Below are 72,089 nucleotides of genomic sequence, written 5' to 3' on the forward strand. Positions count from 1 at the left end.
GAGGAAACCCCAGCATTCACAGGGGAATGTACAGATCCCTTACAGACAGTGGTGGGAATTGAACCCACATCACTGGTACTGTAAAGCATTCTGCTAACCACTGTCTTACAATGAACCCCTTACCTGAGAAAGGATAAGCTGGCATTGGAGAGGGACAAGGCGAGATTCATAGGAAAGATTCCTGGAATGAAAATGTTCAAGTATGAGGTGTGCATCTGAGAATCTGATGGCTCTGGGCCTGGACTTGCCAGAGTTTAGAAGAATGAGAGAGGATCTCATTGAGGCCTATCAAACATTGAAAGGCCTTGATAGTGTGGATGTGGAGAGGATGTTCCCTTTAGTTGGGGTGTTCAGGACTGGAGGGTACAGACTCAGAATAGGGGGGCACCCCTTTAGAACAGAGATGATAGGAATTCCTTTAGCCAGTGGGTGATGAGCCTGTGGAACTCATTGCCACAGATGAGCTATTGAGGCCAAGTCAATGAGTATATTTAAAGCCCAGGTTGACAGGTCCTTGTTCTGTCAGGGTATCAAAGGTTATGGGGAGAAGGCAGAAGAATGGGGTTGTGAAGGATAATAAATCAGCCATGATAGAACGGCAGAGCAGATGTGCTGGTCCGAGTGGCCTAATTCTGCTCCTATATTTATGGTCTTATGGTCAAAAAAATGTGAAAGTTGGGAAATGTAATTCATGAGTGTTTCCAGTCTCACCTGCTGGGCATTTTTTCCAATGCCAGGGCAATTAAAAAGGAGGAATTGGAAAGCTGAGCAAATATCACGATGGATGACAGAAACTGACCAAGAAATCATTTTGTAGAATTCAATATTGCAAGCTTCTGTTTCTCATTTTTAATTTTGACAAAGGGTCTCCAACCGGAAAAGCTGACTCTCTTTCTCTTTCTAATGATAAGGCCTGACCTCTTGAGAATTCCCAGTGTTCTCTGTTTCTTTGTGTTTCAGATTTCCAGCATCTGCAGTTTCTTTTTTGATTCTAACTTGTTCTGCTCCTTGCTTCATAAACTGATTTGTTATTATCACTTGTGCAGTATTGAGGTAGAGTGAAAAAGTTTGTTTTACATGCCATCCATACAGATAAATCCATTGCTTCAATGCGTTTAGGGGATATCAATAACAGAATGCAGAATAAGGTGTCACAGATTTTCAGTGACAAATGTGAAGTTGTCATTCTAAACCTCTCCAGCTGACTGTGCCCTGCTCAAACTAAGATCCCTGTTCCAAACTGGCAGTAACAAATGAAAAGGAAACAAGTACAGAAGGGCCTGTAGATTACTCCAGTGAATTCTGCCAAATGCAAACCACGTTGAATGCACTTCTGCCAATATTTTCCTACTGTGTATTCTAAGTAATTTTTTTGAACAGTTGTCCTTTTTATTTCTAGAGCCCCCTATGAGGCAGAAAAATGTACTGCTGTGAAGTGCACTTAAGGGCTGTCAAACTGAGAATAATTTATGGTTTTATCTCTGATTATCTATCATTCAATCATCCCTTAATTATGCTTTTAAGATTAAGAATAATTATACATCTCTAGTCATAATTTGCATAAGTGGAGTAGGAAAATCACTTACCATTCTCTAGGTATTTCTTCTGACAATCATCAATCAAATAAATGTTGAAAGATCAGGCTCCCCTGGGCTTAATGCACTAAACAGCCTTTGCAGAGAAGACATCTTGGTGAACATTCAGTGCATCCTTCAGCACCCTGGATTTATCTTATCCAGGTGACATAACAGTAGTTTGTGTTGCCATAACAATTAGTCTGAGAAAGAGGTAAGATTTCCTTGCCAACTGCTTGTTACCTTGTTGACATTCGACTGAATTTGTGAGGGAGAACCAGGGGTCCTAATCTTAAATAACGCCGAGCAGGAAATATGGATGGTTCAAGAGGCAAGGTTTTTTCCCCATAGGCTGCCAGTTTTGGAACTGAACGCTGTTCAGTGAATAACTTCAGGCAAATACAATCCAGTGGCAATATCTTTTGAATGCCTCATTCTATACTGCAGGGCCTTCTCTGACTCTCTCCTATTTTGCTCAGAAGCCATTGGGGGTTTAGAAGAAATTTAATGCCCTTTCTGTAAAGATAGGTCTATTTTCTCCATGAGGACTGGGTGCTGGTTACTTTACCAATACTCTCATCGAGAGCTGAATGACAAATGACCTGGGAGGATGAAGTCAAATGGGATCATTATCTGAAAATCATAAAGCAGAAATCAAAACAGAAAATGCTGGAAATACTCAGCAGTTCTTAATAAAGACAAACTTGGCATGGGTTTACATTAGAATATTTTATTACTGAACTGCTCTTAACACTGAGGCAGACACGGAATAAATACTTCAGTCTAAAAGTCCTCCAGAGCTTGACTAGATAATTTATAGTGGTGCTACTAAGCCGCCATTGGAGATAAAAGTTGAAGGCCCTCGTCTAGTTTGTTTTGTTCCTTTGTTCCTTGACTTCTTCCTGGGAATATCGCACAAGGAATAGTTCTAATTCATTAGCTGATGTCAGGGTGTGATTATTGATGGGGATGAATACGTTATCAGGGTGTGATTATTGATGGGGATGGGTATGTTGTCAGGGTGTAATTAATGATGGCGTTGGGTATGTTGTCAGGGTGTGAGTGTGTGATTATTGATTGGGATGGGTATGTTGTCAGGGTGTAATTAATGATGGCGTTGGGTATGTTGTCAGGGTGTGAGTGTGTGATTATTGATTGGGTTGGGTATGTTGTCAGGGTGTGAGTGTGTGATTATTGATGGGGATGGGTATGTTGTCAGGGTGTAATTAATGATGGCGTTGGGTATGTTGTCAGGGTGTGAGTGTGTGATTATTGATTGGGATGGGTATGTTGTCAGGGTGTAATTAATGATGGCGTTGGGTATGTTGTCAGGGTGTGAGTGTGTGATTATTGATTGGGATGGGTATGTTGTCAGGGTGTAATTAATGATGGCGTTGGGTATGTTGTCAGGGTGTGAGTGTGTGATTATTGATTGGGATGGGTATGTTGTCAGGGTGTGAGTGTGTGATTATTGATGGGGATGGGTATGTTGTCAGGGTGTAATTAATGATGGCGTTGGGTATGTTGTCAGGGTGTGAGTGTGTGATTATTGATTGGGATGGGTATGTTGTCAGGGTGTGAGTGTGTGATTATTGATGGGGATGGGTATGTTGTCAGGGTGTAATTAATGATGGCGTTGGGTATGTTGTCAGGGAGTGAGTGTGTGATTATTGATTGGGGTGGGTATGTTGTCAGGTTGTCCAAGCCCTTATTTGCCCCATTTTCTCAATCTCCTACAGCAGGACAGATAACCTAAGGAATGTGCATTGCAGAGATCATGGCCTGAAATTTGCTGTTGTAGGTTATTAAATTTTCTATGTGTAAACGGCATATGGAGTAAAACCTAATATATGCACTGTCTGGTTCAGAGAATAAGGAGTTCATTTATTTTATAAGTGCGATAGCTTTATAAACTGTCCAATGTGCTGGGATCTTCTTATTAATCTATGTACTGTTGCTTGCCTACATGTTGACATAATTCATAAATTTGAAATGTCTATAATTATTCATAAATATCAATAGTTACTATAGAAACATAATAGTTACTATAAAGTACTGATATCCAAGCAACACACACAACACGCTGGAGGAACTCAGAAGGACAAACAACATCTATGGAAAAGAACAAAAAATCAATATGTTGTGCCAAGGCCCTTCATCAGGGCTGGAAAAACAGATGAGGAGTTAGAACAAGAAGGTAGGGGAGAAGAGTAGGTACAAGGTGGTAGGTGATAGGTGAAACTGGGAGATGTGGAAGTGTAAAGAGCTGGGAAGCTGAAGGGTCAAAGAGATTAAGGGCTGGAGCAGACAGAATCTGACTGGAGAGAGTAGAAGACTATGGAAGAAAGGGAAGGGGAAAAGCACCAGAGGGAGGGGATAGGCAAGTAAGAAGATTAGGTGAGAGGGATCTGGGAATGGGGAATGGTAAAGGGGAGGGTGGCAATTACCAGAAGTTCAAGAAATCAATGATCATACCATCAAGTTGAAGGGTACCCAGACAGAATATAAGGTGTTGCTCCTCCAACCTGATTGTGGCTTCATCGCAGCAGTAAAGGAGGCCATGGACGGAAATTTCAGAATGGAAAAGGGATGTAGAATTGAAATAGGTGGCCATTCCCATTTCTGGAACTTCCTGTAATTGCCCCCAATTCACCATTGCCATTCCCATTTCCCTCTCTCACCTTATCTCCTTACCTGTCCATCACCTCCCTCTGGTGCTCCTTCCCCTTCCCTTTTCCTCCATGGTCTTCATTCCTCTCCTATCAGAATCCCACATCTCTAGCCCTTTATCTCTTTCACCTTTTATCTTCCCAGTTCTTTCCTTCACCCCACCCCCTCTCGCAGTCTCTCCTATCACCTACAACCTTGTACTTCTTCCTCCCTTCCGCCCATCGTCTTGATCTGACTTCTCATCTTTTTTTCCAGTCCTGAAGAAGTGTCAGCCTGAAACATCGACTGTTTGCTCTTTTCCAAAGACTGTTTGCCTGACCTGCTGAGTTCCTCCAGCATTTTGTGTGTGTGTTGCTATTATAATGTACTTACTGCTTATAATGAATATATTTTTAACTGTACTATAGAGTGACAAATCAGTTTTTTTATACATTGGAATAACAACTATAAACCAGAGCATAAACAGATCATTCAATATTGTATGTTTCGGCAAACTAAATGCCGGTAGAATTCAACAGGTCAGGGAGCATTTGTGGAGGGAGATGGACAGTTAACATAATGGGTCAAGACACCTCAAATCACCCTGAAATATTGTCCATTTTCCTCTGCAGGTGTAGTCTGAACTGATGAGTTCACCACCTTTTTATTTGTTTGCTCTGTCTTCCAGCATCTATGGAGCTTAGTGTCAACATCCTGTGCTTGACTTGCATATGGTCAGATTTCTGCCCCAACCAAGCCACAGCCGATAAAGGGATGTTGTGCAGGAGGACAAGAGGTGGCTCTAATGATGGTTGGTTGACTTCTCTGGTAGATGGTTGTGCCGTGTAGTTGAGCAGAGCCACAATAGCTGGAGACAGCAAGAAGAGAAAATAGATGGCAAACTGGGGCTGCTGTTCCTGCATATAGATATTGTACATCTTGTAAACTGTGAAGTCAATTAGATTCTGGAATGCTGCCATTCCTTCGTTCTGTCAGTGACTGCTCTTTAAATAATAACTAATTAATGTTGTAGGGGATCTTCAGATTTAGGTAATTAATATGTTATTGAAGGCTTCTTCTTTCCAACAAACATCAGTGATATACAGGAGGACAACATCGTGGCTGAGACTGGGCCTTGATGTTTCTTGACTTTCATGTTCCCTTGGTTCAGTGACAGCAGAGCTTAAATTCAAAATATCAAATGACTTGTAAGAAGTGTATTGCTGGCCACTGAGGGGTTGATTAGCTCTACCAGACCTCCGGCTGAACTGGTCAGTTTCTATCAGTTACTATTAAAATGAAAAGAAAATGTGAAGCTTGGACCAGAAGAAAATAAATCATCATAGAGTTTTATTTTTGCTGCTCAGCTTGAATTCTTTGCAACACCAACTAGGAAAAAATTACACTGTTCCATAATAATGGAATCAAGAATGATAATAATTGAAGCTGTTTGTTGGTGGCTCGGTGGTATAAATGTGGCTTGCAATGCCAGTAAACCAGCGAATGAGGAGGTTTAGAATCTATCTGTTTCACAATTTGTGTTGGATATCTGACCATGAGTGTTTTGTAGATCTGCAATGTAGCCACTTCTGAAATTTGAATATGTGATACGAGACACGGTCAGGGCAACATTGTGGCTGCAGTATGAGCAACTGAGAATGAAACGTGTGTGTCTGCTCCTGCTAGTCAAAGTCGTGATACATTCCACTCAAAAGGACAACAGGATTTCCTCTTTTTCTTTAAGCTGTTTTATTCTCCCTGATAAATCTAGCTGTAATTGTCAAAATGTGCAGTATTGCTCCATTTCATTCAGTTGCCTCTACACTTGTAAATATGCTTGTTATGCTGCAGAACATATAAATATTAAACTCAGAGAATCTCTGAGAAGAAGTAAACTCAAAACACTGATTCATTTCAGCAGTCATGCATACGCAACTTCAGAAGTGGATGGAATGAGAGCAATTAGATTGAAACAACATACCTTATGGATGAGAACTATAAGCTAATGTGTTGGTCGTCTGCCCTGTGATAATGTGGAAATATCAAGTTCAGCCTGCTTAATTTAAAGTTTCAGAATGGAAGACATACTTTGACATAGTCAGGGCAGGATTTGCAACCCAAATTTTCTTTATAATCCAGACCATGGAAACTGGTAAAGGACTTCAGGAAAGATGCATCTCAATCGTTTTGGCAACTCTTAGCCCCATTGTTGGATGAAGATGGTGTTGAAGGAACTCACACTAGGTAACATTACTAAAAAGGAATCATTGTGGACCTCACAGAGGCCTCCTGATTCCGCTCTAGGCAGCAGCAAACAGAGGACATCTTCAAGAACAGTCAGTTTAGCTCTGATCAACTCTGACCTGAAGTTATAAAAAAATACATATTTGAACACATCATAAACTTTCCATTGCAGTATCCACTTTACATGTACATTTAAAAGTCTGTGCAGTTTGCCAGCAATTGTGTCAAATCTCAGCAGTGGCCAGGATGGAAAACAGCTTCTTCATAAAACATCAGTTTTCACTGAGCTTATGACAATGATAAATACCAACAAATTTGTTTTCATCATTAAAATTACAGCCATAATTTTCAACCTTGTGCATAAATTATCATTACAACTAGTATGAACTGCAACATTCTACACTTTATAAATAGTTCACAAGTATCGTCCATAAAACCTTCATAACCATAAAAATCTGAAGCTACTACAATCAAACATGATCAAGTCTTAATTCAAAGTACTTCCCAGGATTGAGAACGTATCTTACAGTTCCAAACAATATCCAGGAAGATCCTATTTGGAAAGTCTCTGATATGATGGATAAATACTGATATGTCATCTATAAAGCTACTTATAAAATCTTTTTCCACATTCAAGAATGGATGCCTGAACGTTGCCTTGTGTGGAGTCTATTTTGCAGTCCAAGCCTCACTTCTAGAACTACAATTGACCAGAAGTTCTTTGGTGTATAGCTCACCCCACATCGCAGTTGCAGCAGCAGAACTTCCTACAATAGTCAGAGTAAAGGCATTACGATCAGACTGGTGTTAGACGGCAAATGATTCTTTCATCTTTCCCATGCATATATACAGAACACAAATCACTAGGCTAGCTCCCTAATTGATACAATATATGTGTCTTATCTACTTAAGGGGGAGAAATCAATTAATGAGCAACATTTTACTTCAGTTTAGCTTACTGTTAATTGGCAACACTACTTAGCACAGTAAAGGGAAACTGAAAAATCTAAAACACAAACAGAAAATGGTGGATCGGTCAGTTCAACCAATGTCCGTGAAAGGAAGAGTTAATATTTCAGGTCAAAGACCCTTCATTAAAATGAAGAAAGTGAGGGAAAATACCTTATTTCTAAGTTACTAAAGTGTGGGAGAGCAGTAGATAGGGAAAAAAGAATATCCCAAAAAGGTGAGGCAAGGGTTGCCATGGTGATATGCTGTTTGATTTGTGTTAGGCTGGTAACTAACACAGACATTTGTACTAGTTCATAGCGTAATCCAGTATAATTAAGAAACACTGAATTAGAGTTGAACATGTTAAATGTGCCCTGGTTCTTATATAATAGGGTGGAAAACAATTGTTTGTTGGGAGGCTGTAATGAAATATTGCAGACAGAGAGATCTTGCTGCAATTATGGAAAGGGCATTGCTCTATTGTCATTTCTTTCACTATGTTTTTTGCAGCGTGGCCAGAAAGCTCAAAGGACTGGTCTTGAGTTGAGTTGGAAAGCTTAAAGTGAGAATCTAATGTCAGGAATGGTGGAGACAGTTCCCGATTAGCAGGGCCCATTGCAGGTTGGTGGGGGCATGGGGAGGGGGAGGATAGAACCAAGTCGAAAGTCAGGAGGGAGAAGAGCCCAGCTTTCTGCCGGTTGGGAGAAGACTTCTCCCACAAACAGTGCTGTGGAAAGCCCTAACCCCCACCTACCTTAGTTGTCACATTCCCCAAGCTCCAGGAAAGCTGCCAGGGGTTACATTGATGCCACAGTCAAACTCTAGGGAAGAGGACTCTTGGCCCAGAGAGAGACCCCTTCCCTTAGATATGACCCATTCGGAATGGCTCATATACCTCCACAAATCCACCCTTGTTATAGCACTCCCATAGACATGCAGAGCACAGAAACTGAAAGAGTAAACGTAGGTGGAGTCATTCAGAAGGGGTTGCAACTGAGTTTCTCCTTAGGCAAGGACAGCAAGCAGGATATTCAGTGTACAGAGCAACATGACAATACTGGATAACTCAACCCTTCTGCCTCTGTATCTGTACCTGTACCTCACTTGTATATTCATTAAATCTTGATTAGGTTAACAGGCTGTATGCCTTCCACAGCTCTTAGTTCTTTCACTATTATTTTTAAAACTAGATGTAATGAATGCCTCTTAAAGGAGCTTGCCCAGCAGTTATGTAATGGCAACAACTGTAACTCCTTAATCCCCTCTCCTTCTCTGGACTCTGAGTCATGCTGCATATTTGATCATAGATTTTTGTAAAACCTAATCAAATAATGATTTACTGAAGCAACACACACAAAATGCTGAAGGAACTCAGCAGGTCGGGTAGCATCTATGGAAATGAATAAACAGTTAACATTTTTGGCCGAGACCCTTCTTCAGGACTGGAAAGGAAGGGGTAAATGCCAGAATAAAAAGGTGGGGGGGGGGAGAAAGGAAAAGAGGATGGCTGGATGGTGATAGATGAAGCCAGGAGGGTAGGAAAGGTAAGGGGCTAGAGAGGAAGGAATCTGATAGGAGAGGAGTCTGAGCAGAGGAGAAAAGGAAGGAGGAGAGGACCCGGGGGGAGTGATAGACAGGTGATAAGAGTTAAGAGGCTAGACTGGGAACAGAAGATGAGGAGAGGGGAAAGGCAATTTTTTTTACCAGAAGGAGAAATCGATATTCATTAAAAATCAGGTAGGTGGCTACCCAAACAGAATATAAGGTGTTGCATGGGGAAACATGCCTTCCTCTCCAGTCTTTCACCTTCCCCTCCTGCCTGGCTTCACCTATCACCTTCTTGCTGTCCTCCTTCCCCTCCCACCTCCACGCCTTTTTATTCTGGCATCTTCCCCTTTCCTTTCCAACCTGCTGAGTTACCTCAGCATTTTGTGTGCTGCTTTGGGTTTCCAGCATCTGTAGAGTTCCCTGTGTTAATAATTTACAGAGCTTCTGCCTTCTTAACCATGCCTTGATCCCTGCTTGAAGGCAAGTAGCAGCATTACTTCCAATAAATCTCTGCCAACCAGAATTAACTTACATGCTTGTGGTACTGTGAGGTGATATCTTTAAGCCTTAGCACCTACAGAAAGAGAAAACCAGTTTAGTCATTGTTCAATATACTGTTTCCTTGGACACAGCTAGAACACAGTGCTGCAACAAATGAAAAAATGCTTAATATTAATAACTCCTTTTAAGCACAAGTCAAAGTGTAATTCCACACCAATAATATGTCTACTAGGTGCATATAATTCTCCAAGCAGGTTAGTCAAGGAAGAACTTAACTATCCCAAGTTACTTTTCTATTTGCATATCACCACAACATTTTAAATTGAGTTACCTTTTTTACATGTGAGCCCTCAGGTATTGCAAGAAATGCGATAATGATCAGATCAGCTGTTTCAGACATAAGTATTCATCTGAAGAGTGTGGAGAACGTTGTCAGAATGCATCTTTTACATCTAATGTGAGGACCAGAGTAGATCTTGAAGAAGGTTCCAGTCACATGTCACAATCCCTCAGTACTGCTTTGGAATGAGAGACTGGAGCTTGTATTCATGGCCCTGTAGTGTTGTTGTTTAACTTGTGTTGAGATTCTCATAATATTGACTAATGGTTAGTCATTCTCATAAAACTGACTTGAATACTTATTCAATGTGGTATATATTAAGATGCAAGAAAGAGGCAGAAGACCACAGGAGCTGAGTTGTCCGCAGCCAATGTGAGAGGGCAGGTACAACACAGTGACTTCCTTTAGTCAAGTTGCGCATTGTCTGGGGAAATCACAGAGAGAATTACCATGTGAGACCAGGTGTGTATAAAGATAAGAAGATGGGAATCTTTAAGAAATATTTAAGTTAAAAGCTGTTTTATTGGTTTTATGATTCTTGAAAATAACATATCATTCAATTTGCATAGTAGTTTATGGACATCATTGTATATGATAGATCTGGGGTGTATTACAGATGTTTAGCCATATATTGTGCTCTTGGTTTTGTCTAACTGAAGTAACTTTTTATCAATTTGTACAGCCCAGTTCAATCACATGGCCTTTTGGAAATAGCTGCTCTATTATTGAAGGCAATAGAACCAATGTATTTCCTTTTGTCTTCAATTAACCTCTGGGCCTTTTAAATAAATAAATTTTACTGTTTAAAGAATGCTTTGATATGTTATGGCCTTCTGCATGTGTGGTTAACTGTAAAATGGACTTTTAGCCAAGTTACTTGTTTACTTTTTTGCTATTCTATTTATATAAAACACCAAACATGAGATTTTCAGTATCCTTGGGTGAAAAATAAAATGAAGCACAACAGCACCGTGGTGCTTTAAAAGATTAAACTGTTTAAACTTGCTTCTGTATCTGGTGCCTTTCCTCACCCGTGACAGCACATGACCAGTTAATACACAAACTGCAGTAAAATCTGTGTTGTTGAACAGTATGGCAAACTGTTTTGCAGCCTTGTAATGATGCATTGCTGATCCAGCACAAGTGGAGAAATGCCAGGCCATTTTTTTTCTTTCTGGAACAAATTTGTTTATGCTACCTTTGTACACAATGTTGCTCCACTAAAAGACTAGACCTATGTTTTATTTATTGGAGCAAACTGGGAGTAAGAGTACTATTAATCTGTGATATTTCAATGGTTTGTTTATACAGTCCATCATAATTAAAGCCTGACAAAACCAAAGTAATCTATTATAAATTTGCTGATGTCATCCCTTTGAAAGAGCTCTCTCATCTATTTTCTTAATGCTACTTCCTGCACTTTTTTCCTTTTTTAGTTTGTATCTAATTCCTTTTGAAAGTTGTTCTTAAATCATCTGCTTTCATTCTTCCAAACAGCATATTATAGATCATAATAAATTTCTGCAAAACAGATTTCTATTCCCATCCCTGAGCTCCTGATCTTAAATGTGCATTCACTTTCTCACCAATGCAAACATGGTCCCCTGATCTGGCTCTTTCAAAACACTTCATAATTCTGAACACTGGGTTAAATAGCCACTTGGCCTTTTCTGTTCTAAGGAGAACAAAACTAGTTTCTCTAGTTCCTCCTCACAATACAATTTTTATAATTAAGTAGAAATATTAGAACTAGTGTTTGTTTATTTCCTTGTCATTACAATGTGGACTAGTGCAGTGCCCTTTAAATTCCCAGCTCTAATAAAAAAATGTTGGCAACACTTTGAGAATATTCTGGGAGGAATTCACCTTTCTAGTTAAACTAATTCCAGTAAAGATTTTCAATACTCTTTAACCCCTTGAATGCCTCTATTTTCTTCTTTTTTTAATTATTTGAACTTCTTTGTGTAAATCATCCTTAAAGTGCAAAATTCATCTGCTTTAAAATGTTTGTTCTGGCTTCATCTGGACTACCTCAGATGCGAGTCAGACCAACTCCTTCTAGGTATGATTCAGCAATAATGTAGTTCATTTACCCATTGTACTTTCCTCATAGCCATAGCTCAATATAGTTATTTAATGGCAGAAATAGGATCTAAAGGTTATGACCTATGACCTTCATGGAATGAAGAGTGCATCGTGCTTGAAGGAATAAACCATGGCTAAATTAAAGCATCCTCTATGCAGAACATCAACTTTATATGCAATGCATCCTCTCAAGAATTTTTTATTAAATTAGTCCTGTCAGTTGTCCAAAGATGGAGGCTTCTGTAAGCAGTGAATATAGGTCACTGACTCCTCAGAGTTGTCACTATGATGCCATTGGTAATGGAAGCTTCTATAGTCAGGAAGGGTTCTCCAGTGAAAAGTCATGCAGAGTGACCAAGCCTTCACTCAGTTTACATTGTTTCCCTTCTCCTCCCCTTCCACCCAACCCCCAGTCTGAGATAACAATGTCACCAGTGGAAGATGCCATCACAAAACATCCCATAGCATTTTCCAGCGTTGCGCTCAAACATATTTGTCATTAAGAACTGACATCAAACCAAAGCCTTTAACCAAGTCCAGGTCTATTGAAATAGCCATACACACCATTGGCATTGGGGTGACTGGAGTATTCCTGAACCAGAAATAAGGAGGAGTGATACAGTAAGGAGTTATTGAACGTCGAGGACAAGGACTTGGCCTGGACCGCGGGTTGCAACTTCTTTGTGTTATTTGTTGCGGTTTTGCTCCAATCTGCAAAACAAGCAATAAAATTTTAAATAATTCAATACATACTGTTGCTCAATTATCTTAAAAAAAACCCATTTCTTTTCTATTTAACATATGTTCATTTGGGTATTTCTGATTGTGAGTGTTACTGTCAGACAAGCTGCCTGAGTGGGCATTTCTCCCCATTGTTGTTTCTGTCGAGGTGGCACATTACAGGTGGGTGAATCATTGTTTCTTGTTTTATACTCAAAGGTGAAATGGCTCAAATGACTCTTTAAGCTTCAAAGTCAGCTCGAGATCCTGATTTTTGAATATTTGAAGTAAGAACAGGAAAGCTAGGAAAGCCCAGGTGCTGATTTTGATTTATTCAAGCAGAAGCCTCTGCAATTTTTAGGACCTGATCTAATGTAAGTTTGTCATGGAAACTGAAGGATGCCAAAATAAAAGGTCTTGGTAACATTAACAGTTTCACAGTTCCAACAGTTGAGATTGGACAGAAGCAACCAGCAACTAGGCATATTCATATATATGAACTTTAGATGCACTTAGTCCTGAGAACCTGATTAAAAGAGTTTATGACTTGAAACAGGCAGGGGCTTTGCATACCTGGTGCTAACCTGGATTGTTACAACAACTTCAAACCCACTTTGAGACCTGTACTATTCAAAGCATTTGGAAAGGGGAAAAAAAGGTAGCTCTCAATGCTCATTAACCATTTGTAGATCTGCAGTGTTCTCTTCTGTAGGCTTCCATCACATTTTAAAAAATCTATTATAGGCAACCCTTTAAGATTAGGAAGTAGACAGCTGACATGAGTGCTGAATACCTCAGAAGTAGGATCACCGTACACAGGAAATAATCAAATTTTTGCTCTTTTTCTAAGACTGATTTCTAATAGTTAAACCTTTAATATTATACATGGCAGGAATTAGTTTAATGATTGATGGCATTGTTAGTATTGCTTAGCCATAAAATCCAAGTGTGAAGGGTGCTTATCATGAGATACAGAAATTCTTCTTGTTTACAATGGAATTAGTTGCACTGGTTACTTTTGAGGGACAATGTTTTCTTCACAGTGACTGCAAAGTTCACCTGGTGATTTGTAGTGGCCTTGTAGAATTACATGAAAAGCAAGTACTTTCTGGAAGAGCTCAGTATGAGATTTGGCCACGAGTTAAGATTTTGACTTTATAAATTATGACCTGCCTTAAGCTGAGCTTTCTCAATGATCCCAAAGATCTTAAATTCTACATTTTTCAGAAATTAGTTTGAAATCTATGACAATACAACCCTGGAAAAAGTTTCGTAACAAACCAGAAGCTAAAAGTGAAGAGGATAGTTTGAATAGTTTGTATTCAGGGACAGACACAGTCCCCTAATGTGGTCTTACTTGGAGGTAGGTGCAGCATAGTTTTATTTATTTATTGAGATACAGTGCACAGTAGGCCTTCTGGCCCTTCGAACTGCACTGCCTAGTAATCCACCAATTTAATCTGAGCCTAGCGGGACAATTTACGATGACCAATTAATGAACCAATCGCTACGTCTTTAGACTGTTGTTGGAAACCAGAACACCAAGAGGAAACTCATGTGGTCACGGCGAGAACGTACAAACTCCTTACAGGCAGTGGTGGGAATTGAACCTGAGTTGCTGGTACCTTGAAGCATGGTGCTAACCACTATGTACTGCCCCATAGTTGTTGAACACTAGTCAATATGCCCACACCCCAAGAATGTGATTCAAGTTGCTTCCTTACCTGAATTCTCAGCCAGCCTCAGCTTGCCACAGCACAGATACCTCCTCCACTGTTTCTGAACATTCTCTTTGACCAAGCAGTGAAAGATGAAGATAAAAGTTCCTGCAGAAATATAAAACACATGGTTTTCAGCCTACTGATCGAGAGGTTGCCTGTGGTTCAGCACTTTATTTGCCAAGGAAGAGATTCCTGCTCCAGAGACTTCACCTCAAGAACTCACACTGACAGACCAGTGCAGTGCCAAGGGAGGGCTGCATATCTGATACCGCCAGGAAAGACATAAATAGAGGACTGGTCTGCTGTCTGACGTAAAAACCCAAGTCGCAATCTTTCAAAGAGAGGAGAAGTTATTTCTGTTGATCTGCCTAATATTTATCACTCAGTCTGCATTTTAAAAACCAACAATTTTGCTGATGGCTAAGTATTGTCCATGGAGTATTCCTGGGGATGTTGTTGCAATGCATGTACAAAGACACATGAAAATGGAAGCAGTAGTAAGCCAGCTGTCCCATCAAGCTTGCCCTGCCTATATCTGCCCCAGGGTCTCATTTTCTCTTCAGTCATTTTTCCATAGTCCTCAATTCACCAAATTTACAAACATACAGTTATTTCCTCTTTATATCTCTCCAATAATCCAACCCTACAACACACAGCATAGAGAACACCAGAGGTTTGTATGAGAAAACATTTCTAAACACCTCAGTTTTAAATCATCATCTCCTACAGATATTTCAGCTTATGTCCACTCATTCCAGATTCTTCCATGAGTGGAAACATCTCCACATCTACCCTATCACATCCCCTTAGGATCTTATATGCTTCAATAAGATCACCCTTCATCCTTCTAAAGAAGGGAGATCATACTTTTAAAGCTGTTAATCATGGGGCAATCCTCTCATCCTCAGAGTAAGTTCTTCTGGGCTACTTCCAATGCTATTACATACTTTGTTAAATAAGGAGACCAAAACTTTATAAAGCCCTGGTGAGGCTTCACTTGGAGTACTGTGAGCAGGATTGGGTCCCTTATCTTAGAAAGGATTTGCTGAAACTGCAGAGGGTTCAAAGGAGGTTCATGAAAATTATTCCAGGATTGAACAGCTTATCATATGAAGAGCATATGATGGCTATGGGCCTGTGTTCTCTAGAATTCAGAAGAATGAGGGGTGACCTTACAGAAAACTATCAAATGCTGAAAGGCCTTGATAGAGTGCACTTGAAGAGGATGTTTCCTATGGTGGGAGAGTCTAAGACAAAAGGACTCAGCCTCAGAATATTGTCCTTTTAGAATGAAGATGAAGAGGAATTCCTTTAACCAGAGGGTGGTGAATCTGTTTAATTCTTTGCCACAGACAGCTGTGGCTATTTATATTTAAGGCAGAAGTTGATAGGTTCTTGATTGGTCAAGGCATGACAGGATACGGGGAGAAGGCAGGAGATTGGGGCTGAGAGGAGAATTGGATCATCCATGATGAAATAGAGGAACAGACTCGATGGGCCAAATGGCCTAATTCTGATCCTAGATGTTACAGTCTTATGGTCTTAAAACTGTACACAGTACTCTAGTTGTGGTCTCATTAATACCCTTTGCAATTATAATAATATTTTTTCTCTCTTTAACCTATAGTAATAATGGCCTATAAGCCTCTTGCCTTTTTAAATGTCTTACTACATCTGGTTGCTGTCATTGTGTTTCATGCACAAGAACACTCCAGTCTATCCTATCCTCCATTCCTTAGTGCAGTGACTGTGTTTTTAAAGTGCTGCATTTGCCATAATGGGTGTTGCACCATTCGGAAAAGGCTGAGAAAAATACACCTCCTTTTTGAGGTGGCATCTAATTGGTCTACATATTACCTGGCCTTTCTCAGTCCAAACCTGAGTATTCCTAGTCTCAACCCATAGGCATACAGAATCCCACAATCTGTGGAGATACAAAGAGAACTGAAAACTGTGCAGGTTCAATGGATAAAGTTCCACAATTACTTTAAGCTTTGCTGATGAGACAGCTTGAGGATGGGGATAGACTTGCAGGGACACTGTAAGTAAAAAGAAGACAAAGTAACAGCTACAATGAGAGAATGGTTTTGGTCTGCACTGCAATAAACAATGTTGAAAATGCAACACAGACAAAATGCTGGAGGATCCTCAGCAAGTCAGGCAGCATCTATGGAGGGGAACAAAGGATCCACATTTTTCTGAGACCCTGCATCGAGACTGGAAAGGAAAGTGGCTGGAGGGGGTCAAGGTCAACCTGGCAGGTGATAGGTGAGACCAAGTGAGGGGAAAGGTGAATGAAGTAAGAAGCTGGGAGGGGAGAGGTGGGTGAGGTAAAGGGTTGAAGAAGAAGAAATCTAATAGGAGAGAACAAGCGACCTTGGATTAAAGGGAGGGAAGAGGGGAAACGGAAGGAGCAGGTAAGGAAAAGAGGAGAGGTGAGAGCATGACCAGAATGGGGAATGGATAAAAAGAGAAGGAGGAAAGTGGGAATAATTACTGCAAGTTGGAGAAATTGTTCCTGATATCGGATTGGAGGCTATCCAGGCAGAATGTAACATGTTGCTAATTCAAACTGAGTTTGGCCTCATTATGGCAAATGATTGCCATGTCAGAATGGGAATGGGAAGTCAAATTGAAATGGGCAGGCTTCAGCAGGTCCTACGTTTTGCAGTAGACAGAGCAAAGCTGCTTGACAGAGCCATCTCCAAGTCTGTATTGGGTCTCACCGATGTAGAGGAGGCTGCATCATGTGCACCATATAAAATAGATGACTCCAGCAGACTTGCTGCACCTGGAAGGACTGTTTAGGGCCCTGGGTGGTGATGAGGGAGGAGATGTTGGGGCAGATGTGGCACTTGCATACTTGCAGGGATTAGTGCCAGGAGGGAAATCAGTGGGGAGGGACACGTGAACAAAGGAGTCATACAGAAAGAGATCCCTATGGGAAGCAGAGGGGTGGGGGAATGGAAAGACATGTTTAGTGGTAGAATTGATTTGGAGCTGGCCAATGTTGAATAGAATGATGCTCTGGAATCAGAGGCTCCTAATTATGAGGGCGGACATGCGAGAAATGAAGGAGATACAAATGAGGGCAGAGTCATTGGCGGTGGAAGGGAAATCCCATTTTAGGAAAAAAAGTGAACATCGCAGATGTTCCAGAATGTAAAGTTTCATCCTGAGTACAGATACAACAAAGATGGAGGAAATGAGAGAATAGTATTCTTACAAGTGACAGGATGAGAAGAGGAATAGTCAAGATAATTGTGAGAGTTAGTAGGCTTGTAAAAGATGTCAGCAGATAGATGTTTCAAGAGATAGAGACAGATTGCTAAATGGGAGAGAGGTGGCAGAAGTGAATAAGTAAATATAAGAGCAGGATAGAGACATAGTTGATGACACTTATGGGCTCAGCATGGGTGCAGGGTGTAGCAGCAATGCAATCATCAATATAGTGCTGGAAAAGTAGGGGAGTATTATCAGTGTAGGCTTGGAACATGGACCATTCCACTAGCTGACAAAAGGGCAGGCATAGCCTGGGCCCATACCATTGCCAATCACTACACTTTTTGATTGAAATACAGTGTATTGACTTATGAACAAAGAAACTGCTCCTTTAACGGTAACTCTACCAAAAAAGCAAGATACTTAGAAGGAACACACACAAAATGCTGGAGGAACTCAGCAGGCCAGGCAGCATCGATGGAAGGGAATAAACAGTTGTCACTTCAGGACTGACTAAGAACCTTGGCCAAAAACATCAACTGTGTAGTCCACCCCATTGATGCTTCCTGATCCGCTGAGTTTCTCCAGCAGTTTGCATGTGTTGCTCAAGATTTGCAGCATCTGCAGAATCTCTTGTGTCTAAAATACTGAGAGGGCTGGACTTAATGGAGCCATTCAATTTTATGAGGTACTTTGAGACCATGAGTTGAATTGTCCCCTAAAACCCTGGCTTTCTCCTTCAGGAACCGGTGGGTCACTCAGACTTTTCATGAGATGATCATATCCTCTTGGTAACAGAATTGAGTCTAACTTGCAATCAGTTGTGGTAGATAACTTAGAGTGTTTGCTCACTGGATCAGTGGTAATTAATACATACCTTGCAATGTATTGAAGATGGCAAATAGATACATAAATGGAATGTTAACTGGGGCCCATGCAAAGAAGGCAAATCCCCAGGTGATTCCCAGTAAGAAGGTGAGGCCAGTGACACTTCTTATGTTTTGTAATATACTCCTTTCTGCATTTTGATGTTGCTTCTGATTTTTGATTCGGCAGAACTGAATCATCACTACAATGAACATGCTGATGTTCAGGAGGAACATTACACAGAAATAGGCTACGGCAGCAACATAGAACACAATGTCGTCATTGATCCAACAGCTGAAACACAGGAGAAAAGCATGGAGCTGGTTAGAAAATGGGTTCCAATGTTGCTGAATATTTCCTTTCTTTTAATGATCAGAAAAAATTTGTTTTTATAACGTGAAATTGCACAAGCATCTTATTTCACATTGAGCTGCAGAGTGAAGTACTTCACCTGAATTTAAATAATTGCAGTTGGAACCAGCATTGACCCAATGTAAGACGTGTCATTTGAATAGCAATAACTAAGTTGCATTTTCTCTGATTTACTGTATCACCCATTTTGTACGAATTCATTCATGACAGAGCTAGAGTTTTACAGTTGTAGGCTTCTTTGCTAATTCAGAGCATAATTACTTGCGTGTGAGCTGGATATACAGTATCTCATGGTAAGAAGTTGGAGCCTAGTGATTCACCCAACTAAATATACAGTCAACAGAGATCAGGAGCTCCCACCCGTACATTCTTACATCCTTGCTTGGTCCACGCAGCCAATAAGTTGACTAGTGTAGGATTTGCCTCTCCTCATTCCACTCAAGTATCCAGGTAGGGAACTTTGTTGCCTTCCTGTACTATGTCTTGCAAACTTAGAAATAAGTCTTTTATAAGTCTGTTTGCCATGTTATTATTGCATGTGGTGTAGAGAGGCAAAGTTCCAAAAGCAAAAGCAAAATTAATGGGTAGAAATAATATTTCCATTGCTTATTAACTAAAATGTCTTCTGTAATCGACAACAAATTTGTTTGCTTGCTCTGCAGACCCACTTACAACATATCGGAGGTCGTGTTGGCGGTCTTGTCATAGTGCCCAAGTCCATAGTTGTCTGGACTTATGATGAGGACGATGGCAATCACAATACTGGGAGTTCCTATTTCAGTCAGGAAGATTACAGTTAGCAAGCTGCTTATAAATACCAGTTGTCCTACTGTATTTTAGGAAAAATACACTGCTACAACCTAGACTTCTTTAATTCAGCATAAATACATAATAAAAAACAATTTCTGCAAATTATAGGGCAATTGCAATAATTCCTATTATCATCTCTCTTACTTATCCCTTTGTGTTCCTGCTTATCTCTCTCTAACTTCAGCCTCCTGTCTATACTCAGAATTATATTATTATTTTTTGCTTGTACTCCCTCAGTGTATTGTGGGGAAATTATCTATATACAGTAATGACATAGAAAAAGAGTTTTTCACTCTATCAATCCAACTTAGTCTGTCTCACCACTCCCCTCTCCTCTCTATATTGCCCTCCCCAACAGATCCTGCTTGACCTGTGGAGTTCCTCCAGCAGTTTGCAGTCTCTTGTGTCTCCAAAGATACTCAAAGTTTTCCTGCCCTGGTTGTGGTTCAGTCTGCACCACAGAACACATGCATTCGGTCCATGGGTGAGGAGAATACTTAAGAGCTTGTGAGCTTCTAGTGTTCTTTTTCTGAAGGGAGCTCTGGCTTCCAGTTGTTGACTGTATTCAAGGTTGTCTGGTGGATTTTGTAATAGTGAGTGAATTGCATGGAGATTGGAACTGACACACAGAACACTGGGATCTGGAGTAACACATAAAACGCAGGAAGAACTCAGTGTGTCAGACATGGAAAGAAATGGATAGTCAGTGTTTCAGGTTGAGACGCTTCATCGGGACTGAAAGGAAGAAGGTCAATAACTAGTAGGTAGAAAGGTGGAGCAAGAGCTGGCGGGCGATAATTAAATAAGGTATTGATAAGTAGATGGCAGAGGCTTGGGAGGGGATAGAAGAAAGTGACAAAGGGCTGAAGATAATGAATGTGATCAGCAAGGAAGGTAGAGCATGGAATAGAGGGAGAGAGGTAGGGAGGGCAATCAGTGGGATGGGTGTGTAGGTGAAGAGCAGATGAAGAGGGTGGAGAAGGGAAAGATAAAATATCAAAAACCAGACAGCCATCATCTGCCTTTCACATTCCTTGCCTGGACTCACCTGCCAGATCTTGCTCAACCCCTTGCCCCCACCTCTTTATATTGGCCATCTCCCCTCTAATGTTCAGACCTGATGAAAGGTCAGAACACAAAAAGTCCATTACCTTCTGCAGTTGCTAGTTGACCTGCCAAGTTCCTCTGACACTTTGTGTGAGGAACTGATGTACAAGATTATCCACAACGTTATTGAATGATGGAGTAGATAAAGGAGACCAAAGACCTACACCTGTTTCTACTGCTTTTGTTCCATCATCATTTATGTTGGGCATCATACAGAGTTTGGAAATCAACTTCTTTTTAATATGAAACAACATACTTTTCAAGAAATGGAATTACTTTGAAATGCCATGAGAAAAAATTGTAATTTGTCTTTGATTCTAAGTGTTATATATGAAAAGCAGTTGCACAAAGAGATACAAGTCAGCAATGACGTCAACCAAGACTGATTAAGATCTAACTTTACAAGCCGGGTGAAGGATTTGCTGACTGTAACATGCAAAGAAAACTATTAATAGAGCATGTTCTTCAAAGAACATATGGGGCAGGGAGCTATGATTGATGGAAGTAGCTGTGAAACAAACAAGTGCAATTGCTTTCATTAATATGGTGTCTTGACGTGAGAAGGTTTTATCTATGACATGTAACTTTGACCTACAGAATATACATGCTTCATAATATTGGTGGTTCAAAAGGGAATTTTAGATGTTTTAGGTGTTGTGTGGGGGCTTGTGGCAGCCTGTGTCACAACTCCCAAATTACAAATTTCACTAGCAAACCTCAGAGGTGTTACCAAAGTGAAAAATGTCAAATGGCAGGTTAGGGATTTAGGAGAGAGGCTGTGGTAGCAGCCAGAAAAGATGGGTTGAGGTCACTGAGAGAAGAAGGTTGTCGAGGATGATGGTAATGCTTGAAAATGAAAGAGAGCTAGATGGGGCTGGGTTCTTCAAAATGACTGGAACCTGGGTTGGACAATGGAAAGAGAAATACTGCACAGCCTAATCATCTTCCTTGGGGAGTCCACCTCCACACTCCTGCATTGACCTAATGCACAACAAAAGTCAACTTTGTGTATGACATTTTCTTTTTAACAAGAAAAACTTTGGACTTACTTACCCCAACCGATGATGCAGAATTTCAACATGTACTTGCGCACATATGTGTTAAATACTTTAACAAGAGCCAGGTACATGTGGATAGCTTCAAGGCTCATCCATGTGAAGGAAACCAACAGGAAATAATGGAGGAACACAGCCACTGCAATACAGAGACCCCTGATGCTGAAGCCCGAAATCCATGAATCAATGAGGAATGTCAAATTGAGAAATAATAGGGCAGTACACAGATTTATTAGGATTTTTGAGGGATAGTCCCTGCGGAGTTTCCTGAAAGAAAAATGAAAAATTGATTTGTTACTAGTCATTCATTCATTAGTGATCACGGTGATCATATTTCCATTTTGTTATACTGTATGGATTTAAATTAGGGCAAGGAGGAGGGAGAAATAGTGGAATTATGCCACATCAAACTAAATTAATCACAAATGTGGGAACTTGTTTATTTCTTATAAGAACACTGTAAACACTGCCCTACATCCTACATCCACTACAACATCCAGAGTTGGTAACTACTTGATTTTGCTGCTTGTGAATTGATGAATACAATGCTAGGCAAGCTGATAAATGTCATTACTCTGAATTACTTTGTGGAGGAGGGACATACTTCAACAGTAATAAGTTTGTGTTTTGGGCTTTGGGAAAGCAGTTAACAGCCGTGAAAATGAAAGAAAGTCTCCGAGCTTTCACTCATGTGGCTTCACAAGGGAGCCTGTAGGTGCTGCAAACCTGGAGAAACACTCAACATTCCGGAGGAGTCTATGGAGGCAAATGAACAGTTGATGCTTCAGGTCAAGCCCTTCCTTTCCAAACTCGATAAAGGGCTTCTTACAGGCTTTCTGTTTTAATGTAGAAACAGTCAGGCTCCTCCTCCCAGTTACTAAATAACCTCACTTATGGAAGCCAGAATTTATGTAAATTCTCCCATACAATTTTCAAACTTGTAATAATAATAACTTGCTTAATAGATATAGCCATTCCAAACACAGAAGCCAATAAGTGAAAAGCAGCCTGAAATATGTTGAATTAAAAGAGGAAGTTGAAAGACTATAGGACAGGAACAGGGTATGCATCAGAATCTTATTTAATATCATCATCCTTTCTCTTGAAATTTGTTATCTTTGTGGCAGCAGTGCAATGCAATACATAATAATACAAAAAACCTGTAAATTACAGTAAATATATATATATAATAGTTAAATTCCACTAAGCTTACTTGTCTTTAATTTGGGTGCTTTTTTTTGTTAAATTCTCTTCCTTTGTAGCATATTGTTATTGTATGCTTAATTTTGCACTGTTTTAATGTTCCTCTTTGGGATTTGGGTATTTTAATTTGTAAAATGTTTTGAAAAACTAATAAAAAAATTTTAAAAATATATTAATAGTTAAATTCAATAAGTAGTGCAAAAATAGAAACAAGAAAGTAGTGAGGTACTGTTCAAGGGTTCAGTGCCCATTTAGAAATTGGATGGCAGAGGGGAAGAAGCTGTTCCTGAATCATTGAGTGTGTGCCTTCAGGCCTCTGTTCCTCTTTCCTGATGGTAGCAATGAAAACAGGGAATGACCCGGGTGATGGGGTCCTTAACGATCCTGTTGGTACTATCCACAACTGGTGTCACTGCAAAATCACTACACAATAGCATTAAATAATCAGGCATTCGCACCAATATTTATGTAGATCTCCAGAAAGCCACAATACTAAATACCACTAGAAAAGTGTGATTTTCCTAGCAATTGAGAAATGAGTGTGCTTGGCAATGCCTGTACCTCAGGTTTACCAGCTTGAGCTGAGAAAAAAAGGAAAATAAATCAAAATATTCAGTGGTATTCATTCATGACTCAATATAGTGTAATGCCCTGGTTCACGTATTTATTGTTATGGCGTAGGTATTTCACTTTAGTAGTTCTGTAAGAGCACTCTGTTCTGCTTTCTGCCTGTTTGGGTTATTGTTGGAGATAAGGGATGATGGGGGATGTGTGCCATCCAATTAGGATGGTGGAACTGGGGGAGAGGTCTTTGGTGAGGGACATTAAAGTTGGTCTTGAGGTTTTTTTTGGCGGGAGATGAACAGAGAAAAAGCTGGAATGAACCAGTCGTAGGATTCGACCCGCTGCGAGACTGTGATTTGATGAAACTCGGTGGCAAGATCATCTAAGGATCAGTGAATATTAATGAAGCATTGAGCTCCACCTTGTGCACATTTACCTTTTTAATTAAAATAGACCCTCTGCTTTTCCTTCACTAACCCTTCAGTTAAGGCTCATAACTATAATTCCTTTAATTGCATGCGGTATACTGTCTGTTATTTCGTGACACTAATTTTTAGCAGGGCAGCAAATTGCACAGCATCCACACAAACCGATGTTTGGGGTGGGAGATCTGTCTCGATCTCACGGGTTTAGCGAGACCAGAGTGTGCCTTCCCTAAACTTGCACAGCCAAGGAAACCAGGGGTTTTCAATAGTATAACATATATTCTATTACATGTTGAGTATCACTTATTGAAAATCCCAAAATCCAAAAACTTCTGAAAGCCAAAATGTATTTGAGCACTGACATGACGTCACAATTCCACAAGGCCTGGCATGGTTCCTAGGCAATGTTCAGGTCACTGTGCACCACAGTCTGTTCTGGGAACTGATTTCACTTATGTAGTGAACAGAAGTTAATAAAAAAATTGTAAAACACTGCATTTAGCAAAAAATTAAGACGTTGATTTTGTATTGAAAGAGTAGATTCATCAGCATTGAAGTGAACGTATATCGCTTAACGGTAAGCTGATCATGAAACACACAGAGATCTATCATGACAAACTGACAATTAAAGGTAGTTATGAATATTCAGCAGGCTGGTTGCAGAAATTTAAGAAGAGGCATGGCATTAAAATTTTTAAAGATTTGTGTGATAAAAGTTAAGTCAAGTCACTTTTATTGTCATTTCGACCATACAGTACATAATAAAAATGAGACAATGTTTTTCAGGACCATTGTGTTACATGACACAGTACAAAAACTAGACTGAACTACGTAAAAAAAAATCAACACAGAGGAAGCTAGACTAGACTACAAACCTACACAGGACTGCATAAAATGCACAAAAACAGTGCAGTCATTACAATAAATAATAAACAGGACAATAGGACAAGGTGTCCGTCCTGGCTTCGGGTATTGAGGAGTCTGATAGCTTGGAGGAAGAAACTGTTACATAGTCTGGTCGTGAGAGCCCAAATGCTTCGGAGCCTTTTCCCAGACGGCAGGAGGGAGAAGAGATTGTATGAGGGGTGCATGGGGTCCTGACGAAGGGTCTCGGCTCATAATGTCAACAGTGCTTCTCCTTATAGATGCTGCCTGGTCTGCTATGTTCCACCAGCATTTTGTGTGTGTTGGTTGGGTCCTTAATAATGCTGTTTCCTTTACGGATGCAGCGTGTAGTGTAAATGTCCGTGATGGTGGGAAGAGAGACCCCGATGATCTTCTCAGCTAACCTCACTATCCGCTGCTGGGTCTTGCGATCCTGCAAGATGTCTGCTGATCAGGAAGCAGCAGAGAAATTCATTGGTGAGTTTGCCAAGATCGTTGCTGATAAAAGCCTAACACGTTGAATGACTGCATCAGTACGCATGTGTAATAAACAAGTGTCAAACAAAGACTGCTTACTGCGAAATTCAGAGTCAGAAATTATGGCGATCCCAAGCTATCTCATTTTATATTCCAAAATCCAAAAAAATTCCCAAATCTGAAACACTTCTGTCCCGAAGCATTTCGGATGAGGGGTACTCAGCCTGTAGCTTAATTATGGGTGATTATTGAAGGAAATGGAAGGATTAGGCATGAAGTTCTGAAATTCTGGTCACCCCATTGTAGGGAAGATGTGGTGACTGTGGGAAGAGTGTAGAAATGGTTTACCAGAATGATGCTTGGATTAGAGGGTACTAGAAGGTGTCACAGTTGGGTAGCAGTTAGCTCAACATTTAAAGTGCCAGAAATCAGTAGTTGAGTTTCAATTCCTATTGCTATCTGTAAGGAGCCTGTATCTTCTCCCCATGACCATGTGGATTTCTTCTAGCTACTCCAGTTTTCTTCCCACGTTTCATGTTACGTTGGCATCGGAAGCATGGTGACACTTCCGGGACACCCTCAGGTCACAATGGTTGTTGACATTTCACTCTATGTGTTGATGTATATGAAACAAACAAAAGCTAACCGTTAGCTATAAGGAGACAGTGAACCAACTTGGGTTGTTCCCTCTCGAGTATCAGAGGCTAAGAGGAGACTTGATAGAAGTTTTTAAAATTATTAGAGGTACAGATAGTGTAGCCAGTTGGAATCCTCCCAGAGGAGAAATATCAAAGACCCGAGGGCATGCTTTTAAGGTTACAGGGGAATTTTAAAGTTGATCTGAGAGGCAAGATTTTTTACAGAGAGAATGGTTGTTGCTTGGGATGGGTTATCAGACATAGTAGTGGAAGAAGGCAGTTTGGAGGAGTTTAAGAGGCTTTAAGATAGACATGAATATGAAGGGACTGGAGAGATATGGGTGATACACAGGAGGATTACATTTAGTTAAAATGGGTATTAAGATCGGCAAAACATCACAGGCCAAATTACCTGTCCAATGCTCTAATTTTCGGTGATTATAGCAAGTATGCGTAGAATGATATGACATAGATTACTATTGAAAATTAATTTTTCTGACACTTGGGAATCAGCTTATGGGCAGTTCTTAGGAACACCTATGCAAACTGAAGACTACCCTGTATTTTACTTTGGAGGGGCAGCTCACTGGTTCTAACATTTAGGGAAAGAGAGGGAGAGATAATAGTGTCGAGACCATTGTAGGATCAGCTATGTTGGCGAATGGCGAAACAGGCTTGAATGGCTGACTAGACCATTCTTAAAGTTTCTCTTTAACTTATTCTTTTGCTGGTTCTTAAAGTTTTATGTTCTTACAAGATTTCAATTTTACATGACATTCACAGGTTTCCTGCGCTTCCTGAAACCCAGTCATGAAACAAGTGAATGGAAATTTATGAAGCTGAGTAGGAACCAGCATTTAGAACAAATAATAGAACATAGAACAAATGCTATTATCGAAGGTTATGGGGAAAAGGCAGGAGAATAGGGTTGAGAGGGATGATAAATCAGCCATGATGGAGCAGACTCAGTTGGCCAAGTGGTTTAATTCTGCTTCTGTGTCTTATGTGCTTATGGTCTTAACAGCACAAAAACAGGAACAGGCCTTATGACCCACTAATTACATGCCTAACTAATCTAATTTTTTCTGCCTACATAATGTCCATATCTCTCCATTCTCGGTATATTCATGAGCTGATCTAAGAGCATTTTCAAAACCACTATCATATTTGCCTCCGCTACCAATCATCCACCAACAATGTAAGAAAAACTTGTTCTGCTCATCTTTGAACTTTCTCCCACTCACTTTAAATGCCCTCTGGTAGCAGACATTTCTGCCCTGTGAAAAAGATACCAGCTCTCTACTCTATGTTTGCTTCTCATAACCATAAACTCCTAACAGGAATGTGAATAAATTCTGGATATCAATAAATACTGAGCACTCATAGATGCTCACTCAGGACAAGTATTATTGAAGAGTGAGGAGTTAGGCATTGTAAGTTAATTTGTATCAGAATGGATAACAAGTGACTGTCTTAGATCACACCTCAATCGGTGAAATCCATTTATAAGAACTTTTTCCGCTACAGGTCCACACCCAACAGCTGAAGGAGAACCCATATGCCAAGCCCTGTGACCATTAATAACTTGGCATTGTTAAAAAAAAAGTACAAGTGGCATATGTGGAATGTCTTTAACATAGTAAAATATTCCAGTTAAATCACATAAGGAAACAGATAATCACAAGTTAATCAATGGATTAGCTTATAACTAACATCTTAAATGAGGAGAAGGGCATGGAGAATATAGGGGCATCTGAGGTGGGAAGAAGAACATTCAAGATAAAAGTCTAGTTTCTGAAGCGATACTAAAGAACCTTTCTACTGGTTGTGTTTATACTGAATCCAAACAATGAAAAAAATACTTTTGCCATTCCAAAGCCAATTAACTTGAGCAATTCAAATACAAAATAGCCTTGATATATTGATCCAAACCTTTATTTTTGTCAGTGTCATAAATCCTCATAAAAATAGATGGACTTTCTATGTAGGAGGGGATGCGTGTTTTAAAACAGACATCTCTTTTCTACTATGCAAGTCCTAAATATGTCAAATGCCTCATTAATCAAGATTAAGAATAGATTAGCTAATGACATTTTTAGCATGAGGAGGTTTGCCAAAAACATTTTGTACAATGTTGGTTGTATCAGAGAATAATTATCTCCAACACCAGCCTGAAACCTGAACCTGAATCTTGTTTCCTTTCTGTTCTTCCTCACTAGCAAGTAGTGTGAAGCATGGGGGGATAGTCCTGTTTTATCATCATGCACTAAAGGTCTTCATATTTAGCTGTGTTTGGATAGTGAATGTAAACAAACATGGGATCAGGAGAATTACCTCAAAGCCCATAAACCCAAGACAAGATTGCAGTATAGGTTGCTTGAATAGTACCAATGGTCTACATTACTAAGCAATCCATGACTTAGTCCATGCTAAGAATATGTCCCTATGAATAAAGAGTTACTACATTGAAGTTTAAGAGAGGGGGAAAGTATGAAGTCAAGTTGATTGAAGACAAGTGGTATGTGGACTCTTAATGCCCGAGGACTTGAATACAAGATAGAGACGTCTCGCTTCTTTTGCAGAGGGTCTTGGTAAAACTGCAACTGAAATATTGTGAATATGTTTAATAGGTCTGGTGTTTCTGCTACAGGAAGGAGATACTTGAATTGAATTGAATTGAATGATCTTTATTGTCATTATACATAGGTACAATGAAACTCTGTTTGGCTTCCTCTCAGGCAATCAAATAGAGAGGTAGATAAAAACAAGACTGTAATGGAAAAACTGCATTAAATGGATAAGTCACAGTAATGTCACAGTAATGCACAAAGTGCCATTAGTGCAAGTATTTGAGTCGTTGTGTGTGCTCACAGTTTCAGTCATCGTCCTGTGGGAGTGGTGTGATGGAGGCCACAGCTCTAGGATAGAAGCTGTTCCTCAGTCTATTTGTTCTGGTTTTTAGTGTCCTGAACCTTTTGCTGAAAGAAAGTGGGTCAAACAGGGAGTGGCCGGGGTGTGTGGTGTCTCTGGTTATGCTGATTGCTTTCCTCCTGAGTCTGCTGGAATAGATGGTGTCCAGTGCTGGGAGCTCCATCCTGACAATTCGCTGGTCTGCCTTCACCACACGATGCAGGTCTTGTCGCTCAGCAGCTGTGCAGCTAGCATAACACACTGTGGTGCTGTTGGTCAGGGTGATTTCAATTGTGCTTCTGTAGAAGTTCAGCAACAGCTTTTGGCCTGTTTCAGCTTTCTGAGGAAGACGAGTCTTTGTTGTGCTTTTTTACAAGCATCGAGGTGTCGGTGGTCCATGTCAGCGAGGTGTTGGTGGTCCATGTCAGCGAGGTGTTGGTGGTCCATGTCAGCGAGGTGTTGGTGGTCCATGTCAGAGAGGTGTTGGTGGTCCATGTCAGAGAGGTGTTGGTGGTCCATGTCAGTGAGGTGTTGGTGGTCCATGTCAGTGAGGTGTTGATGGTCCATGTCAGTGAGGTGTTGGTGGTCCATGTCAGTGAGGTTTTGGTGGTCCGTGTCAGCGAGGTGTTGGTGGTCCGTGTCAGCGAGGTGTTGGTGGTCCATGTCAGAGAGGTGTTGGTGATCCATGTCAGCGAGGTGTTGGTGGTCCATGTCAGTGGGGTGTTGGTGGTCCATGTCAGAGAGGTGTTGGTGGTCCATGTCAGCGAGGTGTTGGTGGTCCATGTCAGCGAGGTGTTGGTGGTCCATGTCAGCGAGGTGTTGGTGATCCATGTCAGCGAGGTGTTGGTGATCCATGTCAGCGAGGTGTTGGTGGTCCATGTCAGCGAGGTGTTGGTGGTCCATGTCAGTGAGGTGTTGGTGGTCCATGTCAGCGAGGTGTTGGTGGTCCATGTCAGCGAGGTGTTGGTGGTCCATGTCAGTGAGGTGTTGGTGATCCATGTCAGCTGCTTTGACAACATAACTCCAAGGTGTTACTTGGAATTGAAGGAGTGCTGAGAAGGTTAGGTTCAAGGAATCCTAGAATTGTACAGCACAGAAGTAATCTACTCAGGCTATCTTGTCTATTCCAATTCGTTACATTAATCCATCAGCCAGCAATTAGCCCATTGCACTGTAGCAATTCAAGTTACAAGACTGATTCCTGAGTTGGAGGGTCTATCCAATGAGAGAAATTAAACAGTTTCATTCTTATTCTCTAAAGTTAAATGTGAGAGATGATCTGCAAAACTCTTACAGGGCTTGACAGGGTAAATACAGCACTGCTGTTTCCACTGATTAGCGTATCTAGATCTTGGGGGGGGGGGGGTCACAGTTTCAGAGTGAGATGTCTGCAATGCAAAGAAATTGAGAAAGATTTCTTCACTCAGAGCTGTTTGAAATTCCATCCTCAAGAGTGTAAAAAGACTCAGCATATTCATGAGTGAGATCAGATTTAAAGCAGGAAAGTGTTGAGGAGATTAGCATAGTGGACAAACTGGCTTCTTGTGCACTTATTTTTCATGTTCTTATATGAAGACATTCACAACCTTGTCACAAAAGGCAGTGTTTTTGGTGTGCTGGCCCCCTAGTGGATGTGACAAAAACAACAGCCAATTTGTGCATTGTCACATCCCACAAATAGAAATGGGCCAGCAAATCAGATTATGCAGCGAATGGTATCCAAGCCTTTGGGGTTGTTCTTCTTTGAATAGAAACATATGGGTTTGTCCAGTTATCAGTTTTTAAACATCTACTGTATGAACAGTCAGTGTTCAAGAACTAAAACAAAGCATCAAAATAGGGAGATATCCACTTAAGGTAGAGATGACGAGATTTTTTTTCTCCAGGGTTTGAAGAATCTTTGGAATTCTCCAACTCACTGGATACTGGGAGCAGAGTATCTTGAGTATCTTTAAGGCAAAGGTAAACGGATGAACATTGAGATAAAGATTTACTAGGGCTAGGCCAGGCATGGGCAAACTACGGCCCGCGGGCCATATGCGGCCCGTTAAGCTTTTTAATCCGGCCCGCAGAACTTGATGAAATTATATTAATAAACCTTGTTAATGTTTTTTCCCCGCAGTTCTGGCGTCTTCCCAATAGATGACGCACTCTATATACATTGACCTTTGTTGAGGTGCAGCGTATTACTCCACATTTGCGCTTTACTTTGTGACCTTGTGGCGACCCATTTCCTGGCACATCCGAACCGGCTCACAATTAGCCAGCGTTCCGGCTAAGGGAGATAGCCTGCGGGGATTTGCGAGCACAGAGCTCCGCATATTGGCGCGCTCTCACTGTTCTGTCATTGTGCGGGTCGTTGTTGAGTTTTGGCACAGGGGACAATTGAATAAGAAGGAGCAGGACAAGTTGACCTGCATCTCCTACCGTTTTTGAAATAAAGACAGTCAGGAGGAGAGTGATGATGATAATATCTTGAAGGATAACAGAATTTTCAGTGCTTTAAAATAATAACTGTTACTATTAAAAAAAGCTGTATTTTATTCTTTTAATTTTCAGTGTTTTAAAAGACATTTCAATAAATAGCTAAATACCATGGGACTTCAAAGACAGATATTTTGTTGTAATGCATTTGTTCATTTTCAATTGAAATTAAAGCACATGTTTTCTACATATCCCATGATATTTTATTTTCTCGTATGAGGTGTATTACCAAAACACTCCGTCCATCTGCTCCTGGTCTGGCCCCCCTGTCAAATTTTAGAACCCTTTGTGGCCCTCAGGTCAAAAAGTTTGCCCACCCCTGGGCTAGGCAGTAATATAGAGTTAAGGTTATAATCATATCCTTCATTATAACCTTAATGACTAAAGTTACAATTGGTAACTTTAATGCAATTCAAATGGCTCTTATTTGAAAATGACCATATTGCACTCCCTGTAAGTGCCAAACTTCTTAAGACCCAAAAGGCAGGGAGGGGGAATTTACACCTTCTAAGACTGAGATGTACGTGGCACATTGAGTTATACTCACCTTCAGTGTGTAGTGGAGTGCTGGGCATGTTACATTAAAAAAACAGTTTGGATGAATGGTTTATCTTAGAAATGGAACATATTGTAATTGCACTGGTTTGCAGAGAAAATCACCCAGTGTTGGGTGTATTAGAAAGTATATGAGGAAAACTAGAGACTCACTCAAAGGCGAGATAGGTAACCAGGGTTACAGCCAACAGAACTGAGGAAAGTCCGCAACCAATATATGTAATGAAAGTAAGGATCCGGTTGTTCTGTTCATCAATTTTGTCTCTGGAAATATCCTGCGGAAACAACAGAAAACTAAGTTACATTGAATGGAGCTTTGGTTCATCTTGGTAAGAGTTATTGCAATTAAATACGTAGCCTCTTCATTCAGCATTTTTCTATGCACTCAGAGCAGTATCCATCAACTCCTTTTAAATAGTTTCACATATTTGTTATCTGTAGATGTCTTTTGTGATAATTAGATTTAACGGCATCAATGAGGAAAAGAGTTTGCACCTTGAGTCTCGTAGTGGTGTAGAATTTACTATTGAAGGGGGTGATAGAGACAGGAACCCTCATTGTATGTAAACTGCACCGTGATGTGTATTTGAAGAGCCATGAGCTATAGATCTATAGAGGGCAATAGATCCGGTGCTGGGAGGCAGATTAGTCTGGATAGATCTTTAACAACTACATGGATATGATGGCTGAAATGACCTCCTCCTGTGTCAGTAAATTTCTGTCATTTTATCCACAGGTGACTCTACGGTTTCTAAACCATGAACTCTCAGACTCTTTATAAGACTGCCACTCTGTCACAACTCTGTCAAATGATTTCCTGCTATTAGTAAAATGCCTAAAGTAAAACTAATGCTCCACTCCAAGACTTTCCCAAACTCTTCCTCTCCAGCACTCCAATATATGATCAGTTTCAACATTATGAGTTTGAACATTTACTGGGCAAATTTTCTTGGCTCTTTTTGTTAATTACCCTCAAACCACATGTTAAATTAGTCTAGGCATCAAAGTTATGAGTAAACACTGGTTATTACCAACTTTTTTTGTAATTGCTTGCTATAAAGTATTTAGGTGCAAACATCTTGTAGAATTATTATAGTTTTAAATTTCTTTGGGTGCAAAGGTCAAAAGTGTTGAAGTCATGAAAGGTCTTTCTAAAGATAATTATAGTAATAAGATATTCTTATTTGATGCCAATACATTTAGCATTAAGCTAGGTTATATCTAACATTTTATTTACTTTCTTAATCATTGCGCTTAGAAAATTGCAGGTACTTTAATCATATTTAACAAGGGTTGAGTTTTGGTCAGGAAGTCTTTCCACTTGTTCACCTACCAGCAAGACGCCAAAGTGCGTGAGATGGTCACATTCACAGGATGTCTCATTAGAAGCTTTCTGTTCTGTTCTGCAACCATCTGAATTCCATCCGCCTCTACCACCTGCAAGCGTAGGAAGGCACTGTAATATTCTGAAGTTAAATTTTGGCACGCAAAAAGCAAACACCATTGCACCCACTCCAAAGATGAAACTGAGAGGGTGGATTGTATTAAAGGATGCAGAAAAAGCTTGGTAAATTATAGAACTAGGCAGAATAATGAGAGTGAAAAGTTAATGTATGCAAGTATTTACTGCTGCACATAAGGAAGAAATACTGGACAGGTGGATTTTTTTGGGTTGTTTAAATTTGGCAAGGAGTACTTACTGTTTTTACTGAAGTCCCAGAACACACACTGTACCTTAAAATCATTCTGCAATTGAAGAACACAATGGAGGTATGTATCAATTTTTGTACAAAAGAAAGATGGGTATGACTTATACAGAATTAACCATCTTTAACATAACAAGATTTTTACAAAGATTGTTCAAATGTGATCAACTTATTTAATTTTCTTTTAATAAATACCCGGAGCCAAGTCCCATTGAATTGATTTGCATGAAAAACACAATTTTCCTCAAACTTTCTGATATTAGATCTAGCATCTGCCTATTAAAATATGTGCTATAGTTCAGTCTGAAGAGTGTGGGTGCAAGTCCCATGGAAGTTTAAAAATCAAAGCAAGTCTGAGTAGGATGCTGAAGTAGCATTCTGCTGCTGAGACTGTTCTCTTTGAAATGAAATACTTAACTGAGGCCCTCTTTCCTGATGTCACCAGGTCAATATTTATTCCTTTATCAGTGTCACTAAAAAGTTAGTCTCATTGTTACTTTAGAAGCCTGCTGTACACAAACTGGCTGCTGTAGTTTCATCAAAAACATGTTGGATGTCTTGACTCCCTACAGAAAGCACACCCACTTTTCTTTAATTATTAATTTCAATAAGAAATTTTCAAGCAACTTTGCACCATCTGCAAATGCAGAATTTCCCATGGCCAATTATTTTAATCCTATCCCCATTCCTGCTCCAACGTATCAATGCACAGCCTCCTCTTCTGCCGCAATAAAGCCACTGTCTGGGTAGAGGAGCAACACCTCACATTCCATCTAGGTAGCCTCCAACCTGATGGCATGAACATTGATTTCTCCTTTGGGTACCTTTTTCTCCCACCTCCTTCCCCTATTGCTCACTCTGGCCTCTTCCTGCTTCTCCTCACATGTCTATCACATCCCTACCCCAATGCCTTTCCTCCTTCCCTTTCTCCCATAATCCACTCTCCTCTCCTATCAGGTTCCTTCTTCTCCAGCCATTTGCCTTTTGCATCTATCACCTCCCAGCTTTGTTCTTCATCCCTCTTCCTCTACCCATTTGGCTTCACCTTACAACTTGTCCTCCTTCTCCTTTTTATTCTGGCATCTTCCACTTCGTTTGCAGTCTTGAAGAAGGCTCTCGGCCTGAAACATCGATTGTTTATTCCATTCCTTAGATGCTGCCTGACCTGTTAAGATCCTCCAGCATTTTGTGGATGTTGCTCTGGATTTCCAACATCTGCAGAATCTCTTGTGTTTATGATTTGTTTTATTTAGAAGTTAATTTATTGACTTTCACTTGCCCAAGAATAGTGCAAGATAAAAACGTGTCTTGAAACCTTTGTGGCATTACAATTCTGACCTAAAATAAACTTTCTCAATACGATTCTTATATCATATTTTCTATTACATACACAGAAATTTCCCAACCACTTCTGACAGGAAACTGAGTGGATAGCAATGGTGTGTATCAAAGAATGATCATTGATTTTGGTAATACCTTTGTGGGCTCAATATTCCTGAATGTGATTCGGACTGGATCTGTCAGATTAGCAATGCTAAGATTTGCAACACTGGATGCGATGATGTAACTGTTCAAGGAGGATGTTCTCTTCAGGCTGGGATCCTGATAACATGGAGCATAATTGTTAAAAAAAATGAATTGTAAATCTAGAAACAATTAGTTACATGATCCTTACTTAACCACTAGCCTAAAAGCTGGCAAGGAAACTGGTAATCTATTATTGATCGAATTTAATAATTAATTTTGAACGCTTTCAAATATGGCATGGGTTATCAGATTCCAGGATGTTTTGGCAAAGCATAAATAATGACCTATGCCATAATTTTCAGGCAATTTTACACAATCCATATATATGTTGTCCCAACAGAGCAAATATCCAGGAAGTTCTAGGCCACTAAGACTGGGCTCCGTTGTAGCGTAGAGGTTAGCATGACACTATTAGAGCTTAGGGAGTTCCAGAGCTTGGAGTTCGATTCCGGCACCATTCTGTAAGGAGCCTCTGTATGTCTCCCTGTGGAATGCATGGGTTTTTGCCAGTACTCCGGTTCCCTCCCACAGTCCAAAGATAGCACATTCTTAGGTAGGTTAATTGGTCATTGTAAGTTGTCCCTTGGTTAGGTTAAGGTTAATCAGGGTGGTGGGGTTGCTGGGGCGGCATGGCTCAGAGGGCTAGAAGAGCCGACTGTGCCCAGTATCGCCCAATAAATAAATAACTAATAAGAAGTCCATTTCCTCACTTGTACCCGCAGCATTTGTGTGAAGTTTCAAACTTCTTTTCTGATCATTGTAGTCATTCAAAGGCAAAAATAAGCAAAAAGAGCAGTTAGACTTCTACCTGGAAGAGTGTTGGTTTTTTGTAGAAGGTGAATTGTACTCTTGACGCTTGCTCATGATTCTCCGATGTCAAGTTGCTCAGCAGAGAAGGTGGAAGTTTAATTGCTGCAAATGTTTCTGCAGGGGCTGCTTCATCCAGAGAAACCTGAAGCATCAAACCAATAATTGCACAGACCATTAAGAATTGGATAACAAGAGGTTGCTCTTTGAATTTTTGCGAGGATTGCGCACTCGAAACAGCAAATTTCAGATTTCTTAATTTAGCACGATCACAGACATCTTTTATTTATCATTAAGTTTTCTCGCTATCAAACTCCAAGCACAACTCCGGCCACTTTTTGGCTTCAGACATTTCTAAATAAGGTGGAAATTTTGCGGCCATGGTACCTGCAGGTTGGTGACATCACTGATGCTGAAGTCTGCTCCGTTGAAGCCTGTTGCATTGATCTTGGATACCGCCAGAGCCAAAGAGGACGAGGTGATGTTTATTGATTCAGTTGTGAAATTCAGCTTCCGGCCAATTGTGTCAACACTTTGTATTAGTCTAGAGAAGAACAATCTATGTTAGCAGCTGGCAGGAAGTTACATGTGCAAAAAAGCAGGAGAAAGAAAGAGGTGGAAATTTATGTGATCAAATCAAATAAATGGTTCAATGATTTTACAGATCTAATTACCTACTCTTACTGAATCTAAAGACAACTAGAAATAGTGAAATGGATAGCAAAATGGGCTGAAAATCTTAAAGGTATTCAGCCCTCTGCACGATGAAATATCTTCATTATTCTCCTTTTTTCACTAATTACAACTTTGAAATCTTGTCTGCATTTTTAAATTAGAAAAAGCTTGAGGAATAATATTAGGTTATGGAGTCAGTGCATGGAATTTATTCTTTTGGCCCAAATCATCTGTGCCAACCAAGATCCCTATCCAAAATAGAACCAATTGCTTGAATTTTTTTCAAACTGTTTCTAAACATTTACTATCCATGTATCTCTCCATCTAGTTTTTTTATTAAATTTTTATGAGTTTCTACGATGCAACAAAACAAAAACAGTAAAAAAAGAGGTTTACACAGTTCAAAACAAACATATCAAAAGCACACTTAAGAACCCATAGTAAAATCATATAAAGTTAGTTACCACCCCACCCTCCCACTACCCAACTCCAAGCCAACCTTACGATATATAAAAAAGTTCATCAGAACTTTATCACCACAGAGCTGTATTTATAAAAAGAAGGTATATTGCCTACTACCTAATCTATAATATGTTTACACATCAAAAAAAATCATAAATCCTAACTGTAAGAAGCTGGAAGTAAGGGATTTAAATGCAAAAGTAAAAAAGGGAGGGATGCACCCTTACTCTAATCGAAAATTCAAGAAGAGGTCCCCACTGCTTTTGGAACTTTAAGTCCGAATTAAGAAGTGAATAATGAATCTTTTCAAGGTCTAGGCAGGACATAATGTCTCTGAGCCATTGAGCATGAGTGGGTGGGGCAGCATCTCTCCACCTAAGAAGGACAGCACATCTGGCCAAAAGAGAGGCAAAAGACAATGTACAACGCTTAGTCGGAATGAAAGGCACGTCAACTTCTCCCAAAGTACCATCTAGTTTTTTCAATATTATTAATGTACTTGTCTCAACCACTTCCTCTGGCAGCTCATTCTACATAGTGTTTACTCTCCTTTCTTGTTGAGCTCATCTTGTCATTGTCAATAAATATTCGTCTTTTCACTCTGTAAACCTTGCACTTCAAATTTCACTTCTCCAATATTACACAATTTACAAATTCTGCATCAGAAATATCAAGTATCTCACTCGGGAAAATACGTACATTTTTAGGTAGCTTGTGGATGGATAGCCACTCACAGTACAGCTGCTCTATTAGAGTTATTCATTGTTTAGCACATACCTGGACCAAGTTTTAACAGGAAGAGGACAAAAGACCAATTTTTAATTCATTTTGTGTGTCATTGGCAAAGACCAGGATGTTTGTGTCCATCCCCAATTCTCGTTGAGGTGGTGGTGGGACATCACTTTGAACCATTGCCATCTTTCAGATGAAGGTACCCCCACCGTGCTGTCAGGCAGGGAGAATGCAGACCCAGAGATGATGAAAGGCTCGCAATATATTTCCAAGAGTGAGCAGTCAGTGCGATGCAGAGGGGAACGGGCAGGTGGTGGTGTCATGTACATTTGCCACCAATGATTGTCTTGGTGGTAGAATGTATAATGCTGCCCCACCCACTCATGCTCAATGGCTCAGAGACATTATGTCCTGCCTAGACCTTGAAAAGATTCATTATTCACTTCTTAATTCGGACATAAAGTTCCAAAAGCAGTGGGGACCTCTTCTTGAATTTTCAATATAATTGGGAGATGCAGTCAGAGTAGCCTTGAAGATGACTGCAGTGCAATGTACGGATGGAAAATGCTGCAGCCTATGGCACCTACAAGGAGTGATTGATAAGTTTGTGGCCCAAGGTAGAAGGAGTCAATTTTAGAGGACCTAGCACATTTATTTTTAAACATAATCCCCTCGTACATTTACGCACTTAGTCCAGCGGTCGTGGAGCATACAGATCTTGGACCTCCAGAAAGTGTCCACAGCAGGGGTGATTGATAAGTTCGTGGTAGAAGGAGATGAGTTACAGTATTAACTTCAAACTTTCTGCATAATCACTCAAAGGGTTGACCTGCATGTGCATGTAATGAGAGCTGTATAACTCATCTCCTTCTAACTTAGGCCACAGACTTATCAATCACTCATCTGTGGACACTCTCTGGAGGTCCAAGATCCGTATGCTCCACGACCGCTGAACGGTGTGTAAATGTAGGAGGGGACTATGTTGAAAAATAAATGTGCTAGGTTTTCTGAAATTGACTCCTTTACCTTAGGCCACAGACTTACCAATCACCCCTCGTACATTGGAGGGAAGGAGTATCTCGGCTGCCGGTTGGATAACCAGTTTAGTGGGCTGCTTTATCCTCGATTTTGCCAAGTTCCTTGAGAATTTTTAAGCTGCACTCTGAGAAGCAGGTAGGTCACCAATTTTTGAATTTTGAAAATCCATAACTATTGATACTATTTGGATTTACTGATTTGATTCTTCAGCATGACCTGTGGCCAGGATTGGTAATTCTTCCCAATAGCCTTTGAAGCAGGTGTTGCGCAACCTCTCTGTCACACATTGATCTTCCACTCCCATCACTCTCGTCCACTCTCGCAGCTCTCAGTACCACTGAATCTTGAACTGGCGACAATTGCAGTTAATCTGCTTGTGTTGGAAGCATTCCCATCTGGTGTCTGGCTGCCTTCTCAATCTGGCTACTAGCTGGTTGTGACATGAATATCAAAACTATAATTAAGCCCTGCTGTTAAATTTGACCTCCACTTTCTTGGCATTGCCAGGGTTTCTCCAGCACCTTACACTTCCCCTTAAATGTTGAAGACCTACTTGCCATATAAAATAGTTTTCTCCTAATGTGGTCAACTCCATGCCTCTTTTTATCTTTGTAACCACCTCCAACTTGATAACCCTCCAAACTTTTTACATTCGCCCAATTCTAGTCTCCAGGATATCTCTTTTTATTTGCCTTTAGCTTCCAAGATTGCTAAACCTCTTCGCCTTTCCTATCTTCTGATAAGTGATTAATTAACACATCGACACTATGAATACATTTTTGGTCATCTGTCTATAATTTGGTGGCACAGTGCTGATGTTATAAAATGTAATGAAAAATGTTCCCTATTAAAAACAGATGAGTTGTTGTTGCCACTCTATGTTACCTTTTGGAAAATGAAGAAAGAACAGTAGGGGAGGCATTGAGGAGGGTGCTTATCATGCCAATGATTTGACTTGCAATGCCTGCATCTATAGCTTCCATTTGCAAAATTTTGTCCAAATCAGACAGAAATGCAGCCACGTCCGTGAAGTTCACTAGCGTAGTTGGTGGACTCTCTGAAATTAAAAGGAGACTAAGATTAGGAAAGGATATCCCACAGCGTTTTCAGTGAAGACTAATAAAATGTTGTTTCCCAAACTATTCAAATACATTCACCATTTAGTTGAAGAAGGTAGAACTAGAAACAGTCTTCACAAGTTATTTAGAACAGGAGCTGGGAAAGACCACTCAGACCTTCAAACCAGATGCTCCCTATGCCTAAACTTCTCTTCTGTTCCAGGTCCCCAAAGCCCTCAATTCTCTAATCTTTCAAACATTTATCTACTTCCTCCTTAAATAGCTTCAACAATCTACCTTCCTTAGCCCTTCAACAAAGAAAACTGTAGAGATTCACCACTCTGCAAGAATTGTTCCCATGGACCTCAGTTTTAAATGACCATACTCTGATTTTATAATGATGAAGTTGCTCCTATCAGTAAAAATCATCTCAATACATTTACCCTGTCATACTCCCTCACACTGTTATATACTTCAGTATGAGCACCTCTCATTCTTCCATACTCTAACAAATACCATTCTAATTTTTTTAGTCACTGGTGATAGGCCAACTCTCTTCAAAGTTCAAAGTAAAATTTATTAACAGGGAACATACATGACACCACATACAACCTGCAGTCCTCTTTACCTGCAAGCAGACTTAATAAATCTATAGAACAGTAACTGTAAACAACAAACATCAAGAACTGTAAACTGTAAACAAACTTGTGCAAATGTAGATAATAAATAAAGCAATAAATAATGAGGATGAAATAACAAGATGAAAGAATCTTTAAATGAGTGTAGTTATTCCCCTTTTGTTCAAGAGTCTGATGGTTGAGGGATAGTAACTGTTCTTGAAGCTGGTGGTGTGTGTCCTGAGGCACTTGTACCTTCTGCCTGGAATGACAGCAGTGAGAAAAGGGCATGGCCTGGATAACAGAAACATAGAAAACCTACAGCACAATAAAGGCCCTTCGACCCACAAAGCTGTGCCGAACATGTTCTTACCTTAGAAATTACCTGGGGTTACCAATAGCCCTTTATTTTTCTGAGCTCCATTACCTGTCCAGGAGTCTCTTAAAAGACCCTATCATATCCGCCTCCACCACTATCACCGGCAGCCCTTTCCATGCACTCAATCACTCTCTGCAGAAAAAACTTACCTCTGACATCTCCTCTATACCTACTTCCAAGCACCTTAAAACTCCCATGCTAGCTATTTCAGCCCTGGGAAAAAGCCTCTGACTATCCACACCATCAATGCCTCTCATCTATCTCTATCAGGTCACTTCTCATCCTGAAGGATGAGGATCTTTGATGACGGAAGCTGCTTTCTTATGAGAAAATTTCATGCAGATGTGCCCAGTGGTTGGGAGGGGTTCACCCTTGATGTACTGGGCTGAAACAATTACCTTTTGAGGGATTTTCAAGGGTATTGGTGTTCCCATAATGAGCCAAAATGCAGCCAGTCAGCACACTTTCCGCCACACATCTATAAAGTCTGCCAAGGTTTTTGGTGACATGCCGACCCTCTGCAGACTCCTGAGGAAGTAGAGGAGCTGTCATGCTTCCTTCAGAATTTTATTCATACTTTGGACCTGGGACAGATCCTCTGAGATAATGACACCCAGGAATTTAAAGTTACTGTCTCTCTCCACTTCTGATCCTCGGATGATTACTGGCCTATGAACCTTTGGTTTTCCTCTCCTGAAGTCTACAATCAGTTCCTTGGCCTTACTGACATTGAGTGAATGGTTGTTATTATTACACCACTCAGCCAAATTTTCAATCTCCCTCCTGTATTCATCACCTGCTTTGATGCAGCCCTAAAAAGTGGTGTCATCAGCAAACTCGTATGTTGTGTTGGAGCTGTTCTTAGCCACTCTGTCAAAAGGAGTATATTTACGGCGAAAACTGTTACAATTCCCTGCCGCCCACAGACAGTCAACGATGTACACCAGCACCCTCCTGTTCCTGATCCCAGGCATTGGTTAGCCTTAAAAATAAATAAATTATAAGACTCTCAAAAATTCCATCAATGAAGATTGATATATTTGCAAACTCTTCCTTCACAACTTGTAACTATGTACATTCATTCAGTCGTGCATGGGGTGGGAGCACCTGTAGTAAAGCTAACAGTTATTGTTCATTTAAATCTGTGTTGTATGAGAAAACATCAGTAGTACCAAAATTGTACACATTTTCTATACCTGTAACCAGTTCAACAGTTGAGCCGACAGCTGGAAAGAGAAGAGTGATACTTGTGTTATATAGAGGTGCATTAAAGGCATTTGAAATGAAAACAGAAATGTTCTTTTCACAATATAATATCACTTGGTGCAGTTTCACCAAGAAACTCTACTACAGTACAAATGAATTTTGTATTATTAGAGCTCAGGACCTAATTTTTGGAAAGCTTCTGGGAAGTCTGATACTACACTTCAACATATAGAGTGCACAATAACTCCACATCAGGAGATTGTTAGAATTCCATCCAGGATTTCATGACATAATTTATTCTTGAATGATTTGCTCTTCCTGAAGTTTTCCCATAAAGGAGCTAAATGGTGGGAATGCCAGAAGAAACCAAACGAGTTCAGGCTGTGAAACGTGGGAAGAATTTAGATAAGTCAGTCTGAAACATTTGAGCTGTGTTCATTGGCATGCCTTTTAAAAGGGCATGGGCTAACTGGATAACTATTTCAAGGAGCCCGCTCACAGTTAAAAGCAGAAGAGGCCTGCCCTTTGTTTTGTGATTAATAGCATAACCATTCTCCAGTTTAACAGTAAAATTAAAGTAATTGTTTGCAAGTACTAAGTTTCCAAAAATCAGGTTTTCCATACCTGGAATTAAGGTTACATTGACAGTGCTGTTCTCTGTTAAGGAAATCATAACATTTCAGATCAGACAAATAACCACCAGACATTATACTGCTGCATTCCAGTGTCCAGAACAAAAGATTATCAAAAAGACTGTGCAATGATTATAACATAAAACATTAAATATTGAATTAGCTTAATAAGACCTCACAATTTACTCCAGCACTTGACAACCAGGCAACTTTTAATTTTATGTTTTACCAACTTTTCAACTCAAATCAAGGGATTTGCAGTTTAAGAACTAATCTGAGGTGATTATATCTCACAACTTTCCAGATCTGCCACCTCAAACGTTCTGTTCGATATTGGAGGCTTTGCCTAATTTCCACAGCAGAGATAAAGTAAAACTGTAGGTAATTTAGAAATGTTCTTGAAAACTGTTTTACATCTCAGCTGGAGTACCTATGCACTTTCTGTAGAACAATTCAAGAGTCTAATGGCTGGTGGGGGGGGGGGTAATTAATAACTCTCTCTCAACATGGTGTGTGAGTTCTGAGGCAGGAAAATGAGGACTGAATTCTGCTGACGAACCTCTATCTGCTGCCTCCCTTGGAAATTAATGGTCAGAGTGTGTCTGCGATCAAATAATTCAAATTTCTGGGGACTACCATTACCAGTACATTGATGTGGAATAAGCATGTTACTTTTATCACTAGGATTGTTCTTCCTATACCAGCTTAGGAAACATCACATCTCCGGGCATAGCCTGATGAAATTTTACTCAGCCATCATTGAGAGTGTTGCGATCACCTCTATCACCATTTGGTGTTCCGCGCCTCCTCCCTCTCCAAGCCCAGTTTGCAGTGAGCGGTTCACACAGCAGAAAAGAGCAAATTACCTTAGACTCCACCCGCCCTTGCAGTAACCAATTCAGCAAATTACCATCAGGGAGATGCCACAAGTCCATCACCAGCAGGACTACACATCATCTCTGAAGCTTCTTTCCTGTCACTATCCAGCTGCTCAACAAAACTCACTCAGGTGTAAAACCCTAACCCTAACTGTCCCTGAATAATGGTCATTCCTGCTTTCCTTGTACAGTTGATAATTGTTTTGTCCATATGTTGGTATTCAATCAAGTTTGACTATTAACGTTTGTGCTAATTGGTGATTGTTCATGGCTGTTGCACTATTGTTTTGTAAATTGCTGGCTGCTATTGTGTTGTCTATTATGATATTGTCCTGTGTTTTATGTTTGGCACCAAACCACAATCAATTCTGGAATGTTTCACACATTGGCAATAAAATGTTTCTGATTCTGATGCTGAAATTAAATCCTTACAGAGGAAATAGAAATTCCAAAATGGTGCAATAAGTCAATGTGTCCAGTTCTATTAAATATCTGGAGAATCTAATAATCTTGGAGTAATGAGAAAGGAGGAAATGTTTCAAAAATCTGAATCGTTTTGATTACGTAACTAAGTGAAATTGATTTGTGTAGCAGCCCAATCAGCAATCAGGGTTCATGGATAAATTGGAACTTATTAAGGAGACAGGTCAGAATGAGGAAAATATATGATTATCCAGCCATTTTTAAGATATAGAATCTGTTTCATGATTATCCTTCATAATAATAATAGATACACACAAAGGTATTTGATGGGAGGAGATTACCAGACCAATTCAGGGAATTATTTCAAAGAGACCCAAAAGACACAATAGAACTTCACTTAAATTAATCAACCATGGACCCACTTTCAAGTGCTCTTCATCTCATGTTCTTGATATTTATTGACTATTTATTTATTTATATTTCCTTTTTGATTTTTTTCTGTATCTGTACCTGTACAGTTTTTGTTTTTTTTCCATAGTTTCCACATTGGTTGCCATCTTGTGTGTGGTTTTTCACTGATTCTATTGTGCTTCTTTGTATTTACTATAAAGGCCCACAAGAGAATGAATCTCAGTGTAGTATTTGGGGACATAAGTGGACTTTGTTAATAAATTTACTTCGAACTTTCAGAACAAATAGCCTTGATTCTTCCTTTCATTATAGAGATGGGCAATAAATACTGGCCTCAAAGCCATGTCCACAGCCTGTACAGTGATAAAAATAACTCACATAAACAGTCCTCGTGTTTCTGAATTACAATTTCTGCATCATATTTCTAATATTACTGATACTGACAAACAGCTATGCCTGGTGTGTGATGCTGTTTATGGTGCATCCATAGATTATGACACTGGTGTACAGTCTGAGAATAATGAATAGAAGTAGATTTAAAGAACTTCATAGGTACTGGCAATTCCCTTCAATACTCAATGGAGCTAAGTAATAACTAGTGTCAACTTAATAAAATATTAATTAACGCATGTGAAAAATGTCCCTTGGCAAAAATAATTTCAAATAGAAACAGGTGTTGTTCAGCTCCTGTCACGAGTCCATCCCATCTCCTACGCAACTGGAGGGCGCAGAAAAGCTCAGATGACACTAAACGGCGACTCCTTTGCCTGCATCTTCGGAAGCAGTTCTATTTCTATCCTTGATATCTCTTTTCTTCATTTTGAAGACCTGGAGTTACTCGCTGACTTTGCGGGAGTAGGACCCACTCTCAGGGCCTCACAACTAGTCACTTTTCAATATGCCAAGGACCCAGCTTGGAAGACCAGTGTACCTTCAGTGTGCCAGATTTTCGTGGCTCTAAAGATGGGCTGATTCAAGGCTGGTGCCCCTGACTGAGGAGTCGCGGGAGAACACAGAACATCGGGAGCAGCGGATTAGCTGCTGTGGGCTGTGTGTTCAGCGACTTGAGCCTTTCCGGGGCTGATTCTCTGGGAGCAGAGCTCAGAAAAAGTGACGCAACAGACTTTTAACTTCATAAATCAGTGAGTTGTTTATTATGTCTCCCTTCTCGCTGTGAAAAGGGGACACCTCTTTTTCCCTTATTAGGGTGAGAGAGAGAGAGCCTGTGGTATATTGAATTACCAGGTGAACGAGTAGCCTTTGGGATACTGCAAGTCTGTGTCTTTATTGATGCTTACTGCAGGCTTCAGTGCTCGGTGGAGGGTGCTGGTGGGGGGGGGGGCGGTCGTTGTCTTGCTGCTACTGTGCATGGGAGGGAGCTTTGGGGTTCTAACATTTAATTATCATTCATTCCTTTGGGCAGTCCTCTATTTTCGTGGATGTTTGCAAAGAAACAGAATTTCAGGATGGATATTGTATACATTTCTCTGGCATTAAATGTACCTATTGAACCCACTGAACATTCTATTCTATTATCTTGTGCTTTAACTATCACTAGAAACAGAAACAATTTTTTCCTAATATTTTCAAAAATTTACATTTGCAGTCTTAACCCTCATGCAATGTCATGTGAGAAGGATCTTAAAAGCAGTGCTCCTTTTTTCACACAACCTACCTCCCACGTTTCTTCTCATTCTCTGTCATTGTCTGCCTCCATCAATAATTCACCTGCCAATGTCTCTCAACTCCAGCAGCCCTCCGCTCACCCGACTGGCACAAAATGCCCAACATCTTGCACCCCTCCTCATTCCAGCAGTCACCCCAGAATCCTATTTGTCACTCCCATTCTCCCCTTTACATTGGCTGTCTTGTCTCTCTACTCTCACCCCTGATCCAGAATTTCAACCCAAAATGTTGACAGATCCTTTCCTTCCACAGATGCTGCTGGACCCATGAGTTCTTCTCGTTTCTTGCCAAGGTTTCAGCATCTGCAGTCCCTTGTGCTTCTCTTATAAACAATACTAAGAGTTTACTTTGTGCTGTAAATACTTCTTCTGGTGTACTTTTGTACAGTTAATGAAATACTTTCTCTAAAGAACCTGGAGATGATAATAGACAGGATAGCAGAGGCAGTTGCCTGAATGGTATAAAGATGACTGCCTGCCTGGAGTATCTCATCACCCTGCAACAGGGCAGATTCAATAGGGGCTGACCCAAGGCAATTTTTTTTGCCTTGACCAAGACAACAATTTATATGCATCGTAAATAACTTGTTCTGAAGCTTTCAGAAATTTAGGCAAAAATATGTTTTTTGTAATTAATTCTAAGCTTTTTTTTTGTAAGAACAACTTGAAAAGTTATAGAAACTGTTTGAATCTATGTCAGCAAAATGAAATTGGATAAATCCCTGAAAAACAGATGTACAATATACAAACTCGGAAACAGGAAGGTGGTATGATACTGAGAGGGAAACTATTTCAGTGGTACCATGGACTAAAACATGCTTTTTGTTTGCCCTTTATTAGATGCATTTTTAGGCAGTAAATGCTGGGTCAGAATCTGTATATCAGCAAAAGAACAAATAACCACAGCAGAACTCATCATTCTTAACGATACAGTGTCTAATTATTAATATCTTCAAAAAACAGAATGCCCATACCTGTTGTAGTCATTGGAACAGACATCACACCAGTGGTACTGTTCACTGAAATGGAAATAAAAGGTTTCATGAAACATCTACCTTTCCTTTCTCTGCCTTTTTCCTTTTCTTCACGGTATTGCATAGGGACATGCTTTGCACCAGTAAGTTATTGTTTAAGATGGTAACAGATATTGAAAATTCATTCCCCATCGCCAATCTCTTTACACACCTTTGCCTAAATCATATTAGTTAACATATCTATTTCTCAGAAATAAGTTCAAAGAGAAACATACAAGGATTGCAATGCTGATTGTGGTTATTCAGTTGCCACCCAAATTCATCCCAGACTCATCAACATACCTTCTGCCCACCACCCAGACATCTGAATTAATCAAAATCATTTGGTTCCCATCAAGAACCCATTCCATCTTCTTCAAAACACCTGCTTTGGGTAAAGATTTCAAACAGCCTTAATAGGCAGGATGGAACAAATAGTCTTATTCTGTCAATTATTCTGAAGTTGTTAGAGATGTGCAAAATTTCTGGCCCCAACTGTGATAACCACTACATATAGACAGGTAAGAATAAATCATATCAACAGTTCCCAACTTTATTAGTGATGAGAGAATTCAACAGAATTCTAATATTATTAATATTTTCATGGAATAAATTTACAGCGCCTATGGTATTTGTTTGAAGTAAAATCCCGACAGATATTCTGGTCACTAAAATTAAAGTACAAGATTTTACATGAAACAATTCTGTATTCTCTATGTTATTATTTTTCTAACATTTCTATATAGATAGCACTGTCACCCCCTTGAAAGATTATGCAGCAGGAAGCATTATTATCCAACACCAGAAGTGTAATAAATATCAATAATTACCCCAATTTCTTTACACAACTAATCTACAGCCTTGTCTAAACTGAATAGAATTGATGATTTTCACCAATAAGTTTTGTAATGTTTGTGAAAATATAACTATTTCTCTGAAGTGACTACAGATACATATAAACTATTACTGAGTTTTCAGTTCCTACCCCAAGTCACCACCACATTTTATACCCACTACCCAGACACTCTGTCCCATTACATTCTATTCTGGATAACATCCAGTAAATCAACTTTTATAGTTATTATCATAGTGGATCTTGGAGAAGGCTGATGATACTGCACCATAATATTACAAAGGTATTCTTGTATTCTTTACAATTTACAGTCTAAGTTAAAGCTGGTACCATATATTTAAAAAAAAACATACTTTTTCAAATTAGAAGCTATGGATTGGGAATAGGAGTGATTTACCTAAATTATGTAAAATGTGATTGTCTTCAAATATCCGGGTTGAGTAAAGAATGTCATCTCCTGAGAACATGAATCTTCAGGAGAAATACTGATAAAGATTTTCAAGCAGTGAGCGTTTTTAATCAGATAAATAAGGGTATTAAGTTTTCAGGCAGGTCAGTCAGCAGTCAGGGTATAGGATTTCAGTGTATTTTTTTGGAACCAGATGGGAAATGAGGCTGGAATAATTTGTAAGGAATCAGTTATAAAATCTGGCTGCACCACTTTTTATATCCACTACCCAAATACTCTGTCCCATTGGATTCCATTCCAGTTAATCGCCAGTAAAACAAGTTATTGCAAAGTTATTGTCATAATGGATCTCGAAGAAGGATTATCGTACTGCACCACAATAGTACAAAGACATTCCTTCATCCTTTACAATTTATTGGTTAAATTAAAGCAGGTACTGTACATTTAAGAAGAAACATACTTTGTGCAAACCACAGAGACCTTCGTTTGGAAAGAGGGGTGATTTACCCAAGTAATATAAAAGATGATTTGTCTTCAAATATCGAGGTTGGGTGAAAATTCTAATCTCCTGAGAAGATGAATCTTCAGGAGAAATATTGACAGAATTATCATGCAATGAACGTTTTGAATCAGATAAATAAGGGAACTAAATACTCAGGCGGGTCAGTCAGCAGTCAGGGTGCAGGGATTCAGTGTTAGTTCTTCTTTGAAATCATTTGGGAACTCAGGGAATCATTTGTATGGAATCATTATCTGGTTGCACCTGAGAATAAGAGCTGCATGCTTTTTCAGAATTAATTTCCACAAGAGAATTGATAATGCAGAGGATTCTGGTTAATTGGGACACATTGGGACCGGTACATTTAGACCCAATTAAGCAATTTCCCAAATTAGCCAAACTTTCATGGAAACAGTTAACAAGGTATAAAAAAGAAAACTTATTTAATTTATTTTTTAATAATTTTTTTTATTTTAATCTGTATTTCATCTTGTAATATGATACTGCTGCTTCAACAAATTTCACACCGATTGCCAATGATAATAAACTAAACTCTGTTTCTTATCTGGAAAATGTTTTCGTGCAAATTTTTCAGAAAGGCTCCCAATTTTCAGGTTTACTGTACCAATACTAGCTGGTCTACTTGTGTAAAATTAAGGAAACTCATTAGGAAGAATCTCAAGTACTTAGAAAGCTTAATACTACCAAAGTTCAAAAAGTTCAAAGCAAATTTATTACTAAAGTACATATATGTCACCATATACAACCCTGAGATTCATTTTCATGTGGACATACTCAATAAATCCAAAGCAGAATAATAACTAATAAAAATCCTAATGAAAAATCACACCAACTTGGGCATTCAGCTCGTGGGCAAAAGACAACAACCTGTACAAATGCAAAAGGAAGGAAACAATAATAATAAATAGTTAAGCAATAAATATTAAGACTATGAGACGAAGAGTTCTTGAAAGTGAGCCCATAGGTGTTGGGAAAATTTAGTGATGAGAGAGGTGATGTTGAAAGAAGTTATCCCCTTTAGTTCAACAGCCTGATGGTTGAGCGATAATAACTATTCCTTAACCTAGTGGTGTGAGTTCTGAGGTTCCTGTACCTGTAGAAATGAGGATTTGCTACTGATGACAACCCTCTACTGGTTACCCCACCCCCACTTCTAAATTAATGGGTCAGTCTGTCTCAAATTCAAATTCCTGGGGACTGCCATTACCAATACAGTGAGTCTACCGTGTTTCTTTGTATTTAATGTGAATGCTCACAAGAGAATGAATTGCAGAGTAGTATATGGTGAATACATGTACTTTGATAATAAAGTTACTTTGAACTTTGAGAACAAATAGCATGGTTCTCCCTTTCATTACAGAGATGGGCAATAAATACTGGCCCTAAAGCTGTGCCCACAGCCTGTACAGGGATAACAATAAATCACATAAATAGTTCTCATGTTTCTGAATAACAATTTCTGTATCATGTTTCTAATATTACTGATACTGTAAAAGAACAAAGTGACTGTACCTGTGGTATTCGGTGTCAGTGATGATAACTTACTGATATCTGTAATGAAAATATAAAGTCACATGAGACAAACAGCTATGCCCAGTGTGTGACACTGTTTATGGTGCATCTGTAGACTATGACACTGGTGTACAGTCTGAGAATAATGCATACAAGTAATTATTAAAGAAAATCATAGGTACTGATAATTCCCTTCAATACTCAATGGAACTAAGTAATATCTATTGACAACTTAATAAAATATTAATTAACACACATGAAAAATGTCCTTTGGCTAAAGTAATTTCAAATAGTTGGAGTTGTTCAGCTCCTGTCACGAGTCCATCCCATCTCCTACACAACTAGAGGGTGCAGCAAAGTTAAGATGGCACTAAATGGCGACTCCTTTGCTTGCATCTTTGGAAGCAGCTCTAATTCTATCTTTGACATCTCTTTTATTCCTTTTGATGGAACAAATAATCGTCTTCTGTCAATTATTCTGAAATTGTTAGAGATGGGCAAACCTTCTGGTCCCAACTGTGATACCCATTACATAATGACAGGTAAGAATAAATCATATCAACAGTTCCCAACTTTGTTAATGGTGAGAGATCTGCAACAAAATTCTAATATTATTAATATTTTCACGGAATAACTTTACAGCGTCTATGGTATTTGTTTGAAGTAATATCATGACAAATATTCTGGTCACTAAAATGAAAGTACATGATTATATATGAAACAACTCTGCATTCTCTATGTTATTCCTTTTCTAACATTTCTACAGATAAAACACTGTGGACATACTCAATAAATCCAAAGCAGAATAATAACTAATAAAAATCATAATGAAAAATCACACGAACTTGGGCATTCAGCTCGTGGGCAAAAGACAACAACCTGTACAAATGCAAAAGGAAGGAAACAATAATAATAAATAGTTAAGCAATAAATATTAAGAATATGAGACGAAGAGTTCTTGAAAGTGAGCCCATAGGTGTTGGGAAAATTTAGTGATGAGAGAGATGATGTTGAAAGAAGTTATCCCCTTTAGTTCAACAGCCTGATGGTTGAGGGGTAATAACTATTCCTGAACCTAGTGGTGTGAGTTCTGAGGCTCCTGTACCTGTTCGAATGAGGATTTACTTCTGATGACAACCCTCTGCCAACTACCTCAACCCCCACTTCTAAATTAATGGGTCAGTCTGTCTCAAATTCAAATTCTGGGGGACTGCCATTACCAATACAGTGAGTCTACTCTGTTTCTTAGTATTTACTGTGAATTCTCGCAAGAGAAAGAATCCCAGGGTAATATATGGGGACATTCATGTTCTTTGATAATAAATTTACTTTGAACTTTGAGAAGAAATAGCTCGGTTCTTCCTTACATTATAGAGATGCACAATAAATACTGGCCCCAAAGCAGGGCCCACAGCCTGTACAGGGATAACAATAAATCACGTGAACAGTCCTCATGTTTCTGAATAACAATTTCTGTATCATATTTCTAATATTACTGACACTGTGAAAGAACAAATTGACTGTACCTGTGGTATTCGGTGTCAGTGATGTTATGGTACTGATATCTGTAATGAAAATATAAAGTCACATGAGACAAACAGCTATGCCCGGTGTGCGATACTGTTTATGGTGCATCAGTAGACTATGTCACTGGTGTAAAGTCTGAGAATAAAAGCAGATTTTAAGAATTTCATATGTACTGGCAATTCCCTTCAATACTCAATAGAACTATGTAATAAGCTAATGACAACTTAATAAAAATATTAGTTAACACCAGCAAAAAATGTCCTTTGGGCCAAAGTCATTACAAACAGAAAAAAATTCAGATTTTAATTTCCATCAGCATTGTACAGCTGCTGTTAGCAGTCCATTCCATCTTCCACACAACATTCTCATCTACTATCATGTTTCACTAATTATGTCTGAAAACTGAAATATTTTTTCTATTTTTTTTCAAATATTCCATCAGCAGTGTGAAGATATTTCTTAACCCTAACCCAATTCAATCTGAAAAGGAGCTTAAAAGCAATATCTCCTTCCTTCTCACTCCTGCCTCCTCCCATGCTCTCTCTGTTTTTCACTTCCTTTCCTTCTGTCTCCTCTCTGCATCCATCTGTAATCGACCTGCCAATGTATTTCACCTCCAGTACCCCTCCCGTCTCCCAACTAGCACTAACTGCCCATCATCTTACACCCCTCCTAAGTCCATCAGTCACCTCAGAGTCCTTTATCGCCACTCCCCATCTCCCCTTTACTCTGGCTGTCTTGCCTCTCCACTCTCAGTCCTGATGCAGAATTTCAACTCAAAATGTTGACAGATCCTTTCCTCTCAGAGATGCTGTTTGACCCATGAGATCTTCTTGTTTGCTTGTTTGGGAATAGGGGTGATTTACCCAAGTAATTTAAAATACAATTTGTCTTCAAATATTGAGTTTGAGTGAAGATTCTGATCTCCCAGAGAAGATGAATCTTCAAGAGAAATGGTGACAGAATTATCATGCAATGAATGTTTTGAATCAGATAAATCAGGCAATTAAGTCTTCAGGCAGGTCAGTCAGCAGTCAGAATGCAAGGATTTGTTGTTTCTCTTTGGAACCAGTTGGGAAATGAGGGTGAAACATTTGTATGGAATCATTATCTGGTTGCACCTGAGAGTAGGAGGTGGATGGTGTTTCAGAATTCATTTTCTTTAGAGAATTGGGTATGCAGTGGAATCTATTTATCTGGGAGACATCAGCACTGGAACAATTTGGCCCAATAAATTCTTTGATTCTACTTTGTTTCTTTATATTTACTGTGAATGCCCACAAGAGAGTGAATCTCAGGGTTTAACATTGTGAAATATATAACCTTTGATAATAAATTTACTTCAAACTGTGAGAAGATATAGCCCCGGTTCTTCCTTTCATTATAGAGATGGGCAACAAATACTGGCCCCAAAGCCATGCCCACAGCCGGTACAGGGACAAAAATCAATCAGATTAACAGTCCACATGTCTCGGGATAACAATTTCTCCATCAGCTTTCTAACATTACTGATACTGTGAAAGAACAAACTGACTGTACCTGTGGTATTCAGTATCAGTGATGTTACGGTACTGATATCTGTAATGAAAATATAAAGACACATGAGACAAACAGCTATGCCCGGTGTGTGATACTGTTTATGGTGCATCTGTAGACTATGACACTGGTGTACAGTCTGAGAATAATGAATACAAGTAGTTTTTAAGAATTTCATAGGTACTGTAATTGTCTTCAGTACTCAATGGAACTAAGTACTAACCTAGTGATATCATAACAAAAATATTAGCTAACACCAGCGAAAAATGTCCTTTGGATCAAAGTCATTCCAACTAGAAACAAATTCAGATTTCAACCTTCATCAGTATTGTTCAGCACCTATCACCAGCCCAGCCCATCATCCACACAACATTCTATTCTACTATCTTGTTTCATTAAATATGTCCAAAACAGAACAATTTTTTCTATTTATTTTTTAATTTCATTCAGCAGTGGGAAGGAATTTCTTAATCCTAATGCAATGCATTCTGAAAAGGAACTGTAAAACATTGTCTTCTTTCTTCACACTCCCAGGCTCCCATATTACACCCTCTGTTTTTCACTCATTTTTCCTTTACCCTTTTTGTCTGCCTCCATCTGTAATTCACCTGCCTATGTCTCTCAACTCCACCATTTCTCTACTCACCTAACTGGCGCTAACTGCCTGTCATTTACACCCCTTCTCAATCCACCAGTCACCACTGAATTCTTTATTGCCACTCCCCTTCTCCCCTTTACACTGGCGGTCTTGCCTCTCCACTCTCAGTCCTGTTGCGCAATTTTGACTCAAAACATTGACAGTTCCTTTCCTCCCACAAATGCTGTTTAAACTATGAGATCTTCTTGTTTGTTGCTCAGAATTTTAGCATCTGCAGTTCCTTGTGCCTCTCTTATTATGAGTTTGCGTTTTTCTGAATGTACTTCTACTGGTGTACTTATGGACAGATAAGGAAACACTGTCTCTGAGGAACTTGGAGACCATTATAGACTGGGTAGAGGAGACAGTTGCCTGACTGTCTGCAGAAACATGGGGGTCTGGAGAATCTTATCTCCAAGACATGTTCAAGGCGTTGCTGATCCAGGGCAGTTTTTTTTTTTTGTTCACAGCCAAGATATCAATTTGCTTGAATTGTAAATAACTTGTTCTGGAGCATTGAAGAAACTGAGGCCAAAATAAAAGTCCTTTGCAATTAATTATTCGCTACTTTGTAAATGCAACTTGATGAGTTATAGAAGCTGTTTCAATCTTTGTCAGCAAAAGGGAATTGGATACACCCATGAAAAACAGATATATGCAAACTTTTTGCAACAAGAAGATGGTATTGATACTGACAGGGTAACTGTATCAAGGATATAATGGACTGAATACATTCTTTGCCTGCTTTTTATTACATCTATACTTAGATAGTAAATGCTGTGGTCAGAAACTCTACACAAACAAAAGAATACATAACCGAAGATGTCCTCATGTTTTATAATGAAACAGAATCTAATTAGTATTAAAATTATCAAGTAACAAAATTTCAACACCTGTGGCATTCACTTGAACAGTTAGATAGATAGATAGATAGATAGATAGATAGATAGATAGATAATTAGATAGATAGATACTTTATTCATCCCCAAGGGGAAATTCAACATTTTTCCAGTGTCCCATACACTTATTGTAGCAAAACTAATTGCATACAGTATTTAACTCAGTATAAATATGATATGCATCTAAAATCACCCTCCCAAAAAGCATTAATAAATAGTATTAAAAAAGTTCTTAAATAGTTTACTAAAGTGCATTGAGTGATAACTTAAGCTCAGTCCTAACCCCAGCACTTAACATGTCTTGCCCCTGGTGGTTGGATTGTAGAGCCGAATGGCATTGGGGAGTAATGATCTCTTCATCCTGTCTGAGGAGCATTGCATTGACAGCAACCTGCCACTGAAGCTGCTTCTCTGTCTCTGGATGGTGCTGTGCAGAGGATGTTCAGGGTTTTCCATGATTGACCGTAGCCTACTCAGCGCCCTCCGCTCAGCCACCGATGTCATACTCTCCAGTTCTGTGCCCAGAACAGAGCCCACCTTCCTTACCAGCTTATTAAGACGTGAGGCGTCCCTCTTCTTAATGCTGCCTCCCCAGCACGCCACCACAAAGAAGAGGGCGCTCTCCACAACTGACCAATAGAACATCTTCAGCATCTCACTACAAACATTAAATGATGCCAGCCTTCTGAGGAAGTACAGTCGACTCTGTGCTTTCCTGCACAGGGTATCTGTGTTGGCAGTCCAGTCTAGCTTCTCATCTAACTGCACTCCCAGATACTTGTAGGTCTTAACCTGCTCCACACATTTTCCATTAATGCTCACTGGCTCCATATGAGGCCTAGGTCTCCTAAAGTCCACCACCATCTCTTTGGTCTTGGTGATATTGAGACGCAGGTAGTTTGAGTTGCACCATATCACAAAGTCCTGTATCAGTTTCGTATACTACTTCCTCCTGACCATTCCTGACACACCCCACTATGGCCGTGTCATCAGCGAACTTCTGCACATGGCAGGACTCATCACATCAGTGCTCCTGCTGACTGAAACTGACCATCAGACAAATGCCTTTGCTTTCTCTGCTATTCATTTTCTCTACAGAGTACAGCACAGGGGTATTCTTTGTAGATTATGCATGAGAAATGTATTGTTTAAGATGTTAACAAGTATTGAAAATTCATCCCCCACCACTGATCTCTTTACACATCCATTTCTCCATCGTATTATATTTTTCATCAAGGTGGCCTGTAATTTTAGTTGCTAAATCTCATGGTTGTTCAGAATCAACTTCAATTAGAAACATACAAGATCACAATCCTGATTGAGGTTGTTCAGTTGCCACCCCAATCCACCCCAGATTCATCACCATACTTTCTGCCCACCACCCTGTCCTTCTACAACTTACCCTGGTAATGCTTTGACCACAGCTTTATTTCCAATTCACCATTAACTGAGGCAGAGCGTACAGTATTTCAGAGAAGGGCCATCAAATATACATTTGTGATATTTTTTCACTTTATTGATTGTATTGCAGAAAAAAATACAACTAAGGAAAATGCACTTAAAAGAAAAAAAAGGTTTTGGTCTTGGTACGGGAGAACTATATCTGAAAGTTACAAGGTGCAAATACCTTCGAACACCAGGGATGACTTGTAAATCTAATTTCCTGCGATGGGTTAAGAGGAATATTACATACTATTTAAGAGTACAGTGGAGTTAGATGCATGTTTTATGCATTTTATTGATGTTATTATGTCCCTCCATTGAAACCAAGTCATATCCTAGACGACAATGAACCAAATTGACATCTATCACCAGCAAAATACATTATTTTATTTTTAAAAATCTTTGAAGGGCTGAGCTGAATTCTTACACTAAAAAATTCAAATCTTAATGCAAGTTCTTCCCAGGTTACAAATAACATTCTATCAACAACTTTGCATTTGCTCCTTATTCTAAGCAGAGGAAAAAATACCTGAAAGAAGAAATTATTCATTACATTCAGTTAATTGAAATATCTGGTGTGTATAATAATCTTGGAGTAATGGGATGAAAGGGAAGGTTTCATGGAGGGTTCAAGATTCTGAATAGTTTTGGTTGTGTAACTAAGTGAATTTGATTCCTGTGGCAGTTCAATCAGCAATCATGGTTCATGGATACATTGTAACTTATTAAGGAGACAGGTGAGAATGAGGGAAAAACGATTATGGGACCATTTTTAAGATCTCAAAGTTCTTTTATGATTATTATAGAATCATAATTGAATTAGATTCAGATATTTCACACAAGGATATTTGATGGGAGGAGGGAACAAAAGCTATTTAGGGAACTACGTATTTCAAAGAGACATCACAGGCACATTAGAACCTCACTCAACTTAATAATGCAATCAACTATGCATTCACTATCAAGAACTCTTAATCCCATGTTCTCGATTGCTATTGCTTATTCATTGATTATTCTAATTTAATTGCTCTTTTTTCTTCTTTTGTATCTGTATTTGCACGGTTCATTGTCTTTGGCATAGTTTGTGTATTGGTTGAATTTCCGTCTTGTGTGTGGTTTTTCATTGACTCTACTGTGTTTCTTTGTATTTACTGTGAAGGCCCACAAGTGAGTGAATCTCAGGGTAGTATACGGTGACATACATGTACATTGATAATAAATTTACTTTAAACTTTGAGAACATATAGCTCAGGTTCTTCCTTTCATTATAGAGATGGCTATGAAATACTGGCCTCAAAGCCGTGCCCACAGCCTGTACAGGGATAACAATAAATCGCATAAACAGTCCTCATGTTTCTGAATAGCAATTTCTGCAACATGTTTCTTACATTACTAATATTGTGAAAGGACAAATTGCCTGTACCTGTGATATTTGGTGTCAGTGATGTTACGTCACTGATATCTGTAATGAAAATATAAAGACACATGAGACAAACAGTTATGCCCGGTGTGTGATACTGTTTATGGTGCATCTGTAGACTATGACACTGGTGTACAGTCTGAGAATAATGAATACAAGTAGCTTTTAAGAATTTCATAGGTACCATAATTGTCTTCAGTACTCAATGGAACTAAGTAATAACCTGGTGATATCATAATAAAAATATCAGCTAACACCAGCGAAAAATGTCCTTTTGGCCAAAGTCATTCCAACCAGAAACAGATTCAGATTTTAACCTTCATTAGTGCTGTTCAGCTCCTATCACCAATCCAGCCCATTGTCCACATAACATTCTATTCTATTATCTTGTATCACTAATTGTACCACAATGGACTGGACAGTAGAGGCAGTTGCCTCGATGGTACAAAGGATGACTGTCTTCAGAAACATGGGTGTCTGGAGAACCTTGTCTCCCTAGAACAGGGCAGATTCAAAGGATTGATCCTAAAGGTGTGATCCAGGGCATTTTTTTTTTGTCCACAACCAAGAAAACTATATACATATGCTATGTATGATTTGTTCTGCAGCAATGAAGAAACTGAGGCAGAGAAATCTTTGGCAATGAAGAGTTTATCATTTTTCTAAAAGCAACTGATTGGTTATAAAAGCTGTTTTAATTTTTGTCAGCAAAAGGAAATTGGGTGTAATGCTGAAAAACAGATCTATGCACATTGTCTGCAAAGAGAAGATGGTGTTAATACTGACTGGGTAACTACCTCAGAGGTACAGTGGACTGAACATGTTTTTCACTTGCACTTTATTAGACGCATTACTAGACAGTGAATGCTGTGGTCAGCATTTGTTTGTTTACAAACAAAAGAATAAATAACCACTGCAGTCTTCATTTTTCATAATGAACCAATATATAATTATTATCAATATTTTCATGGAACAAAATTACAGTAGCTGTGGTATTCACTTGAACATTTGTCACACCAGTGGTATTGCTCTCTAAAATGGAAATACTGTACAAGGTTTCACGAACAAATGCCTTTGCAATCTTTCTGTTATTCCTTTTCTCAGTGGAGTATAGTGCAGGGGTATTTTTTTGAAGGTTTTGTATCTGATAGGTATTTTTTAAGATGTTAACTCATCACCATACTTTCTGCCCAACACCCAGACTCACTGCCCTTCTGCAAAATACCTCAGCTAATGCTTTGTAAACAGCTTTACTTTGAAGATACCAGTAACTGAGACAGAATGTACAGTATTTCAGAGAAGGAACATGAAATATACATTTGTGATATTTTTCAATTTACTGATTATATCACACAGCTAAGGAAAATGCACTTAAGAGAAAACACAGAGGTTATGGTATTGGTATGACCAAACTTTATCTGAAAGTTACAAGGTACCATTACCTAAAAAACCAGGCATGACTGGACAATCTAATCTCCTGTGTAGGTTTAAGAGGAATATCAACCAGCCATTTTAGGGTATTGAAAACTTTAGATTTGAAGAAGTAAAAATGTGATACATCCAAGAGTGAGTCATTCAGCAATCTGGGTTCATGGATTCATTACAATTTCTTATTGAATCAGGTTGGAAATTTTATGATTATGATATTGGGGTACTATTTAAGGGTATGGTGGAGAAAGAAGAATGGTTTAAGCATTTTATAGAAGTTTTCATGACCCTCCATTGAATTCAAGTCCTATCCTAATCAGCAATGAATCAATTTGACATATATAAACAGTGATATACATTCTTTTGTTTTTAAAAGGTCTTCCATGGGGTGAACTGAATTCTGAGAGTAACAAACTTGAATCTTAATGCCAGTTGTCCCAACGTTATAAATAGCTTTTCATGAACAGCCTCCTTACTCGGGGCCGAGAAGTCAAACACCCGAATGATGAACCGGTTCTTTATGTCCAATTAATTGAAATATCTGGAGAATCTAACAATCTTTGAGTAATGGGAAGAAAGGAAATGGAGGGTTCAAAAATCGGAATAGTTTTGATTGTGTAACTAAGTGAAATTGATACCTATGGCAGCTCAATCAGCAACAAGGGTCCATGGAAGCATTGTATCTTGTACAGGAGATAGGTGAGAATAAGGGAAATATGATTATGGAACCATTTTTAAGGCCATAAAGTTGATTCATGATTATTATAGAATCATGGTAGAATTAGGTACATGTATTTCATACAAGCCTATTTGAAGGGAGGAGGGTACTGAACCTATTCAGGGAACTGCACATTTCAAAGACCCCTCACAGACACATTAGAACTTTACTCAACTTAATAATGCAATCACCCATGGACTCACTTTCAGTGACTCTTCATCGCAGCTTCTTGATATTTATTGCTTATTTATTATTATTATTATTATTATTATTATTATTATTATTATTATTATTATTTTATTTACGCTTTTTTCTTCTTTTGTATCTGTATTTGCACACAGTTTTTTTGACTTTGGTATATCTGCACCTTGTTTGGTCTGTCTTGTGTGTGGTTTTACATTGTTTCCATCATGTTTCTTTGTATTTACTGTAAATGCCTGCTAGAGAATGAATCCCAGGGTAGTATACGGTGACATGCATCAAATTTGACAATATATTTTCTATGAACATTGGGAACTAATACCCCTGGTTCTTCCTTTCATTATAGAAATGGGCAATAAATACTGACCCCTAAAACTGTGCCCACAGCCTGTACAGGGATAACAATAAATCACGTGAACAGTCCTCATGTTTCTGAATAACAATTTCTGTATCATGTTTCTAATATTACTGACACTGTGAAAGAACAAATTGACTGTACCTGTGGTATTCTGTGTCAGTGATGTTACGGTACTGATATCTGTAATGAAAATATAAAGTCACATGAGACAAACAGCTATGCCCGGTGTGCAATACTGTTTATGGTGCATCTGTAGACTGTGTCACTGCTGGACAGTCTGAGAATAATGAACACAGGCAGATTTTAAGAATTGCATATGTACTGGCAATTCCCTTCAATACTCAATAGAACTATGTAATAAGCTAATACAACTTAATAAAAATATTAGCTAACACCAGGAAAAAATGTCTTTGGGCCAAAGTCATTCCAAACAGAAAAAAATTCAGATTTTAACATCCATCAGCATTGTACAGCTGCTGTTAGCAGTCCATTCCATCTTCCACACAACATTCTCATCTACTATCATGTTTCATTAATTATGTCTGAAAACTGAATTTTTTTTTCTATTTTTTTCAAATCTTCCTTTAGCAGTGTGAAGGTATTTCTTAACCCTAACCCAATTCAATCTGAAAAGGAGCATAAAAGCAATATCTCCTTCCTTCTCACTCCTGCCTCCTATCATGCTCTCTCTGTTTTTCACTTCCTTTCCTTCTGTCTCCTCTCTGCATCCATCTGTAATCGACCTGCCAATGTATCTCACCTCCAGTACCCCTCGCGGCTCCTAACTAGCACCAACTGCCTATCATCTTACACCCATCCTAAGTCCATCAGTCACCTCAGAGTCCTTTATTGCCACTCCCCGTCTCCCCTTTACTCTGGCTGTCTTGCCTCTCCACTCTCAGTCCTGATGCAGAATTTCAACTCAAAATGTTGACAGATCCTTTCCTCTCAGAGATGCTGTTTGACCCATGAGATCTTCTTGTTTGCTTGTTTGGGAATAGGGGTGATTTCGCCAAGTAATTTAAAATACAATTTGTCTTCAAATATTGAGTTTGAGTGAAGATTCTGATCTCCTGAGAAGATGAATCTTCAAGAGAAATGGTGACAGAATTATCAAGCAATGAATGTTTTGAATCAGATAAATAAGGCAATTAAGTCCTCAGGCAGGTCAGTCAGCAGTCAGAATGCAAGGATTTGTTGTTTCTCTTTGGAACCAGTTGGGAAATGAGGGTGAATCATTTGTATGGAACCATTATCTGTTTGCACCTGAGAGTAGGAGGTGGATGGTGTTTCAGAATTCATTTTCATTAGAGAATTGGGTATGCAGTGGAATCTATTTAACTGGGAGATATCAGGACCGGTACAATGTGGCCCAATAAATTCTTTGATTCTACTGTGTTTCTTTGTATTTACTGTGAATGCCCACAAGAGAGGGAATCTCAGGGTTTAACATTGTGAAATATATAACCTTTGATAATAAATTTACTTTGAACTGTGAGAAGATATATCCCCGGTACTTCCTATCATTATAGAGATGGGCAATAAATACTGGCCCCAAAGCCATGCCCACAGCCGGTACAGGGATAAAAATCAATCAAATTAACAGTCCATATGACTCTGGATAACAATTTCTCCATCAGCTTTCCAACATTACTGATACTGTGAAAGAACAAACTGACCTAACCTGTGGTATTCAGTATCAGTGATGTAACGGTACTGATATCTGTAATGAAAATATAAAGACACATGAGACAAACAGCTATGCCCGGTGAGTGATACTGTTTATGGTGCATCTGTAGACTATGACACTGGTGTACAGTCTGAGAATAATGAATACAAGTAGTTTTTAAGAATTTCATAGGTACTGTAATTGTCTTCAATACTCAGTGGAACTAAGTACTAACCTAGTGATATCATAACAAAAATATTAGCTAACACCAGTGAAAAATGTCCTTTGGACCAAAGTCATTCCAACTAGAAACAAATTCAGATTTCAACCTTCATCAGTATTGTTCAGCACCTATCACCAGCCCAGCCCATCATCCACACAACATTCTATTTTACTATCTTGTTTCATTAAATATGTTCAAAACAGAACAATTTTTTCTACTTTTTCTTAATTTCATTCAGCAGTGGGAAGGAATTTCTTAATCCTAATGCAATGCATTCTGAAAAGGAACTGTAAAACATTGTCTTCTTTCTTCACACTCCCAGGCTCACATATTACACCCTCTGTTTTTCACTCATTTTTCCTTTACCCTTTTTGTCTGCCTCCATCTGTAATTCACCTGCCTATGTCTCTTAACTCCACCATTTCTCTACTCACCTAACTGGCACTAACTGCCTGTCATTTACACCCCTTCTCAATCCACCAGTCACCACTGAATTCTTTATTGCCACTCCCCTTCTCCCCTTTACACTGGCGGTCTTGCCTCTCCACTCTCAGTCCTGTTGCGCAATTTTGACTCAAAACATTGACAGTTCCTTTCCTCCCACAAATGCTGTTTAAACTATGAGATCTTCTTGTTTGTTGCTCAGGATTTCAGCATCTGCAGTTCCTTGTGCCTCTCTTATTATGAATTTGCGTTTTTCTGAATGTACTTCTACTGGTGTACTTATGTGCAGATAAGGAAACACTGTCCCTGAGGAACTTGGAGACCATTATAGACTGGGTAGAGGAGACAGTTGCCTGACTGTCTGCAGAAACATGGGGGTCTGGAGAATCTTATCTCCAAGACATGTTCATGACATTGCTGATCCAGGGCAATTTTTTTTGTTCACAGCCAAAATATCAATTTGCTTGAATTGTAAATAACTTGTTCTGGAGCATTGAAAAAACTGAGGCCAAAAAAAAAGTCCTTTGAAATTAATTATTCGCTACTTTGTAAAAGCAACTTGATGAGTTATAGAAGCTGTTTCAATCTTCGTCAGCAAAAGGGAATTGGATACACCCATGAAAACTTTTTGCAACAAGAAGGTGGTATTGATACTGACAGGGTAACTGTTTCAAGGATATAATGGACTGAATACATTCTTTGCCTGCTTTTTATTACATGTATACTTAGATAGAAAATGCTGTTTTCATAAACTCTATACAAACAAAAGAATACATAACCGAAGATGTCCTCATGTTTTATAATGAAACAGAATCTAATTAGTATTAAAATTATCAAGGAACAAAATTTCAACACCTGTGGCATTCACTTGAACAGTTGTCACATCAGTGATACTGCTGACTGAAACTGACCATCAGACAAATGCCTTTGCTTTCTCTGTTATTCATTTTCTCTACAGAGTACAGCACAGGGGTATTCTTTGTAGATTATGCATGAGAAATGTATTGTTTAAGATGTTAACAAGTATTGAAAATACATCCCCCACCACTGATCTCTTTACACATCCATTTCTCCATCGTATTATATTTTTCATCAAGGTGGCCTGTAATTTTAGTTGCTAAATCTCATGGTTGTTCAGAATCAACTTCAATTAGAAACATACAAGATCACAATCCTGATTGAGGTTGTTCAGTTGCCACCCCAATCCACCCCAGATCGGGGGTCGGCAACCCGCGCTCCGGAGCCACATGCGGCTCTTTTACCTCTGTGCTGCGGCTCCCTGTTGCTTTGGGAAATAATTGGTCTTTTGCAGCATCCGCGCCCATGGGGGCCAGGTTGAGGGAGGCTTAAAAGCAAGGCTGTTTAGTTCGAATAAAGTTATTCGACTGCAGTTTACTGACTGCGTGAGCACACCGCTACAACGTGTTTATATTGCTATTAATATACGTCACCACTGCCAATACCTGACACCCGTCAGTGCGCGATTTCTTTAGTTTTTCGATCCAAGGTTGGCCAACTATGGAGAATTCTAAAAAAAGAAAAGTGACTGAAGAAAACAAAATGTTTAATGATACGTGGACAGATTCATTTGCTTTCACTGTTGACGAGACTGGTTTACCGGTATGCTTAATATGCAATGAGAAACTAGCAAACAACAAAAAGTCAAATGTTGCAAAGCATTTCTAGAATAAACACGCAGCCTTTGCTCAAAAATATCCGGATGGAGATGAGAGAAAAAAAGCCGTTTCGGAACTGATGCGGAAGGTTGATCTGAGCAAAAATCATTTCAAGCAATGGATGAAGTCCGGAAAACCAACGACATACGCTAGTTATATTGCCGCTCAGGAAATAGTCAGGCACGGGAAGCAGTTTACAGATGGTGAATATATAAAAGAATCTTTCATTAAGATTTCAGAACATCTATTCACGGACTTTAAAAACAAGAGTGAAATTGTGCAGAAAATCAGGGATATGCCCCTCTCTGCAAAGACTGTCAAAGACAGAACCATAAAAATGGCAGAAGACATCACAAGACAGCAAATTAAAGACATCAATTCAGCTGTGGCCTACTCGATTGCCTGTGACGAGTCTAAAGACAAAGGTGATATTGAACAAATAGCGATGTTCTGCCGGTATGTAAACTCTGCTGGGCCACAGGAAGAACTGATTGAGTTGATACCTCTAAAAGACCAAACACTGGGGGGAGGACATCTGTGAGGCTGTCTTGAATTGTTTAAGAGCCAAAGGAATAAAGACTACCCACCTGGTGTCAGTTGCTACTGATGGGGCACCGAATATGACGGGAAAGCACAAGGGAATTGTGGCTTTACTGCAGAAGTCGCTGGACAGAAAGCTGCTGATTTTTCACTGCATCTTGCACCAAGAGGCACTGTGCGCTCAAACATTTCCTCCGGAATGCACAGAAGTAATGGATGTTGTCATTCAGATTGTCAATAAAATAATGGCAAAAAGTTTAAATCACCGTCAATTCCGTTTGTTACTGGACGAGCTGGAAAGCGCATATTCTGATCTCCTGCTGCACAACAAAGTCCGGTGGCTGTCCAGAGGGGAGGTGCTGAAACGCTTTGTCGCGTGTCTGGAAGAAGTGAAAACTTTCCTGGGCAGCAAAGGGCTGGAAAAGGGCTGGAAAGGGCTGGAAAAGGGCTGGAAAGGGCTGGAAAAGCTACACTTCATGGTAGACATGACAGCGCACCTGAACACGCTGAACACAGCTCTTCAGGGGAAAGGATGTACAGCCCTACACATGTTGGAGGAGTTTTGGCATTCGAGCGCAAGTTGACAGTGCTTGCCAGAGATTGACAGAAAGGCACTTTGTCTCACTTCCCCAATTTGAGAGAGTTCAAACAAGGTCACGACATGATAAGTTTGGAGTATTTACATTCTGCAATCATCGCAATGCAAACATCGTTTGGGAAACGCTTCTGTGAGTTCAGAGAGGAAAAAAACACATTATCCTTCCCGGTCACTCCCCCAAGCATCGATTCATCTCTACTGAATACGACTGCATTGGCAGGTGTGAGTAAACCTGATCTTGAGATGGAACTGGCCGAAATAGCCGACAAAGACATATGGGTGTCCAAGTTTAGACGCTTGACAGCAGACCTTGAAGATGTTGCCCGTCAGAAGGCCGTTCTTGCTCAGAATCACAAATGGAGTGATATTGAAAACCTCCATAAACCGGACAAACTTGTGTTCGAAACATGGAATGCTATCCCCGACATTTATGTAAACATTAAAAAGTATGCGCTTGGAGTCCTGTCGATTTATGTATGTGAGCAGGTGTTCTCCAACATGAACTTTATTAAAAATAAACATCGTGCACGCCTCACAGATGACAGCTTGCGATCCTGTGTAAAGATGAAGGTGACGTCATACAGCCCTGATGTGCAGACGCTGTGCGCTGAGGTCCAGGAGCAGAAATCCCATTAACCAAGTATGATACATATTTTAATTGCCTATTATTTTAGGAATATTCATATTTTTTCATTGTTCAGTGAAATAGTCCTTTTATTTTTCAGGTTGACAGCTGGCTGACATTATTTTTGGTTTGCTGCTGGCGGAAAATTTAAGTTCAGCGTCTTTCATAAATACAAGAAGAACTCAAATAGACATTGAGTATTTTACTTAAAAGTAACCTTCAACCCAACGTCTTTTTTTCGGAGTTCAAAATGTTTTTGTTGCATGCAGAAATGTAATTTCGTTTTCTCTGCAGGAGTTCATCAATTTCATAAATGCAACACATTATAGTTTGTTTATACATAGCATAAAGGCAAAAAAAACGTTGTATGCAGTGTTATTTCATTTTAAATGTCAAACGGGTTTTGCGGCTCCCAGTGTTTTCTTTTCTGTGGGAAACGGGTCCAAGTGGCTCTTTCAGTGGTAAAGGTTGCTGACCCCTGACCCCAGATTCATCACCATACTTTCTGCCCACCACCCAGACTCCCTGTCCTTCTACAACTTACCCTGGTAATGCTTTGACCACAGCTTTATTTCCAATTCACCATTAACTGAGGCAGAGTGTACAGTATTTCAGAGAAGGGCCATCAAATATACATTTGTGATATTTTTTCACTTTATTGATTGAATTGCAGAAAAAAAATACAACTAAGGAAAATGCACTTAAAAAAAAACAAAGGTTTTGGTCTTGGTACGGGAGAACTATATCTGAAAGTTACAAGGTGCAAATACCTTCGAAAACCAGGGATGACTTGTAAATCTAATTTCCTGCGATGGGTTAAGAGGAATATTAAATACTATTTAAGAGTACAGTGGAGTTAGATGCATGTTTTATGCATTTTATTGATGTTATTATGTCCCTCCATTGAAACTAAGTCATATCCTAGACGACAATGAACCAAATTGACATCTATCACCAGCAAAATACATTATTTTATTTTTAAAATATCTTCCAAGGTCTGAGCTGAATTCTTACACTAAAAAATTCAAATCTTAATGCAAGTTCTTCCCAGGTTTCAAATAACATTCTATCAACAAGTTTGTATTTGCTCCTTATTCTAAGCAGAGGAAAAAATACCTGAAAGAAGAAATTATTCATTACATTCAGTTAATTGAAATATCTGGAGTGTCTAATAATCTTGGAGTAATGGGAAGAAAGGGAAGGTTTCATGGAGGGTTCAAGATTCTGAATAGTTTTGGTTGTGTAACTAAGTGAATTTGATTCCTGTGGCAGTTCAATCAGCAATCATGGTTCATGGATACATTGTAACTTATTAAGGAGACAGGTGAGAATGAGGGAAATACAATTATGGGACCATTTTTAAGATCTCAAAGTTATTTCATGATTATTATAGAATCATAATCGAATTAGATTCAGATATTTCACACCAGGATATTTGATGGGAGGAGGGAACAAAACCTATTTAGGGAACTACGTATTTCAAAGAGACATCACAGGCACATTAGAACCTCACTCAACTTAATAATGCAATCAACTATGCATTCACTATCAAGAACTCTTAATCCCATGTTCTCGATTGCTATTGCTTATTTATTGATCATTCTAATTTAATTGCTCTTTTTTTCTTCTTTTGTATCTGTATTTGCTCAGTTCATTGTCTTTGGCATAGTTTGTGTATTGGTTGAATTTCCGTCTTGTGTGTGGTTTTTCATTGACTCTACTGTGTTTCTTTGTATTTACTGTGAAGGCCCACAAGAGAGTGAATCTCAGGGTAGTATACGGTGACATACATGTACATTGATAATAAATTTACTTTAAACTTTGAGAACATATAGCTCAGGTTCTTCCTTTCATTATAGAGATGGCTATGAAATACTGGCCTCAAAACCGTGCCCACAGCCTGTACAGGGATAACAATAAATCGCATAAACAGTCCTCATGTTTCTGAATAGCAATTTCTGCAACATGTTTCTTACATTACTAATATTGTGAAAGGACAAATTGACTGTACCTGTGATATTCGGTGTCAGTGATGTTACGTCACTGATATCTGTAATGAAAATATAAAGTCACATGAGACAAACAGCTATGCCCGGTGTGTAATACTGTTTATGATGCATCTATGGACTATGACACTGGTGTACAGTCTGAGAAAAAGGAATATGTGTAGTTATTAAAGAATTTCATAGTTACTAGCAATTCCCTTCAATACTCAATGGAACTAAGTGATAATCAAATGACAACTTAATAAAAATATTTGCTAACACCAGTGAAAAATATCCTACAAGCCAAAATCATTCCAAACAGCACCGATTTCAGATTTTAACATTTCTCAGTGTAGCTCCGGTCCCATCACCAGTCTATTCCACCTTCTACACAACATTCGATTGTACTATCTTGTAACACTAATTATGTCCAAAATCAGAATTTTTTTTCAATTTTTTTCTAAATTTCCATCAGCAGTGGGAAGGTATTTCTTAACTCTCATGCAATGTAATCTGAAAAGGAACTTAAAAGCAACATCTCTTTTCTTCACACTCCCTGCCTCCCATTTTGCCCACTTTGTTTTATCTTCCTTTTTGCTTTCTCTCTTTGTCAGCATCCACCTATAATTCACCTGTCAATGTCTCTCAACTCCACCGCCTGTCCACTCAGCTAACCGCCCGTCATCTTACACCCCCCCTGCCAGTCCACCCATCAGCTCGGAATCCTTTATCACCACTCCCCTTCTCCCCATTACACCGGCTGTCTTTCCTCGCCACTCTCAGTCCTGATGCAGAATTTTGACTCAAAACATTGACAGATCCTTTCCTGCCACAGATGCAGCTGGACCCATGAATTCTTCTTCTTTCCTGCTTAGTATTTCAGCACCTGCAGTCCTGCCATAAGCTAGGGAGGACCTGTGACATTGAAATCAATCAGATTTGCTCCAGCAACCTAATCCTCGTTCCACAAAACACCTTCCACTTCAGCTAATGATTTGAAAGAGCCTTAATTGGCAGGATGGAACAAATAAGTCTTCTTCTGTCAGTTATTCTGAAATTGTTAGAGATAGCAAAACTGCTGGTCCCATCTGTGACACCCACTACATATACACAGTAAGAATAAATCATATCATCATATCCCATCTTTATTAATTATGAGATTTTGGCAGCAGTCTTCTAATACTAATAGTAATTTCAAAGAATGAATTTATAGCACCTATGTTTTTGTTTGAAGAAATATCACAACAAATGTATTGCTTACTGAAATGAAAATAAAAGATTTGACATCAAACAACTCTTCTCTGTGTTATTCCTTTTCTAACATTTCTACATAAATAGTACTATCATCCCCTTGAAAGATTATGCAGCAGGAAGGATTAATATGCAACATAAAAAGTTGACTAAATATTGAGAATCGCACCAATATCTTTACAAAACTAATTTACAGCCTTCTCTAAACTGAATAGAAATGATGATTTTCAGCAATAGGACTTTCGATGTTTGTGAAAATAAAGCTACTGCTCTGAATTGACTTCAAACAGACATAAACAAACCCTTACTGAGTTGTTTGGTTCTTACCCCAATTCTTCCAAGCCTTCACCACCACATTTTATACCCACTACATAAACCCTCTGTCCCCTTAGATTTCATTCCAGATAATCACCAGTAAAGCAAGTTATTGTAAAGTTATCGTCATAATGGATCTCAGAGAAGGATTATCGTACTGCACCAGAATATTACAAAGACATCCCTGCATCCCTTACAATTTATTGCCTAAATTAAAGTAGGTACCGTATATTTAAGGAGAAACACACTTTTTGCAGACATTGGTAAGGGAATAGGAGTGATTTATCCAAGTAATATAAAATACAATTTGTCTTCAAATATTGAGTTTGAGTGAAGATTCTGATTTCTTGAGAAGATGAATCTTCAAGAGAAATGGTGACAGAATTATCAAGCAATGAATGTTTTGAATCATATAAATAAGGCATTTAAATCCTCAGGCAGGTCAGTCAGCAGTCAGAATGCATGGATATGTTGTTTCTCTTTGGAACCAGATGGGAAATGAGAGCGAATCATTTGTATGGAATCATTATCTGGTTGCACCTGAGAGTAGGAGGTGGATGGTGTTTCATTAGAGAATTGGATATGCAGTGGAATCTATTTAACTGGGAGACATCAGGACCGGTACAATTTGGGCAATAAATTCTTTGATTCTACTGTGTTTCTTTGGATTTACTGTGAATGCCCACAAGAGAGTGAATCTCAGGGTTTAACATTGTGAAATATATAACCTTTGATAATAAATTTACTTTGAACTGTGAGAAGATACAGCCCCGGTTCTTCCTTTCATTATAGAGATAGGCAATAAATACTGGCCCCAAAGCCATGCCCACAGCTGGTACAGGGATAAAAATCAATCAGATTAACAGTCCACATGTCTCTGGATAACAATTTCTCCATCAACTTTCTAACATTACTGATACTGTGAAAGAACAAATTGACTGTACCTGTGGTATTCGGTGTCAGTGATGTTACGGTACTGATATCTGTAATGAAAATATAAAGTCACATGAGACAAACAGCTATGCCTGGTGTGTGATACTGTTTATGGTGCATCTGTAGACTATGCCACTGGTGTACAGTCTGAGAATATTGAACAGAGGCAGATTTTAAGAATTTCATAGGTACTGTAATTCCCTTCAATACTCAATGAAATTAAGTAATAACCTAGTGATATCATAATAAAAATATTAGCTAACACCAGCAAAAAATGTCCTTTGGACCAAAGTCATTCCAACTGGAAACAAGTTCAGATTTCAACCTTCATCAGTATTGTTCAGCACCTATCACCAGTCCAGCCCATCGTACACACAACATTCTATTCTACTAACTTGTTTCACTAAATATGTCCAAAACAGAACAATTTTCTATTTTTTTTCTTTATTTCATTCAGCAGTGGGAAGGAATTTCTTAATCCTAATGCAAAGTAATCTGAAAAGGAACTTAAAAACATTGTCTTCTGTCTTCATACTCTCAGGCTCCCACATTTCACCCTCTGTTTTTCACTCATTTTTCCTTTACCCTTTTTGTCTGCCTCCATCTGTAATTCACCTGCCTATGTCTCTTAACTCCACCGTTCCTCTAATCACCTTACCGGCACTAACTGCCTGTCATTTACACCCCTTCTCAATCCACCAGTCACCACTGAATTCTTTATCACCACTCCCCTTCTCCCCTTTACACTGGCGGTCTTGCCTCTCCACTCTCAGTCCTGATGCGGAATTTTTACTCAAAATGTTGACAGTTCCTTTCCTCCAACAAATGCTGTTTAACCTATGAGATCTTCTTGTTTGTTGCTCAGGATTTCCGCATCTGCAGTTCCTCGTGCCTCTCTTATTAAGAGTCTGCATTTTTTTGGATGTACTTCTACCGGTGTTCTTATGTACAGATAAGGAAACAGTCTCTCTGAGGAACTTGGTTTCAGTCCTCATGTTTCTGAATAACAATTGCTGCAATATGGTTCTAAAATTACTGATATTGTGAAAGAACAGATTGACTGTACCTGTGATATTCGGTGTCAGTGATGTTACAGTACTGTCCTCTGTAATGAAAATACAAAATCTCATGAGACAAACAGCTAAGCCCGGTGTGTGATCCTGTTTATGGTGCATCTGTAGATTATGACACTGGTGTACAGTCTGAGAATAAG

At 39.2% G+C, this 72,089-nt stretch overlaps 1 protein-coding gene and 1 long non-coding RNA gene across 2 annotated transcripts; both read right to left on the minus strand.

The window, feature by feature from the left end:
- Window positions 1-6,820: 6,820 nt before the first annotated feature.
- On the minus strand, window positions 6,821-42,118 carry LOC132392335 (adhesion G-protein coupled receptor G2-like). Its single transcript, XM_059966152.1, has 15 exons — window positions 42,105-42,118; window positions 39,740-39,911; window positions 36,335-36,491; window positions 35,949-36,092; window positions 35,090-35,215; window positions 33,608-33,653; window positions 33,241-33,344; window positions 32,061-32,182; window positions 21,765-22,033; window positions 19,467-19,566; window positions 18,433-18,716; window positions 14,337-14,438; window positions 12,457-12,603; window positions 9,499-9,540; window positions 6,821-7,234 (listed from the first exon to the last, which is right to left on the minus strand). Exons 2-14 carry the CDS (start codon window positions 39,835-39,837, stop codon window positions 9,527-9,529), a joined length of 1,713 nt encoding a protein of 570 aa, XP_059822135.1. The 5' UTR covers window positions 39,838-39,911; window positions 42,105-42,118; the 3' UTR covers window positions 6,821-7,234; window positions 9,499-9,526.
- Window positions 42,119-47,131: 5,013 nt separating this feature from the next.
- LOC132392337 (uncharacterized) lies at window positions 47,132-52,018 on the minus strand. The gene is made up of 3 exons (XR_009511498.1): window positions 51,977-52,018; window positions 50,451-50,489; window positions 47,132-47,162 (listed from the first exon to the last, which is right to left on the minus strand). It is a non-coding gene; the product is annotated as an uncharacterized LOC132392337 (long non-coding RNA).
- Window positions 52,019-72,089: the final 20,071 nt, after the last annotated feature.

Source organism: Hypanus sabinus, chromosome 4 (genome assembly GCF_030144855.1).
Source record: "Hypanus sabinus isolate sHypSab1 chromosome 4, sHypSab1.hap1, whole genome shotgun sequence".
Classification (NCBI taxonomy): domain Eukaryota; kingdom Metazoa; phylum Chordata; class Chondrichthyes; order Myliobatiformes; family Dasyatidae; genus Hypanus; species Hypanus sabinus.

What these genes read in the sequence shown, in the direction of transcription:
- LOC132392335 (XM_059966152.1), bottom strand. Translation starts at nt 39,837, where the DNA reads ATGGAAGCTATAGATGCAGGCATTGCAAGTCAAATCATTGGCATGATA. An exon ending in CTTTCTTCATTTTCCAAAAG is followed by an intron (nt 36,492 to 39,739) that starts GTAACATAGAGT and finishes GTTCTTCTCTAG; the next exon opens with ACTAATACAAAGTGTTGACA. An exon ending in CATCTTCAATACATTGCAAG is followed by an intron (nt 14,439 to 18,432) that starts GTATGTATTAAT and finishes ATATTTCTGCAG; the next exon opens with GAACTTTTATCTTCATCTTT.